This window comes from Rana temporaria, chromosome 13 (assembly GCF_905171775.1).
Source record: "Rana temporaria chromosome 13, aRanTem1.1, whole genome shotgun sequence".
Lineage (NCBI taxonomy): Eukaryota > Metazoa > Chordata > Amphibia > Anura > Ranidae > Rana > Rana temporaria.
Window position 1 is genome coordinate 23376968 of NC_053501.1, and position 61951 is coordinate 23438918.

General features: G+C 46.6%; 1 protein-coding gene across 1 annotated transcript; it reads left to right on the forward strand.

Annotated features, from left to right (window-relative positions):
* Window positions 1-25435: 25435 nt before the first annotated feature.
* Window positions 25436-51314, forward strand: HHIPL1 (HHIP like 1). Its single transcript, XM_040331955.1, has 10 exons — window positions 25436-25562; window positions 27893-28257; window positions 31207-31853; window positions 35159-35302; window positions 40327-40655; window positions 41509-41635; window positions 44423-44568; window positions 46064-46145; window positions 48393-48475; window positions 50378-51314. Exons 1-10 carry the CDS (start codon window positions 25436-25438, stop codon window positions 50998-51000), a joined length of 2673 nt encoding a protein of 890 aa, XP_040187889.1. The 3' UTR covers window positions 51001-51314.
* The last annotated feature ends 10637 nt before the right edge of the window (window positions 51315-61951 follow it).

Here is a 61951-nt window from a genome sequence, read left to right on the forward strand (position 1 = left end):
ATGCCATCAAACGCAGTCACTGTGCCATGCCATCAAACGCAGTCACTGTGCCATGCCATCAAACACAGCCACTGTGCCATCAATTGTCACCACTGTGCCATGCCATCAAACACAGCCACTGTGCCCCTCAATTGTCGCCACTGTGCCAATTGTCACCACTGTGCTCTTTAATTGTTGCCACTGTGCCCTTTGTCACCACTGTGCCCATTGTTGACACTGCATGTCACTGTGCCCTTTAATTGATGCCACTGTGCCCTTTGTCACCACTGTACCTACCCATTGATGCCACTGTGCCCTTTGTCCCCTCTGTGCCCATTGTCGCCGCTGTGCCCTGTAAAATGCACTTACCTTTCTGCTTCCACGTCCCTCGATGTCCTCTCCCTCCCTCGATGACGCTTAAGCCAATCAGGTTACCGATAACCAGAATCGGTGAACCTGATTGGCTGAGACGCCCGTCAGTCTTATCCAAGGGACTCGGAAAGCCTATTAGAGCCGCTGGCTCTGATAGGCACTTCCGCACAGCCAACCAGCTGCCGTTATTCAGGTATCCCGCGCCCTATGTCCGGCTATCTGAATAGACCAGCGGTAGCTGCAGAACGACATTCTAAATGTCTTAAAGGGCCCGTTTTTGTTTTTATGACTACAGGAGAGGGGGGGGGGCGGCGCCCGGGCGCCCCCTATGGACGGGCTGCCACTGCCCAGGGGTATAGGGGTCAACGAGGAGCCGATGCGCGTGCCTGGCGGCTGCTATGTCCACCGGGCACTCGCGATTGCTCGTTACAGAGCAGGAAGGTGGATCTGTGTGTGTAAACACACGGATCAACGTCCTGTCAGGGGAGAGGAGACTGATTGTGTGTTCCTAGTATATAGGAAAACTGATCGGTCTCCTCCCCTAGTCAGTCCCATCCCCCCCACAGTTATGCCGCGTACACACGATCGGACATTCCGACAACAAAACAGTGGATTTTTTTCCCGACGGATGTTGGCTCAAACTTGCATACACACGGTCACACAAATGTCGGAAATTGCGAACGTCAAGAACACGGTCACGTACAACACTACGATGAGCCGAGAAAAATGAAGTCCAATGATTCCGAGCATGCGTCAAATTGATTCCAAGCATGCGTGGAATTTTGTGCGTCGGAATTGCATACACACGATCGGAATTTCCGACAAGAACTTTCGTTGTCGGGAAAAATTGAGAACCAGCTCTCAAACATTTGTTGTCGGAAATTCCGACAGCAAATGTCCGATGGAGCCTACACACGGTCGGAATATCCGACCAAAAGCTCACATCGAACATTTGTTGTCGGAAATTCCGATCGCATGTACGTGGCATTCGAATGCCAGTGACATTTATACAGTAATCTGTGCATATTTATAGCACTGATCGCTGTATAAAAGTCAATGGTCCCAAAATAAAGTCAAAAGTGTCCGATGTGTCTGTCACAATGTCCCAGTCACGATAAAAAACACCATTATTAGTAAAAAAATAAAATAATATAAATGCCATAAATCTATCCCCTATTTGTAGGCGCTATAACTTTTGCCCAAACCAATAAATATACGCTTATTGCAATTTTTTTTTTTTTTTTTAGATATTTATTATAGCAAAAAGTTAAAAATATTGGCCCGGATTCAGATACGAGTAACGACGGCGTATCTCCAGATACGCCGTCGTAACTCTGAGGCCTTGTACACACGAGCAGACATGTCCGATGAAAACGGTCCGCGGACCGTTCTCATCGGACATGTCTGCTGGCTGATTTTGGTCTGATGTGTGTACACACCACCATCAGACCAAAATCCCCGCGGACAGAGAACGCGGTGACGTAGTAGACACCGTCGTTCTCTGACACGGGAGTTCAATGCTTCCACGCATGCGTCGAAGCAATTCGACGCATGCACGGGATTTCGGGAAACCTGTCCGCTAGCCCAGGAATCCGGTCCACTAGGCCGTACACACGGTCGGACATGTCCGCGGAAACTGGTCCGCGGACCAGTTTCAGCAGACATGTTCGGTCGTGTGTACGATGCCTTAGTGTGCGGGGTCGTATCTATGCGCCTGATTCTTAGAATCAGTTACGCATAGATTTCCCTAAGATCCGACCGGCGTAAGTCTCTTACGCCGTCGTATCTTAGTTGCATATTTACGCTGGACGCTAGGTGGCGCTTCCGTATATTTACGCGTAGAATATCTAAATTAGGTAGATGCGCCAATTCAGAAACGTACGTCCGCCCGGCGCATTTTTTTACATAGTTTACGTAAGGCTTTTTCAGGCGTAAAGTTACCCCTGCTCTATGAGGCGTAGCCAATGTTAAGTATGGACGTCGGGCCAGCGTCAAATTTTGCGTAGTTTACGTCGTTTGCGTAAGTCCTTCGCGAATAGGGCTTTGCGTAAGTTACGTTCACGTCGAAACCAATGAGGCTTTGCGGCCTAATTTGGAGCATGCGCACTGTTCGTAAAAAGCGTCATTTACGTGGGGTCACCAGTAATTAACATAAAACACGCCCACCTCCTCCACATTTGAATTAGGCGGGCTTACGCCGGCCCAGTTACACTACGCCACCGTAACTTACAGCGCAAGTTCTTTCTGAATACGGGACCTGCCGCTGTAAGTTACGGCGGCGTAGTGTATCTGAGATACGCTACGCCCGCCAAAAGATACGCAAATGTATCTGAATCCGGGCCATTGTGTTTTTTTTGTTTATAGCACAAAAAAAAAAAATCGCAGAGATGATCAAATACCACCAAAATAAAGCTCTATTTGTGGGGAAAAAAGGACGCCAATTTTGTTTGGGTACAACGTCGCACGACCGCGCAATTGTCAGTTAAAGCGGAGCAGCGAAACATGGCTCGGTCAGGAAGGGGGGTAAATCCTTCCGGTGCTGAAGTGGTTAAAGGCGCTCTTTCCCTTTGCCCGTCCAGTGTTTGGGGCTGGCAGTTGGGCATGTAGGCCTGAGCACTACATCCTGGGAGGGGGTGCCTTGCACCCCCCAAATCCGATGAAGCAGTATCTGCTATGGCTGCTGCGGATCAGCGGGGGAGAACAACGAAGGTGAGTGGAGGGCGGGGCTAGAAGATTATATTGGGCTGGATTCAAGAAGCAATTGCGCCTGTGTAACCATAGTTACACAGCGCAATTGCTTACTTGCCCCGGCGTAACGAATGCTCCTGATTCAGGAACCTCGTTACGCCGACTGCAGCCTAAGATATGCGCGGCATAAGGCTCTTATGCCCACATATCTTAGGCTGCATTCTTGCGGTGGCCGCTAGGTGGCGTTGCCGTTGTGCTCAGTGTATAGTATGCAAATTGCATACTAACGCCGATTCACAACGTTACGCGAGCCCTGCGTACGCAGTTTACGTCGTTTCCGTACGGCGTTTTTCACGTAAGGCTGCCCCTGCTATTAGCAGGGGCAGCCAATGTTACGTATACCCGTCGTTCCAGCGTCGCGAAATTTAAAATTTACGTAGTTTGCGTAAGTGATTCGTGAATGGCGCTGGACACCATTCACGTTCACTTTGAAGCAAATGACGTCCTTGGGACGTCATTTGCCGCAATGCACGTCGGGAAAGTTTCCCGACGGAGCATGCGCTCTACGATCGGCGTGGGAACGCGCGCATGCGCTCTACGATCGGCGTGGGAACGCGCCTAATTTAAATGATTCCCGCCCCCTACGGGATCATTTAAATTGCGCGCGCTTACGCCGAGCATTTTGCCGGCGCGCCCACGCAATTTACGGAGCTACTGCTCCGTGAATCAAGGGCAGCGCAGTAAATTTGCGGGGGCGCAGGGCAAAAACGTTGCCCTGCGCCTCCGTAAAAAAAGCGCAACTGTACCTGAATCTAGCCCATTGTGCTTTCACCAATTTCAACATTCCAGCATCACTTGCAATTGTCGGGACGTGTTTGAACACCCAGAAATAGGTTAATGCCCGGCGTAAAGAAAAAGGAATGGAGTAAATGCCACTGTCAATGCAGGGTAAGGATCGCAATGGGTTACCGGACACAAGCAACTCATTGGAGGTCACTGTAAGAATTGGTTGGCGAGTTATCTGTCCGTCTGTGGCCACCATTATACTTACCCAACGTTAGATCATCACCTCGCCTTTTATTTTCATAACATTATAAACATCAAGTTACAGATCTATAACAGGATGGGTGGGCAACACTGCCACCTAATGGTCATAATACAAACTTACAAATTCATCATATTATATTCATTGGGGTAGATTCAGAAGGCAATTAAGCCTGCGTATCCATAGATACGCAGCGTAATTGCTTAGTTGCGCCTGCGTATCTACTTTCTGTATTCAGAAAGCTAGATACGCCGACTTTAGCCTAAGATACGACTGGCATAAGTCTCTTATGCCGTCGTATCTTAGGGTGCATTCTGACGCTGGCCGCTAGGTGGCGTTCCCGTAGTTGTCAGCGTAGAGTATGAAAATTGCATACTTACGCCGATTCACAAACGTACGCGCGCCCGATGGCAGTTTTTTACGTCGTTTGCATAAGTCGGTTTCGTCGTAAGGCTGCTTCTGCTATTAGGAGGCGCAGCCAATGGTAAGTATGGACGTCGTTCCCACGTCGCGATTTTCAAATTTTACGTCGTTTGCGTAAGTCGTCCGTGAATGGCGCTTTGACGCCATTTACGTTCACGTCGAAGCCAATGACGTCCTTGCGACGTCATTTACCGCAATGCACGTCGGGAAAATTAAGGGACGGCGCATGCGCGGTACATTCGGCGCCTTATTTAAATGATCCACGCCCCCTACGGGATCATTTGAATTACGCGCGCTTACTTCGGCCCCTTTTACGCTACGCCGCCGCAACTTTACAGGCAAGTGCTTTGTGAATCAAGCACTTGCCCGTAAAACTTGCGGAGGCGTAACGTAAATGTCGTTCATTACGCCGCCGCAGTTTTGCGCTCCCCTACCTGAATCTGGGCCTCTTTTTCTAAAAAGAAGAATAGGTAGGCTGTCATTGCTGTCCTCACCTTGTGAAAATGCTAGTTGCCTGGCTGCCTCTGGAGTCAATACAAGTCACCGAGCCAGAACGTATACTCAGCCAGTGAAGTCAGAACCCCAGATCTGCAAATCGGTAGTAGGCCAGAAGATAATGAACCCGAGGGGGCAGCATGGCGGGCAGCTAGCTTATACAGGGGAGTTTAGCAATGGCAGCCTACACATTTCTCCCTTGACATGGTTTCTCTTAAAGAATAACTAAAGGCAACATTTTTTTTTTTTTAGATTTGGATAGAGTGGTGAGGTGGTAGAACATCTGTCAGGTTTGTGTTGCTGTCTACGACCCTGTTAGGCTGGGTTCACACTACGGTTTTCCCGTCCGTCAGCCGCATACGATTTATATGAAAAAACGTATGCGGCTGAAACGGACGGGAACGTATGGCACCGCACATATGTGCGTTTTCCATTAACATTAATGTTAAAGGAAAACGTATGCGGTTGCCATACTGTTTTAAAAACGACCGCAAAACCGTGGTTGAACACGGTTTTGCGTACGTTTAAAAAACGTTTTGCCAGCAAATCGTACGCACCCGGATGCATCCGAGTGCATACGATTTGCAATGCATTGTCTATCTCTACGTTTTCCCGTCCGGGCCCGTACGTTTTCAATACTGAAATCGTATGCGGCTGACGGACGGGAAAACCGTAGTGTGAACCCAGCCTTAAAGAGATTCACCCTCTCTATTTAACCTGTTTACAATTATCACAAAGATAATCCCAAATTTTTTGTTGTCATCCGAACAGGAAAAGAGGTGAAATCTTCCAATGAGGACACTAGTTCTGGGGGGATTCCCTCACTTTGGAAGGATTTCTTCTCACTGGGACACAGATACAAACAAAAAAATACAGGCAGAAGTTATAAGCCTTCCTTGCTCTAGCCGAAGGTTAAAAAAAAAATGTTTTGCCCTTAGTTCTACTTTAACCACTTAACCCCCGGACCATATTGCTGCCCAAAGACCAGAGTACTTTTTGCGATTCGGGACTGCGTCGCTTTAACAGACAATTGCGCGGTCGTGCGACGTGGCTCTCAAACAAAATTGGCGTCCTTTTTTTCCCACAAATAGAGCTTTCTTTTGGTGGTATTTGATCACCTCTGCGGTTTTTAGTTTTTGCGCTATAAACAAAAATAGAGCGACAATTTTGAAAAAAATGAATATTTTTTACTTTTTGCTGTAATAAATATCCCCCAAAAATATATAAAAAAACTTTTTTTTCCTCAGTTTAGGCCGATACGTTTTCTTCTACATATTTTTCGTTAAAAAAAAACGCAATAAGCGTTTATTGATTGGTTTGCGCAAAAGTTATAGCGTTTACAAAATAGGGGGTATTTTTATGTCATTTTTATTATATTTTTTTTACTAGTAATGGCGGCGATCAGCGATTTTTTTTTCGGTACTGCGACATTATGGCGGACACTTCTGACACATTTTTGGGACCATTGGCATTTTTATAGCGATCAGTGCTATAAAAATGCATTGGATTACTATAAAAATGCCACTGGCAGTGAAGGGGTTAACACTAGGGGGCGGGGAAGGGGTTAAGTATGCCTGGGTGTGGGGGGGGGGGGTGGCCTAACTAGGGGAAACACTGATCTTCGGTTCATACATTGTATGAACCGAAGATCAGCATTTCCCCTGCTGACAGGACCGGGAGCTGTGTGTTTACACACACAGCTCCCGGTCCCCGCTCTGTACCGAGTGATCGCGTGTGCCCGGCGGCGATCGCGCCCGCCGGGCACACGCACGGGAGTCGGGGGCGCGCGCGCCCCTAGTGGCGGCTGGGAGAGAGGACGTCATACTACGTGCTCTCGCCCAGCCGAGCCAACTTGCCGACGTATAACGGCGGTGGCCGGTCGGCAAGTGGTTAAAGGGGTTGTAAAGGTTTTTTTTTTTTTATGTTATGTACACAGTGAGAGGGCTGAGCTGCGCTCTTTCCATCTCAGCCGTGACAGGAGTTCTAGCACAGTGCTAGGACTCCTGCTTTGGAGATAACAGGGTCAATAAAGAGAACCTGTCACCTCCAATTGCTATCACACAATTGGAGGTGACAAAGCAATAAAGTTAAGTGAAAAAAAAAAAGATAAAAAAAAGAAGAAAAAAGAAAAAAAAAAGTAATTAAAAAGTAAAGAATAAGAAAAATAAGAAAATTATACAAAAAAAAAAAAGTAAAACGTCAAGCTACAAATAAAAAAAAAGTGATAAAAAAGTAAAAGAAAAAAAAATATTTGAACTAACCGTGCCGCCCCTGCCATCCGGTTGCCATTCTCCGTTGATTTGGGGGGGGGGGGGGCTGGTTCGGTTGGCGGGGAGGGGGTGCATTGCGGAACCTGGCCTTGGGGCGGCAGGGAGAGAAAAGCCGGCCCTAAGTGTGCTACATACAGAGGGCAGAGTTCAGGGGTGTGTTATGTACAGAGTGCAAGGTTTAGGGGTGCACTATGTACAGAGTGCAGTGTTTCTGTGTGTGCCACACACAGAGTTCAGGGGTGCGTTGCATTCATAGTTCAGGGGTACGCTGTGTACAGAGGGCAGAGTTCAGGGGTGCGTCATGTACAGAGTGCAGTGTTTAGGGGTGAGCTACATACAGAGTTCAGGGGTGTGTTGCGTTCACAGTTCAGGGGTGTGCTACGTACAGAGGACAGAGTTTAGGGGGTGCGTTATGTACAGAGTGCAGGGTTTAGGGGTACGCTGCATACAGAGTAAAGCATTTGGGGGTGTGCTGTGTACAGAGTGCAGGGTGTGCAACCCTCATCCCCCCTCTCCCAAAGCTTCCTTGCATCTCTGATACCTGGTTGGCCCTAGTACCTCCCTGTGTAGGTGGCACACCTGGCAGGGAGATCATTATCTCTCTCTTGAGATCTCTCACCGCCATGAGCGCGTACAGGGATCTGTTAGATCCGGGAGCCACAGAGCAAAGCTGCCCCTTGTAAAACAGAAGACTTCTATATTTACAAGTGACAATGGGGAGTGGGAGAGGAGGGTGAGAGCCGGAGGCTGCAAAACTGGATGCAAGGGCCACATGGCAGACCCGGAGAGCCGCATTCGGCCTGTGGGCCTTGTGTTTGATATGTGTGCCCTAAATTATTAATATTCACATACTAGTTCTGGGGTGGGGAAGCTGCACCTGTTCCAAAAGGATGGTGGCCTGTTTGGAAGGGCCTGGTATGGGAATTGCTATTTTGTGCCAAAAGAATCCTTTCCAACCTCCATTTGCCAAGTTTGGGGTTAGAATCAGATTCCTAGCGATGAAATCTGATTGGTGGGTGGCTGTGCTATCATTCTTGTAGGTCTGATAGGGATGAGTGTTCAGCTGGGAATGGTATTGTTTGGGAGTCCTTAGCAATGTCCTTTATCTAGATAGGACACTGAGATTAACAAAATACAAGAGAGAAACTGGCCATCTTTACACAAAGACTAATGGAAGACTTCCTTACTGAAAGCCTTTTGTAAAGGGAGAGTCAAAGCTCTGGGGATCGTAATGTGAGGAATGGCCAAGATAAGGACAGAAGAGTACTGGGGACAGCAGATAAAGGGGGATTAATGACATCCTTCACAATTTATTCTCATTAAAGAGGAACGTCTATTTGTTTTTCCAATTTTAAAAGTCAGCACCTATAAATACTGGCCCAGATTCACGTAGATGGGCGCAAAAATGTGCGGGCGTAACGTATCTCATTTACGTTACGCCGCCGCAAGTTTTTCAGGCAAGTGCTTTATTCACAAAGCACTTGCCTGTAAATTTGCGGCGGCGTAGCGTAAAGCACCCGGCGGAATTCAAATTTGGCGGGTAGGGGGCGTGTTTCATTTAAATGAAAAGCGTCCCCGCGCCGAACGAACTGCGCATGCGCCGTCCCTAAAATATCCCAGTGTGCATTGCTCCAAATGACGTCGCAAGGACGTCATTGGTTTCGACGTGAACGTAAATGACGTCCAGCCCCATTCACGGACGACTTACGCAAACTACGTAAATTTTTTAATTTTCGACGCGGGAACGACGGCCATACTTAACATTGGCTGCGCCTCATAGACCCAGGGGCAACTTTACGCCAGGAAAAGCCTAACGTAAACGTCGTAACTTTACTGCGTCGGCCGCGCTTACGTTCGGGAATTTGCGTATCTAGCTAATTTGCATACTCGACGGGGAAATAAACGGAAGCGCCACCTAACGGGGAAAAAAAAATTGCAGTTAAGATCTGACGGCGTAAGAGACTTACGCCTGTCGGATCTAATGAATATCTATGCGTAACTGATTCTAAGAATCAGTCGCATAGATACGACGGCGCTACGCAGAGATACGACGGCGTATCTGGAGATGCGCCGTTGTATCTCTTTTGAGAATCTGGGCCACTGTACCTGCTGACTTTTAGGAATAGCTCCCAACTGTCCCTGACTTCGAGGGACTGTCCCTGATTTGGAGCAATGTCCCTCTGTCCCTCTTTCCTCCTCATTTGTCCCTCATTCTGGTCTGATCTATATAGATGTATATAAAATGCACTTTTTATCTATGAAAAAGTGTTTCCCAGTGCTAAACCTTTCCTCTGATTTCTAAATTACTGCATTTGTAAATTTCAAAAACCAATATAAAGGAATAATGGTGGTAAAAAAAGCACTTGTGGGTTTAACCAATCTTGTTTTTTTTTGTACAATTCTCCTTTAAGGGGGCGTGGCAAGGGGGGTGTCTTATTGCTGCATACTTTTGCTGATAGGTGTCCCTCATTCCCATCTCAAAAAGTTGGGAGGTATGATTTTAGGCCTTGTTCACATATGTTGCGGAAACGAGCATTCCCGCTTGCGATTTTTAAAGCACAATTTTACTAGCGTTTCCGCGTGTCGCGCATAGGGCAGCCCATTCACTTCTCCTTTTTGGGCAACAAGCTTAGCGGGATTTTTAAATGCGTGTTTTGCCACAATTGCTGTACGATTCTGCCATGCGGCAGTATTGCACCGCATTTGGGGTGCCATTAATGGCATCCAAATGCGCATTTTGCCCGCGATTTGGAATGGTGGGCAGAATTCATTCCAAATCACCTAAGGAAGACAGACGAGGAGGTCTAATGCCGCGTACACACGACCGTTTTTCGGGTTGTAAAAAATGACATTTTTAAAGGGTCACTAAAGGAAAACATTCTTTTGCCTAAAATGAATGTCTGCAAGGTAGACAGACAGAATAGTGTAATGATTCTGTTAAAAAACAAGTAAATACCTATTAAATTCCTTCATCTATATCACCTACGGCATTCTAGTTTCTGTTCTCTCATTCACTTCCTGGTTTGCATCGTTTGTTCATGTAAGAACTACATTTCCCAGTATGAATTGCGGCACGCCCAGTAATTCACACCTCCTTGAAGTCTCTAACACGTAGAGAGCGTCCTGCCACACAGATATAGTTCCCAGGAGGGGGCGAGCACGTCACTGACCACCGCAGTAAAGCCTCCCTTCACGGTGGTCAGTAAAATCAGACAAGCAGGAAGTGAACAGAACAGAGAAGAAATAGAGCAACTTCTGAGCAAAAACGAACAATGAGGAAGTGAAAAGAGGAATGTCTGCAGGTAAAGGATGCTTATTATGAAAAAAAACTTTTTCCTTTACAACCGCTTTAATGGTCTAGAAAAAAAATGACGTTTTTTTCAACCCGATCGTTAAAACGGCCTTGCCTACACACGATCGTGAAAAAAATGCTCTAGCAAAGCGTGGTGACGTACAACAGGTACGACGGCACTATAAAGGGGAAGTTCCATCTGGATGGCGCCACCCTTGGGGCTGCTTTTGCTGATTTTGTGTTGGTAAAAGACAATTCGCGCTTTTCAGTCTGTTACAGCGTGATGAATGTGCTTACTCCATTACGAGCGCTAGTTTTACCAGAACGAGTGCTCCCGTCTCATAACTTCTGAGCATGCGCGTTTTTTTCACGTCGTTAAAGCCCACACACGACCATTTTTTACGACGTTAAAAACAACAACGTTAAAAACAAAGTGAAAAATTAGAGCTTGTTCTAAATTTTTAATGGCCATTTTTTACATCGTGAAAAATGCTCTGGAGCCCACACACGATCGTTTTTAATGACATAAAAAAAAACGTAATTTTTTACAACCCGAAAAACAGTCGTGTGTACGCGGCATTAGGCTGAAGATTCATTATGCAATTTCCTTTCCTTTAACAATAGGTTGGAGGAACCCAGTCAGTTTTGATTGGGAAAACCTTCCACTGAGCTATTGTATTCTGACAGCGGGAGGTTTCCCCATACTTCCCAATTTTTTGAGATGGGAACGAGAGACACCTATTAGCAAAAGTATGTATGTATAGGACACACCCCCTCTGCCACGCCCCTTAAAGGAGAATTATACAAAAAACTGATTGGTTAAATACTGTAAGTGCTATTTTTTTTACCACTGCTGTTTCTTTATTCTGGTTTTCTAAATTTACAGATGCAGTAGTTTAGAAATTGGATGAAAGGTTTAGCGCTGGGAAACACTTTTTTAACCACTTCCATACCGCGCCGATTCTGGCACTCCTCTCCGGCATGTAAAAATCATAATTTTTTTGCAAAAAAAAAGACCCCACATCTCTCCTCCAGGCTGGAAAGCATCAGATCAAAAAAATATGAACGATTCGATGCTTTCCAGCCGAGATCTCGGCTTTGTTTACATCAGAGGCCTGGATGTGACATCATAACGTCGCGCCCGGGCCTCCATGACCATCTGAAAGTCAATCACGTCATATGACATCCTTGGGCGGGAAGTGGTTAAGAATGGAAGGAGCATTTTGTATACAACTTTATAGATCAGACCAAAATTAATGACAAATGAGGAGGAAAGAGGGACAGAGGGACATTGTTGCCAAATCAGGGACAGTACCTCGAAAAAAAAGGATCTTTGGCCATGTTACAGCCATATTTAGGGTGTAACATGTAATATGCCCTTATACACCCACCTCCCGCCATCAGCACTCCCCTCTCTATGACCAGGGCTGTCTTAATGAGAGGGCACACCTAGGCACTGCCCAGGGGCCCCAGCTGCATGGGGGGCCCCTGCAAGTTCCCCAAAGCAGCTGGTCCTTCAGCCTATGCTGCCCTAAATTGGGGGCCCCATGATGGCACTGAGAGTGATGGATACACAGGGGAGACAGGCTGGCAGCGGTGCGCCGTGCTGCGCAGAAAGATATGTATTATTTTACAGCCAGCAGGAAGGGGCAGGGCTGGAGCGCAAGTGATGCTCTGACCCCGCCCCATGCAGCTTGAATGCTTGGGACTCGAAGGAAGGGATGTAGAGAGGCCACAGTATAGGGGGTATCAGGGATGTAGTGGGGTCACAAGGGGTATCTTATGGTATATGGTTACAGCGCTGGGTGTAGAGGGGTCAGAGTGCTGGGGGGATATCTGGGGTGTAGAGGGGTCAGCGTGCTGGGGTGATATCTGGGGTGTAGAGGGGTCAGAGTGCTGGGGTGATATCTGGGGTGTAGAGGGGTCAGCGTGCTGGGGTGATATCTAGGGCGTAAAGAGGCCATAGTGCTGGGGAGGCATCAATCTAGCAGATATATATTATATGCACAGGACAGCTTTGTTACTTTTATGTATGTAGTATTTTGCCACTGTTTCTTTGTTATACAGAACATGTAGTTAATGGGGAGCTCCACCCAAAAGGGGAAGCTCTGCTTGTCTGCCTCCTTCTTACTTCATGTCTGTTTACCTGCATCTCCATTGTAGGGGCCCCAGAGCATTACTTTGCCCAGGGGCCCATGATGCTATTAAGACGGCCCTGTCTATGACAATGGGGGGGGGGGGGGTCAGTTTTTGAAAACAGCGCTTCTCCATCAAAGCACTTCTATCATCTGACACTGCACTGGGCTGGGAAAGAGCTGCTCAGCACGCTCATCGATCATTCAGACTTCCCCTAGCTTTGTAACTGAAAGCCTGTATGGGGATATGGGCAGAAAACTAGGGGAAGACTGTGCAGAAGCCTGACATTGCACCTACAATCTGCTGATCTCGGGTGCAATGCTCTGCAGGATCAAGTAAAACATTTTACACGTGCAAAAAGTTATATATTTTTTTTAAAGGTGAACGTAGCCTTTAAAAACAAACCAAACTCTCACAGAGATGAAGGAACAAGGGAAAGGAAGATAACAATTTGGGGTCAGCCGAGTACTGCTGTGAAGTCCCTGATCTTTTTCCCCTTCATAGGTGAAATATGCAACGATCAAAGAGCGAAAGGGCGGCGGCATAAATCACAGGAAACACACCGATGTTTATTTTAATAAGACAATGCAGGAGAGGATATGGGGGGGGGGATATAGGGGGTGGGGGGGATACGCCAGAACAGCCAGCATGAGTCAACTCCAGTGGGGATATCACATCCTGTTCTCTCTGGTACTGGAAAGATTTAAGAGACATCAAGGTGTCCAGTCTGGAATGAATATAATGGAGGGCTACCTGTCACACAGCAATGTGATACTGACACGATGGAGGCGATCCACTGACGCTGCCTCGCGCACACAGACCTTAAATGTACAACATGCCATGAAATCCAAATAAACACCACGCCATCACCTCTGACCAGTGGGGTCCATCACTAGCACATATTCAGTCTATCGGCCATGGAAACTAGGGATAAACAAAGAGAAGAAGGATGAGAAAAGTGCCACTACCAAAGTGTAGTATTTATTAAAACATTTTTAAATTAAAAAAAATGATATGAATATGATAAAAAAAAAAATTATGCACTTACATGTACAAGATATTTGAAAAGCATATCAATAAGTCTCCAGCAGGTGGCGACCATCTAGGTGGTCAATGGTGAGCAAGCCCTGGTAGATGCGTTGTAAGGTGCTTGGAACCAGGATGAGCCAACAGAAGCAGCAAGGAAGTGTTGCAGGTCAACCAGATGGACGTAATGACGTCATATGTGATGTAAATGGGTGTGGTTATGAATTTCAGGGTGTGGCCCCTTTGTCAAACTAGGGACCTGATGAGTGTACTAACATCATTAGTTGGCAACAAATTAAGGGACTTGGTTGGACTTCTGGCCGAAAGCCCCAACCCCTCACTGCTTCTCCCAAACCTGGATAGACCTTAGACAGCCTAGCAGCCAAGTGCTCCTGGGATAGGCCTCAGGCTTCTGGCCTAGCCTTGTGACACACATCCACCCAGACAGCTGTCCAGGTGGCACATAACCCTGATCACCTGACTCCTCCTAAATAAATAGGCTCTCCCAGCAGGCCAATGGACTAAAAAAAACCCTGCCAATTGGCTGAGACAACCCATCCACCCCTAGTCTGGAATCACTATCCCCTTATCATTCTAATGCCACAGGCAACAGTGCCACCTAGTGACAGAAGAGAGAGGTGCATCAAATCTAGAGTTAGGGAAAAGTCAGGGAATCCCACTTAACAATTAGCCAGGCTAGTTACCACCTAGCAAACTAAATTTCTCAGCAATCCTGCTTACAACTAGGGTGCTACATATTGTTAACAGCAGCCCAACATATTGCAAAATTCAGTGCATTTGCAGGCATCAAAACATATGGTACTGCAGTACCACGCAATTTGGTGCAGTGCATTTTTAAAAGGACTGCAAGCATTACTTTTTATGAGGTCCACAAAAATCAGACTGCAGTGCCATTTTGGTGTGAACTGGACCTAAAGGTCAGCATACCGTATTTATCGGGGTATAGCGCGCACCCCTAAAGTTGCCCGAATTCCTGTGGAAAAAAAGATGTTTTGTACTTACAGTTTTGGTGTCTTGCGCGGCGTCCATCGGCGGCCTCGTCGGGTCCAGCGTCTGTCTGCGGCTTCGGGTGTCCTCTTCGTCGGGTCCGGCGTCCTTCTGCGGCGTCCTTGCGTCCTCCCCCCCTCGTTTCCCGCTCCGAGTTTGAATACTGCGCCGACATATACTGAGCGCAGTACACTCGTGTATCATCGGGCAGGCTCAGCAACTGTCGCGCTGACGTCCTGTACGCGAGAGGCGCCGAGACTGCCCGAAGATACACGAGTGTACTGCGCTCGGTATATGCCGGCGCAGTATTCAAACTCGTGGCGGGAAAGCGGGTATCGGCGTATATCGCGCACCCACGATTTTGCCCTGATTTTCAGGGCAAAATAGTGCGCGGTATACGCCGATAAATACGGTAATAGACATTATACAAATCATTTAGACCCTATCTTCTCCATTCTCTGCAGACCCTGCATTTTGACTTATCAGCTTTGACTGTAGGTACTTGCCACCAGATAGGTGGCCTGTTTCTCAGTTCAAATATCTCACAAACTGAAAAGAAAATAAAGTATTGCCAGCTATAGACCCATCTTCCCTTGAGATCCCAGTACCTTTCTTGCAGCTGTCATGTATCCGCAAAAGTCTTAACTTGCACTTGAGCGCTCTATTTTTGTGGAAATAAATGGAAGTTATTGGCAAGTGTCTAAAAATAGCCCTTGTTCTCCGTGCTACCGTCCCACCCCAGCATGAGGATCAGGTTGCCTAGTGATTCCAATAAAAGAGAACAAAGTCAAAACTGAATAGAATAAAGATTCGCTGGTGAGCCACCTTCTCGTATAACACTCTGGTCACGATTACGGCTCATATTTCTCCCGTAGGGAATCGGAGGAAAAGACAAAGTCGTATTTACAGGCATAAGACAATGGGGACACATTTACATTTAGTGGGTGTGCATGGTGGTTAGTAGGTAGTGGTGACGCTATGTGTTAATTGTACTAAGTGCCCACTGTCGGTACCTTGCCATTGTATCAAGGATGTCCATGGACTTCTTTTTTTTAAGCCCCAAAAAAGTAAATATACCGTATTTATCGGCATATATCGCGCACTTTTTTGCCCTGAAAATCAGGGCAAAATCGTGGGTGCGCGATATAGCTGATACCCGCTTCCCGCGCCGTGTTTGAATGCCTGCGCCGACATATACCGAGCGCAGTACACTAGGGTACATTCGGCCAGGCTCGGCTTCGCTCGTAGTCACGCTCTGTGACGTTAATGCGTGAGAAGCTGAGCCTGGCCGAATATACCCGAGTGTACTGCGCTCGGTATACGTCGACGGAGGCTTCAAACTGAGCGCGGGAAGCGGGGATTCGACATGAAGACAGCGCGGGAGAAGCCGGGAGGACACCACCGAGGCCGCAGACGAACGCCGGACCGGACGAGGCCGCCGATGGACGCCGGGCAAGACACCAAAACTGTAAGTAGTAAAATGTAATAAAATGTTTTTTTTTTACAGGATTTTAGGGTCAAAATTAGGGGTGCGCGCTATACGCCGGAGCGCGCAATACCCCAATAAATACGGTAAGTTGCTTCTAAATAGGTGTTGCATTTACCCCCGAAGGAGCCACAGATAAATGGTTCCCCTAATTTCGAATGACAATGATTTTTTTGACAATGCCACACCTTCTGACACCCCAAGGCTGGAGAAGGATTTAAAGTTGCGCTCATAAGTTTACATACCCGGGAAGAATTTATTTCTTGCCTATTTTTCAGAGAATATAAATGATAACACAACAACTTTTCTTCCACTCATGGTTAGTGTTTGGCTGAAGCCATTTATTATCAATAAGGATGGGCCGTACACCCCCCGGTTCAGTTTGCACCAGAACTTGCCGAACAGGCAAAAAATGTGTTGCTAACACCGTTAAAGCGGAGTTCCGGCCACAATTTCACTTTTTAAATATAAATACCCCTGTAATACACAAGCTTAATGTATTCTAGTAAAGTTAGTCTGTAAACTAAGGTCAGTTTTGTTAGGTTGTTACAGCATTTAGATAGTTTATAATCTAGAAATAGACCGTGGCCATCTTAAGTGTGGGCATCATGAAGCCAGACTGTATGACTTCCTGGATTTCAGCTTTGCATATCTCGCACATGCTCAGTGCACAAGAAATGTAATAGGTTTCAGTCAGGTTTGCAAGGACTACTGGGAAACATGATGCCTATCCCAGAAACCCTTGCAAATAGCCTAGGCTAATAAGGAGGAGGAAGTAATGAAGGACTACAAAATAAAGGTATTTACAAGCAACAAATTAAATAAAAATTGTCCATTCTGAACACTATGAGATTAGAGCATGCAGCACAGACAAACATAAAAAAATGGGTGAAACTCCACTTTAAAGTCTATAGGACACGAACATAAAAATCAAATTTCGTACCTGGGGGCTGTCTATAGTATGCCTGTAAAGTGGCACATTTTTCCTGTGTTTAGAACAGTCCCTGCATAAAAATGACATTTCTAAAGGAAAAAAAGTCATTTAAAACTGATCGCGGCTGTAATGAATTGTCAGGTCCCGCCAATAAAGATAAAAGTCATTGAAAAAAATGTCATGGGTTTCCCCCCCAGTCCATTACCAGGCCCTTCAGGTCTGGTTTGGATATTAAGGGGAACCCTGCGCCAATTTTTTTTTTTTTTTTTTGGTTCGGGGTTCCCCTCAAAATCCATACCAGACCCTTCAGATCTGGTATGGATTTTAAGGAGAACCCCGTGCCAAAATAAAAAAAATGCCCCAATGCCACCCCTCTTGTATGGATTTTTGGGGGGACCCCTACGCCATTTTTTTTTTATTTTGGCACGTGGGTTCCCCTTAAAATTCGGGTCTGGTATGAATTTTTTCGCAGTCACGATAAAAATCGCTGATCGCCGCCATAACTAGTAAAAAAATATATTAATAAAAATGCCAAAAACAGTCCCCTATTTTGTAGTCGCTATAACTTTTGCGCAAACCAATCAATAAACGCTTATTGCGATTTTTTTTTACCAAAAATATGTAGAAGAATACGTATCGGCCTAAACTGAGGAAAAAAAAATTATATATATTTTTGGAGATATTTATTATAGCAAAAAGTAAAAAATATTGCATTTTTTTCAAAATTGTCTCTATTTTTGTTTATAGCGCAAAAAATAAAAACCCCAGAGGTGATCAAATACCACCAAAAGAAAGCTCTATTTGTGGGGAAAAAAGGACGCCAATTTTGTTTGGGAGCCACGTCGCACGGCCACGCAATTGTCAGTTAAAGCGACGCAGTGCCAAATCGCAAAAACTGTCTGGGTCCTTTACCTGCCTAATGGTCCGGGTCTTAAGTGGTTAATGTAACTAGCAGTCCTGGTCTGTAGTCGGACTGCTAGTTACTAGTCCTGAAGGGGTTAAACAAAATCACCCTAATTCACAAAGACACAAAATAATTGCAAACGGTAAGCTGGATACCCCGGGGGCCACGCTGTGACCTTGATAATAAAAATGAATACAGATCGGGATAAAATGACTAAATAAATACACAGGTAGATAATAACTGGGCCGAAAATGTTTGTTGCTATGGGAACCAGGCGAGTAATATTGTCAGCGCACACAATAACATCCTTTTCCTGGTACTCTGCGGTTCACATTCGAATATTTGGAAAAGTCTTGAAATGGAGACATGGAAAAAAACAAAAAACAAAGTCCATGTATGAAGAAAGGTACAACAAACGTCCAAACTTTCCGAATGGTATAAATAATAAAAGACGGAGCAGAGTGGAAGGACGGCTGTCACTTTCCAGGAATAGAACGAGACTATTATTGGGTGAATACAGAATACTGCTTTATTATATTGCACAGGAGCGTGTCTAATATGTTTATTTTTCATGATATGTCAGCTCCATCTAGTGGCCATAATATGGTATTGTCCTGAAATACCTCAATCTGGAGATACCACATTATGTCCACTAGATGGCACTGATGATCAACAAGAAAATATTCATATTACAGGTATTATTTATGTGTGAATGCTAAGGCATGTGCACAGCAAATCTTTTTATAAATAGACCCCTGAAATTAGAACTACATACACCTTTTTTTTTGTATCATTATGAATAGTGTAAAGCAGGGGTCTCCAAACTCTCTAAACAAAGGGTCAGTTTATTGTCCTTCAGACTTTAGGAGGGTACGGACTGTGACCAGCGGGAGTGGAAATTTTCCTGGCATCAGTGGGAGTAAACATCACAGCATTTGCTATCATTGGGAGGAATAGCGCCCCATCGTTGGTATCAATGAGGGGAGGAGGGGGCCCATTGTTGGTATCATTGGGAGGAAGAGTGCTCCATTGTTGGTATCATTGGGAGGAATAGCGCCCCATTGTTGGCATCATTGGGAGGAATAGCGCCCCATCGTTGGTATTATTGTGAGGAATAGCGCCCCATCATTTGTATCATTGGGAGGAATAGCGGCCCGTTGTTGGTATCATTAGGAGGAGTAGTGCCCCATCGTTGGTATCATTGGGAGGAACAGCGCCCCGTTGTTGGTATCATTGGGAGGAATAGCGGCCCGTTGTTGGTATCATTGGGAGGAGTAGTGCCCCATCGTTGGTATCATTGGGAGGAACAGCGCCCCGTTGTTGGTATCATTGGGAGGAATAGTGCCCCATTGAGCTTCAAGCTGGGAACTCCACCTTCTAAACTAGACAATAACTAGACTGCTCCACACCTCAGGCTATTTATGTGCACTTCAGCCACCTACTGGGCACACCTCTCTAGGGATTGTCTGAGACCGCCAAAATATTCAGAGACAAGACATACCTGTGCCCATAAATATTTAGACTTCTCATTTGACCTGCTCCACTTCTATATTCTGGAGACTTCCAAAAGGCAGGGAGAAGCAATCCAACCTGCAGCCTATGAGACCCTGATCAGCCCAAGACAATCAGCAGCTTCTCCAATGATTACAGAGGAGCCCAAGAAGAAGCAAAATTACCCAGCATCATAGCACCCAACTAGGAGGGTGCTACCCCATGATCTTCCCACGCTTCAGAGACATTCTGGTTGGTTTATTCACAAACGTACGTGCGCCCGGCCGTTCATTTTTTACGTCGTTTGCGTAGGGCTTTTTCGGCGTAACGTTGTGCCTGCTTCTATGAGGCGCACTCAATGTTAAGTATAGACGTCGTTCCAGCTTCGATTTTTGATTTTTTTACGTCGTTTGCGTAAGTCGTTCGCAAATAGGGCTGGACGTAATTTACGTTCAAGTCGAAAACCAATGACGTCCTTGCGACGTTATTTGGAGCAATGCACACTGGGATATGTACACGGACGGCGCATGCGCCGTTCGTACAAAACGTCAATCACGTCAGGTCAACACACATTAACATAAAACACGCCCCCCCTTACACATTTGAATTACGCGCGCTTACGCCGGCCCCATTTACGCTACGCCGCCGCAACTTACAGGAGCAAGTGCAGTATTCACAAAGCACTTGCTCCTGTAAGTTGCGGCGGCGTAGCGTAAATACGATACGCTACGCCGCCGTTAGATTGCGTGCCCTTACCTGAATCTAGCCCTAAGAGTAAACACTAAAGTTAGTTTAAAACGTGTCAGCTGTCCTGGGTTCCGTTGCTGTGACTTATAGTGCCTGTTTACAGTTTTTTACATTAAAGTTACGTTGGATTGGAGTGCGGCTGTCCTGATCATCTTTTGTTCTTAATCCAAAGCGAGTTTCCCCAGTCAATGGAAACGAAAATAATTTGTTCCGCATTGACTTCAATGGCATGCAATACCACATGTGGCCAGAGGTGGGGGGCACCGGAAGAGCCTTGGAAACACCCAGAAAGGGCCGAGGACCTTGCGGCCCTCTTTGTATTATTTGAATGATATGAGCATGTAACCGTTTGATTTTCTTGAATAAATATTCCTTCTGTTAAAAAAAGAAAGGGCCGAGGACACCTCGGCTGAACTCGGAAAGGCTCGGGAACGGAGTATTTCCGAGATTTTCCAAGCATTTCTGAACAGCTCGGCGCCGTTCGGCTCTGCTTGGCTCCGGCGCCCCCACCTCAGGCCAAATGTGGTATTGCACACCGCTTTGGCTTCAATCCTGCTCATTTTGTAAAACAAAACTGGCATCCCCGATTCCCATGCATCCATGCTGAATGGAAGGACCATTATTGAAAGGTTGGTGGTCCTTAACCACTTCCCGCCTGGTCAATAGACAATTGACGTCCGGGAAGTGGTTGTGAAATCCTGACTGGACGTCCATTGAAGTCCTGCAGGATTACATGCCGGCAAGCGCCCGTGGGGGTGCGCAGCGTGGCAATCGGTGATGCGGGGTGTCAGTCTGACACCCTGCATCTCCGATCTCGGTAAAGAGTCTCCGGCAGAGGCTCTTTACCACGTGATCAGCCTTGTCCAATCACGGCTGATCCCAATGTAAACAGGAAGAGCCGTTGATAGCTCTTCCGCACTCGCGTCTGTTAGACGCGAGTAGAGGAGAGCCGATCGGCGGCTCTCCTGACAGGGGGGGTTCGCGCTGATTGTTTGTCAGCGCAGCCCCCCCTCAGATGCCCATGCTGGACCACCAGGGAAGCCCACACTGGACCACCAGGGAAGGGGGCAGTGAAAAAAAAATGAGAAAGATGCCAATCAGTGCCCACAAATGGGCACTGACTGGCAACATAGGCACTGGGATAAACAAGTGATGCCCAGTAATGCCCTCAGTGCCACCCCTCAGTGTCCTTCAGTGCCACCACTCAGTGTCCATCAGTGCCACCCCACAGTGTCCATCAGTGCCACCCCTCAGTGTCCATCAGTGCCACCTCTCAGTGCCCATCCATGCCCAGTTTCCACCTATCAGTGCCCATCTGTGCCACCCATAAGTACCCATCAGTGCCACCCATAAGTGATGCCCATGAGTGCCAGTGTCGCCTATGAGTGCCCAGTGCCGCCTATAAGTGCCCATCAGTGCAGCCTATGAGTGCCCATCAGTGCCACCAATGAGTGCCCATCAGTGCCACCAATGAGTGCCCATCAGTGCCGCTTATGAGTGCCCATCAGTGCCACATACCAGCGCCGCCTATCAGTGCCGCCTATCAGTACCCATCAGTGCCGCCTCACTGGTGCCCATCAGTGGCACCTCATCTGTGCCCATAAGTGCCGCCATATCAGTGCCCGTAATCGAAAACTGACTTATTTACAAAAAAAATAACAGAAAAAAATAAAAACCTTTTTTTTTTCAAAATTTTCGGTCTTTTTTTAGTTGTTGCGCAAAAAATAAAAAACAGAGGTGATTAAATACCACCAAAAGAAAGCTCTATTTGTGGGAATAAAATGCAAAAAAAATTGTTTGAGTACAGTGTAGCATGACCGCGCAATTGTCATTCAAAGTGCAACAGCGCTGAAAGCTGAACATTGGCTTGGGCTGGAAGGTGCGTAAGTGCCCGGTATGGAAGTGTTTAAGATTGTGCGGAGGGTGCTAACCACCTAAAATTCAGGGCTGCTGAACTTTCTCTCACCTCTGGCTCCGAAAGACGCAGAATATTTCTGAGAAATATTTCTAATATTTACTTATCACTCACAGGCTTCCACTGGTTTGGTAATATCCCTTTAAGGGGGATCATCCGTGACAAGGAGAGGTCTGACCCTGGCCTCAGAGGACTCTGAAATTCCAGAGTAAAAGTCACTGGCCTCTAGGTGTTCATTGTATCTCTCCAGCCGGTTCTGCAACATTGAGTTATAAATGTAAAACAGGATCTGTTAGCAAAACAGACCCAATTGAATCATTTTGATTTAAAGTACAGTGAAACCTCGGATTGCGAGTAACGCGGTTAACCACTTATTACCCGGACCAAAATGCAGCTAAAGGACCTTGCCCCCTTTTTGCGATTTGGCACTGCGTCGCTTTAACTGACAATTGCGCGGTCGTGCGACGTGGCTCCCAAACAGAATTGGCGTCCTTTTTTTCCCACAAATAGACCTTTCTTTTGGTGGTATTTGATCACCTCTGCGGTTTTAATTTTTTGCGCTATAAACAAAAATAGAGCGACAATTTTGAAAAAAATTCAATATTTTTTACTTTTTGCTATAATAAATATCTCCCAAAAATATATAAAAAAAAACATATTTTTTCCTCAGTTTAGGCCGATACGTATTCTTCTACCTATTTTTGGTGAAAAAAAAATCGCAATAAGCGTTTATCGGTTGGTTTGCGCAAAATTTATAGCGTTTACAAAATAGGGGATAGTTTTATTGCATTTTTATAAATTATTTTCTTTTCTACTACTAATGGCGGCGATCAGCGATTTTTTTCGTGACTGCGACCTTATGGCGGACACTTCGGACAATTTTGACACATTTTTGGGACCATTGTCATTTTCACAGCAAGAAATGCATTTAAATTGCATTGTTCATTGTGAAAATGACAGTTGCAGTTTGGGAGTTAACCACAGGGGGCGCTGTTGGGGTTATGTGTTCCCTGAAGTGTGTTTACAACTGTAGGGGGGTGTGGCTGTAGGTGTGACGTCATCGATTGTGTCCCCCTATAAAAGGGATGACACGATCAATGACAGCGCCACAGTGAAGAACGGAGAAGCCGTGTTTACACACAGCTCTCCCAGTTCTTCAGCTCCGGGGACCGATCGCGGGACTCCAGCGGCGATCGGGTCCGCGGGTCCCGCGGTCCTGGAGTTTCGGACCGGGTCGCGGGCGCGCGACCGCGACCCACGGCTGGGTACTAGTACAGGACGTACCTGTATGTACATGTGCCCAGCCGTGCCATTCTGCCAACGTATACCGGTATGTGCAGGAGGCGGTCCTTAAGTGGTTAACGAGCGTTTCGCAATACAAACATTTTTTTATTTCTTTTTTATTCTAACTCGGTTTGTGAGTTTGACTTCTATGGGGAAACTCGATTTGATATGCCAGTGCTTTGGATTATGAGCATTCTCCTGGAACGGATTATTCCTCGTAATTGGAGGATCCACTGTATAGTTAAATCAAAAAAGTTTTTTTTTCCTTTAGATGGAGTCAGGAAAGGTTGTTACCCTTTTTTTTCCTATTGGTGAGATTTCCCATACTTTCTATCCCATAAACAATATTTTCCTTGCATGTCCCCCTCAGATCTACAGGGACTGCACTTCCAAGTGCGCTCGTAGTGTACAATGGATTTGCCTTTTGTAAATAAACGTAAACCCCGAGGATGCCCACACTGGACCACCAGGGATGCCACTAGACCACCAGGGATGACAATGCAAAACACAGGTATGCCACCCTAGACCACCAGGGATGACAATGACAGAAATAATGGATGCCAAGCAGTGCCCGCAATGGATGCCAATCAGTGCCCACAATGGGCATCACTGATTGGCAGGCATTGTTTGGCACTGATTGGCATCCATTAGTACAACATACATTAGTGCCACATATAAGTGCCCATCCATGCCGCCTATCAGTGCCCATCCATGCCGCCTATCACTGCCCATCCATGCCCATCCGTGTCGCCTATCCGTGCCCATCCATGCCCATGCGCGACTTCTATCAGTGCCGCATATTAGTGCCCATTATCAGTGCCCAGGGCCGGATTCCAGACAAGGCCAACAAGGCCAGGCCTCGGGCGGCAGTGGGTGCAGGGGCGGCACTGCGGGCTGAGAGGAGAGGACACTTTCACATCAGGAGTTCCCCCCTGTCATGCGGATGGTGAGAGGAGAAAAAACAGAGGGAAGAGGAGGTGAGATGGTTCTTGGCAGCAGCAACCCCCCTCCTTCTCAATGTCATTTTGTCATTTTCGGCAACAGCACCCCCCAATTCTCAATGTCATTTTTGGCAGCAAACCCCCCCGTTTCTCAGTGTCCTGCCGAAAAAGTCCCCCCCCCCCCGTACTGCGCAGGCGGGGGCGGCATTGAAGGACCCGGCCTTGGGGTGGCAAATTTAGTAAATCCGGGCCTGTCAGTGCCCATCAATTCCACCACATCAGTGACACCTCATTGGTGCCCATCAGTGCCCGTCAGTGCAGTACCATCAGTGCCCATCAATTCCACCACATCAGTGCCACCTCATTGGTGCCCATCAGTGCCCGTCAGTGCAGTACCATCAGTGCCCATCAGTAAAGGAGAAAACATACTTATTTACAATGTTTTATAACAGAAACAAAAAAAACATTTTTATTTTCAAAATTTTAGGTCATTTTTTTATTTTTTTTGCAGAAAATAAATATTCCAGAGATGATCAAATACCACAAAAAGAAAGCTCTATTTGTGGGTACAAAATGATACAAATGTAGTTTGGGTACAGTGTAGCACGACCGCGCAATTGTCATTCAAAGTGCAACAGCGCTGAAAGCTAAAAATTGGTCTGGGCGGGAGGGTGTATAAGTGCCCGGTATGGAAGTGGTTAAAATTTACAAATGCACCAATTTAGAAATCGGATGAAAGGTTTAGCACTGGGGAACACTTTTTGATAGATAAAAAATGCATTTTATATACAACTATATAGATCAGACCAATATGAGGGACAAATGAGGAGGATGAGGGACATTGTTCGAAATCAGGGACAGTTGGCAGCGATGAGACTGGCATGCCAATAAAGTTCAGGTGCGTGTAAAGGCAGGTGTCCCAATACTTTTGACAATATAATGCGTAAGGACCTTCCTTATTAAGCCAATTAGCAACCACATTCTCTAAGTGAGCCAGCAATGGGCGAATATCAATGGAATGAAACAAAGCCTTTCCAAACTGTATTTTCTGAGCTTTACTCATCACTGGATGCCAATGGAACTTCTGCTGCCAATGAGAAATGGCATGAAACCCGGGCAGCAGCACGTACAGGCACGCCATATCGCAAGCTCCCCGACCGAGACAGACTCTGGCCAAGTGGCGACGCGACATGATAGCGAGCGCATGCACCCCCCTGTAGGGGGGTGCAGTGGGTAGGGTACCCTGTGGGGGGGGTGCAGTAGGTAGGGTACCCTGTGGGGGGGGGGGGTAGCAGTAGGTAGGGTACCCTGTGGGGGGGGGGTGCAGTAGGTAGGGTACACTGTTGGGGGTGCTGTAGGTGGGGTACCCTGTGGGGGGGGGTGCACTGTTGGGGGGTGCAGTAGGTAGGGTACCATGTTGGGGGTGCAGTAGGTTGGGTACACTGTTGGGGGTTGATTGTTGGGGGTGCAGTAGGTGGGGTACACTGTTGGGGGTGCAGTAGGTGGGGTACGCTGTTGGGGGTGCAGTAGGTGGGGTACCCTGTAAGGGGGTGGGGGGTGCAGTGGGTAGGGTACCCTGTGGGGGGGGTGCAGTAGGTAGGGTACCCTGTGGGGGGGTGCAGTAGGTAGGGTACCCTGTGGGGGGGTGCAGTAGGTAGGGTACACTGTTGGGGTGCAGTAGGTGGTGTACCCTGTGGGGGGGGGGGGGGTGCAGTAGGTAGGGTACACTGTTGGGGGTGCAGTAGGTGGTGTACCCTGTGGGGGGGGGTGCAGTAGGTAGGGTACACTGTGGGGGGCATAGTTGCCAACATTTGTCCAGGGACACTTTGCAGCACAGCTATGTTGGGGGTGCAGTAGGTGGGGTACCCTGTGGGGGGGGGGGTGCAGTAGGTAGGGTACACTGTTGGGGGTGCAGTAGGTAGGGTACCCTGTGGGGGGGGGTGCAGTAGGTAGGGTACACTGTTGGGGGTGCAGTAGGTGGGGTACACTGTTGGGGGTGCAGCAGGTGGGGTACCCTGTGGGGGGGGGTTCACTAGGTAGGGTACACTGTTGGGGGTGCAGTAGGTGGGGTACCCTGTGGGGGGGGGGGTGCAGTAGGTAGGGTACACTGTTGGGGGTGCAGTAGGTGGGGTACCCTGTGGGGGGGGTGCAGTAGGTAGGGTACACTGTTGGGGGTGCAGTAGGTAGGGAACACTGTTAGGGGTGGGGTACCCTGTGGGGGGGGGGGTGCACTGTTGGGGGGTGCAGTAGGTAGGTTACACTGTTGGGGGGTGCAGTAGGTGGGGTACCCTGTAGGGGGGGTGCACTGTTGGGGGGTGCAGTAGGTGGGGTACGCTGTTGGGGGTGCAGTAGGTGGGGTACCCTGTAAGGGGGTGGGGGGTGCAGTGGGTAGGGTACCCTGTGGGGGGGGGGGGGTGCAGTAGGTAGGGTACCCTGTGGGGGGGTGCAGTAGGTAGGGTACCCTGTGGGGGGGTGCAGTAGGTAGGGTACACTGTTGGGGTGCAGTAGGTGGTGTACCCTGTGGGGGGGGGTGCAGTAGGTAGGGTACACTGTTGGGGGTGCAGTAGGTGGTGTACCCTGTGGGGGGGGGGTGCAGTAGGTAGGGTACACTGTGGGGGGCATAGTTGCCAACATTTGTCCAGGGACACTTTGCAGCACAGCTATGTTGGGGGTGCAGTAGGTGGGGTACCCTGTGGGGGGGGGGGGTGCAGTAGGTAGGGTACACTGTTGGGGGTGCAGTAGGTAGGGTACCCTGTGTGGGGGGGTGCAGTAGGTAGGGTACACTGTTGGGGGTGCAGTAGGTGGGGTACACTGTTGGGGGTGCAGCAGGTGGGGTACACTGTGGGGGGGGGGGTTCACTAGGTAGGGTACACTGTTGGGGGTGCAGTAGGTGGGGTACCCTGTGGGGGGGGGGTGCAGTAGGTAGGGTACACTGTTGGGGGTGCAGTAGGTGGGGTACCCTGTGGGGGGGGGGGTGCAGTAGGTAGGGTACACTGTTGGGGGTGCAGTAGGTAGGGAACACTGTTAGGGGTGGGGTACCCTGTGGGGGGGGGGTGCAGTAGGTAGGGTACACTGTTGGGGGTGCAGTAGGTAGGGTACCCTGTGTGTGGGGGGGTGCACTGTTGGGGGGTGCAGTAGGTAGGTTACACTGTTGGGGGGTGCAGTAGGTGGGGTACCCTGTAGGGGGGGTGCACTGTTGGGGGGTGCAGTAGGTAGGGTACACTGTTGGGGGTGCAGTAGGTGGGGTACCCTGGGGTGCAGTAGGTGGGGTACCCTGGGGGGGGTGCAGTAGGTAGGTTACACTGTTCTGGGGTGCAGTAGGTGGGGTACCCTGGGGGGGTGCAGTAGGTAGGTTACACTGTTGGGGGTGCAGTAGGTAGGGTACCCTGTGTGGGGGGGTACACTGTTCTGGGGTGCAGTGTCGGGTGTTGAGTACACCGGCGGTGCAGAGATGAGCTCAGCCCAGGGGCCGGTCTTATTACATAAGCGGAGATGTGCGGAGGCCGGGGGTAAAGTCCGGGCGGTGCTCTCAGTCGGGATCGGTCAGGATGAGCTCCCCGGCTCTCTGGCTCCTTCTCCCGGTCTCTCTGCTCCTCCTCTCCCGGCCGCCCCGGCTCCTCTCTCACCCGCAATGTCTGGACTTCAAGCCGCCGTTCCGCCCGCCCCAGGATCTGACCTTCTGTGTTCAGTACCGGGAGTTCGGCTGCTGCGACTCAGCCCGGGACCGGGCGATCCTGGACACATTCTACCGGGTGATGGGCAATGCAGACGCGGCCGGGTACGAGCTGTGTGCGGCACATGTACAGGACATCCTGTGCCAGGTGAGGGGGGCTGTACATTACACTGTGGGGGGGGATGGGTGGGTTGTAAATTACAATGTGTGGGGGGGGGGGGGCTGTACATTACACTGTGCCAGGTGAGGGGGGAGGGGGCTGTACATTACACTGTGCCAGGTGAGGGGGGCTGTACATTACACTGTGCCAGGTGAGGGGGGGGGGTCTATACATTACACTGTGCCAGGTGAGGGGGGAGGGGGCTGTACATTACACTGTGCCAGGTAAGAGGGGGCTGTACATTACACTGTGCCGGTGAGGGGGGGGTCTATAAATTACACCGTGCCAGGTGAGGGGTGCTGTACATTACACTGTGCCAGGTGAGGGGGGCTGTACATTACGCTGTGCCAGGCGAGGGGGGCTGTACATTACGCTGTGCCAGGTGAGGGGGGCTGTAAATTACGCTGTGCCAGGTGAGGGGGTGCTGTACATTACACTGTGTCAGGCGAGGGGGCTGTACATTACGCTGTGCCTGGCGAGGGGGGCTGTACATTACGCTGTGCCAGGCGAGGGGGGCTGTACATTACACTGTGCCAGGTGAGGGGGCTGTACATTACACTGTGCCGGGTGAGGGGGGCTGTACATTATGCTGTGCCAGGTGAGGGGGGCTGTACATTACGCTGTGCCAGGTGAGGTATTGCACCCAGATGGGGGCGATGGGTGAAATGCACATTGATATTTATACCCCGGTGTGTGGTCCGAGCTCGCAGAGTGTAACATTGGGGAAATATTTAAACAAAGCTGCATGTCTTGCTGGATTCTCCTGACTGACAGTTCTGGTGAAATATACAAAGTATGTGATGAGCCAGCAGGAGAGTCGCAGAGTTCTATGGCTGGGGTGAGTTATATGGCTGGGGTGAGTTCTATGGCCGGGGTGAGTTCTATGGCCGGGGGGAGTTATATGGCCGGGGTGAGTGCTATGGCCGGGGTGAGTTCTATGGCCGGGGTGAGTTCTATGGCCGGGGTGAGTTCTATGGCCGGGGGGAGTTATATGGCCGGGGTGAGTGCTATGGCCGGGGTGAGTTCTATGGCTGGGGTGAGTTCTATGGCCGGGGTGAGTGCTATGGCCGGGGTGAGTTCTATGGCTGGGGTGAGTTCTATGGCCGGGGTGAGTTCTATGGCCGGGGGGAGTTATATGCCCGGGGTGAGTTATATGGCCGGGGGGAGTTATATGCCCGGGGTGAGTTATATGGCCGGGGGGGTATATGGCCGGGGGGGGGGGGGTATATGGCCGGGGTGAGTTATATAGAGGGGGTGAATTATATGGCCGGGGTGAGTTCTATGGCCGGGGTGAGTTCTATGGCCGGGGTGAGTTCTATGGCCGGGGTGAGTTCTATGGCCAGAGTGAGTTCTATGGCCGGGGGGGTTATATGGCCGGGGTGAGTTATATGGCCGGGGTGAGTTCTATGGCCGGGGTGAGTTATATGGCGGGGGGGTGAGTTCTATGGCCGGGGTGATCCTCAGGTCACAGGAAGAGATCAGTGATGAATCTTATCACTAAGTGTCAATATTTTGATACAAATTTTCTCTTTCAATACAAAGTCTGTCCCTCCCTCATTGTAGTGCTACACAATGGTTGTGCTGCTCCATCTCACAATGCAAGTCTATGGGTGAGCCGGGGTCATAGACACTTCCACAGCTGATAAAGAGAACCTGTAGTAAAGAAGAAATTCCATGTCCATGCTACCGGCCTGCTTGTTATACGAATCCAAAAGCTTCAATATTTGGAGTCGGTGATTGTGAACAAGTATGCTGGGGGTGTGACTTTTTACTGCCTTCACTGGCTGCATGCTTGTTTCAGATAAGTGACTCAGAAGTCCAAAGACAGGCGGGTCAGCCTGTGCAGGTTTCTTTTAAATTGATGGACACAGGTAGGCTGCATTGTTGGGCACAGGTGAAGCGGCATTGATAGACACAGGTAGGTTGCATTGTTGGGCACAGGTAGGCTGCATTGTTGGGTACAGGTGAAGTGGCATTGATGGACAGAGGTAGGCTGCATTGTTGGGCACAGGTAGGCTGCATTGTTGGGCACAGGTGAAGTGGCATTGATGGACAGAGGTAGGCTGCATTGTTGGGCACAGGTGAAGCGGCATTGATGGACACGGGTAGGTTGCATTGATGGACAGAGGTAGGCTGCATTGTTGGGCACAGGTGAAGCAGCATTTGTGGACACAGGTAGGCTGCATTGTTGGGCACAGGTAAAGTGAAGTTGATGAACACAGGTAGGCTGCATTGTTGGGCACATGTGAAGTGGCATTGATGGACAAAGGTAGGCTGCATTGATGGACCCAGGTAGGCTGCATTGTCGGGCACAGGTAGGTTGCATTGTCGGGCACAGGTATTCTGCATTGATAGACACAGGTAGGCTGCATTGTCGGGCACAGGTAGGTTACATTGTTGGGCACAGGTATTCTGCATTGATAGACACAGGTAGGCTGCATTGTTGGGCACAGGTGAAGTGAAGCTGATGAACACAGGTAGGCTGCATTGTTGGGCACAGGTGAAGTGGCATTGATGGACAATGGTAGGCTGCATTGTTGGGCACAGGTAGGCTACATTGATGGACACAGGTAGGCTGCATTGTCGGGCACAGGTGAAGCAGCATTGATAGACACAGGTAGGTTGCATTGTTGGGCACAACTGAAGCGGCATTGTTTTTTTTTTTGTTTGTTTATTTAAAATTTTTCATTTTTTTTCCGCAAAAAATAAAAAATCTAGTGGTGATCAAATACCACCAAAAAACATCTCTATTTGTGTGAAGAAAATTATGGAAATTTTGTGTGGCATTACCGCGTAATTACCAATTAAATTAGCACAGTGCCGAATAGCAAAGAATGCCCTGGTCGTGGGTCGGGGGGGGGGGGGGTACCTTCTGGAGGTGAAGTGGTTAATATGAATCTTGTTTTTTTACAATTGTGTTTTTCTCTGACTCCTCAGGAGTGTTCCCCCTATGCGGCCCATTTGTATGACGCCGAAGACCCCAGCACCCCCGTACGGACCATCGCGGGGCTTTGCGATGACTATTGCGCTGACGTCTGGAAGAAGTGCCGCTCCCTCTTCAGATACATGACATCTGACAAAGACCTGCTGTCCCTGGAGGGGAACATGGCGAAGTTCTGCCGCCACTTGTCGCTGGATGACGCTGACTACTGCTTCCCCCGCTTGCTGGTGAACACCAAACTCACCAAAGATCTGGGTTTGGTGACGGCCGACTCGGAGGGCTGTCTGCAGCTGTGCCTGGAAGAAGTGGCCAACGGCCTCCAAAATCCCGTGGCCATGGTGCACGCCAACGACGGCACGCATCGCTTCTTCGTGGCAGAACAGGTGGGCCTGGTGTGGACCTATCTCCCCGACCGTTCCAGGCTGGAGACCCCATTTCTAAACATCTCCAAATCCGTCCTCACCTCTCCGTGGGAAGGCGACGAGCGCGGCTTTCTAGGAATCGCCTTCCATCCACAGTATAAGCACAACGGAAAAGTCTTTGTCTACTACTCGGTAGAGGTTGGCTTCGATGAGATCATACGAATCAGTGAATTCAGAATTTCCTCTCATGACATGAACATGATCGACCACAGTTCCGAAAGGTAATTTTCCACATGTTTTTCACGTGGCTGCCCGGCAGCTCTTTAAATTATTAACGAGCGTTGGTGCTCTGGGCAGAACGCCACCTGTCTGCAACCTCCACCTCTGGAACAAAAACATGGACTTTGCTGCCAAATTGGGAGGAAAGCTCTCGGAAGAGACGGCCAGGAAAACAAAAATTTGAGATGAGTAGCTTGAAGCAGACCACTTATTAGACAGCCCCTTCGACCAGATTAAGTGTTTACTGAAAGTAAAAAATTAGCTAGATTCAGAGAGAGTTACGGCGGTGTATCAGTAGATACGCCGTCGTAACTCTGAATCTACGCCGTCGTAAATTTAAGCATATTCTGGAAACCAGATACGCTTAAATTAGGCTAAGATACGAGCGGCGTAAGTCTCCTACGCCGTCGTATCTTAGGGTGCATATTTACGTTGGCCGCTAGGTGGCGCTTCCGTTGTTTTCCGCATCGAATATGCAAATGAGCAAGATACGCCGATTCACAAACGTACGTGCGCCCGTCGCAATTAGTTACGCCGTTTACGTAGGAGATACGCCGGCGTAAAGATAAAGCTGCTCCCTAGGTGGCGCAGCCCATGCAAGATATGGACGTCGGAACAAGCCTATCTTTTTACGTCGTTTGCGTAAGTCGTACACGAATAGGGCTGTGCGTAAGTTACGTTCACGTCGTAGGCAGTGTTCGACGTATCTTAGGCATTCTATCCGACGCATGCGCACTGGGATACGTCCACGGACGGCGCATTCGCCGTTCGTTGATAACGTCAATTACGTGGGGGTCATGCTTAATTTCCCTAAAACACGCCCACCTCTTCCTCATTTGAATTAGGCGCTCTTACGCCGGCACATTTACGCTACGCCGCTGTAACTTAGGACGCAAGTGCTTTGTGAATACAGCACTTGCCTCTCTAACTTGCGGCGGCGTAGCGTAAATACCATACGCTACGCCCGCACAAAGTTACGCTGTCCTACCTGAATCTGGCCAAGAATCAAAATTTTTTTTATTTTAAGTAATTTTTTTCCCAAAAAAGAAATGAGAAATTGAAAAAAATAAAAAAATTCCCCCTTTTTACCCGTGTGTGGCTTACCACCAGATTAAAAATGCTAGCTGAAAGTAAAAAGAAATAACAATTCTAAGAAAATCCCCTTTTGCCCCTGTGCTGCATGCACCTTACCACCCTATGAAAAGGTGCCAGCTGAAAGTGAAAAGAAATCAAAAATATAAATAAAAAAATAAAAAAAAGAACTCCCTTTTACCTTATCATGCACTCTAGCCCCATGAGAGGGAAAGTGTAACAGCCATGTTATTTATCAAACATTTCGTTTTTATTAAGCAGATATATTAGATATATTTTTTTTAATTAGAAATATTTTTGTGTAACACCAGAATAACAAAAATGTTATAGCTGAAATAATAAAAAAATAAATGTGTAACATCAGAATAAAAAATACATTATAGCTGAAATTATAAAGAAATAAAAGATTTTAAGAAAAAATATATAAATCATTCCCTTTTACCCCAGCATGCACCTAACTACCAGAAAAAATAGTACTATTTGAAAGAAATGAAAAATTGGAAAGAAAAATTCCTTTCACCCCAGTGTGCAGCTTGCCACCAGATTAAAAAGGGCTAGCTGTAAATAAAAGGAAATAAAGAAAATTCAAAGAAAAAAATAATAATCCCCTTTCACCTAACTACCATATTAAAAGGTGCTAGCGGAAATTACAAAGAAATAAAAAAATGTTTTCATACAATCCAGCAATGGTTTCAGATTGGGTTTCCTGGTGGAGACAACAGCGTACCAGGCCTATGTAAAGAGTGTTAAACATAGATGCTTGTACTCTCCATTGGAGGCCTGTGTGACAACACAGGAGACAGTTTGGAGTCAGGCAGTGGCGTAGCGTGGGGGGTGCAAGGGGGGCCACGGCCCTGGGCACAAAATTCAGAGGGGCGCTGTCACGAGTGTGGAGAGGAGGGAGTGCCAACAACAGATGGGACATAGTAACATATGCATGGTGTCACCACTCCAGGCTTTACCAGACATTATCAAGCATGTTCTCCTCTTCCCCTACAGCCACCGCTGTCTCACACAGTGGATCATATGACCAGACTGGAGCTAGCTGAAAATAGGGTCAGGGGGGCGCAAATTACTTGCCTCGCCCCAGGTGCTGACAACCCACGCTACGCCACTGGAGTCAGGTACAGAGTGTTGTCACCCCATAACAGGAAGGACCTTAATGTAGGACCACCAGGGATTTTATATAATGAAAGGTGCAGTTTTCTCCATGTTAAAGTGACTTTTACTTTAAAAGTTTATATGAGATTTTAGTGATTGGGTTTACATCTACTTTTATTCTTGACACAAACATTTGAAGCTGTCCTCTACCTTATTATTGGTTCCAGCAGGGCTCGACAAATCCCGGTCGCCAGGTCGCCATGGCGACTAGAAATAGCCTTCTGGCGACTTGGCTTGGCTTTTTTTTTTGTGAAGTCCCTAGCTCTTCCTTGTGTGAGCTGGCACCATCTGGTGGTGGCCATTGGTATTACAAGTTAAGCATTACAAGTTAAACAGCAATTCTAATGTCATTTTTCACTATTTTCACTGCCATCTTCTTCCCTCTAATTAGAACCCCCAAACATTATATATATTTTTTATCCTAACAACCTAGAAAATAAAATGGCAATCGTTGCAATACTTTCTGTCACGCCGTATTTGCGCAGCGGTCTTACAAGCGCACTTTTTTGGGAAAAAATTACACTTTTTTTAATTAAAAAATAAGACAACAGTAAAGTTATCCCCATTTTTTTAATATTATGAAAGCTAATGTTATGCCGAGTAAATTCATACCCAACATGTCACGCTTCAAAATTGCGTCCGCTCGTGGAATGCCGACAAACTTTTACCCTTTAAAATCTTCATAGGCGACGTTTAAAAAAAATCTACAGGTTGCATGTTTTGAGTTACAGAGGAGGTCTAGGGCTAGAATTATTGCTCTCGCTCTACCAATCGCGGCGATACCTCACATGTGTGGTTTGAACACCGTTTACATATGCGGGCGCTGCTCACGTATGTGTTCGCTTCTGCGCGCAAGCTCGTCGGGACGGGGTGCATTTTCTGGCTCCTAACTTTTTTAGCTGGTTCCTAGATTCCAAGCAAATTTGTCAAACCCTGGGTTCCAGACATTTTTTATTATTATTATACAGGATTTATATAGCACCAACAGTTTGCGCAGCACTTTATATAGGTTTTATACTTTGTACTGTACAGTATATAATGTATATTATTTTAGGATAATCCTGGAGGTGGAAGAGCCAGCGTCCAATCACAATGGCGGAGAGCTGTTGTTCGGAGATGACGGCTATCTCTACATATTTATTGGGGACGGAGGGATGGCTGGAGATCCATTTGGGAAGTTCGGGAATGCACAGAACAAGTAAGAACATTCACTGATGCCCTAAGGAGACTTGTACTTCGTATATTAATCTCAGCTATTTCTCCTGGAGGGGTTATTAATTCAGAATTCTTGCTCTGGTTTGAAGATATTACACATGCCTTTTTGCTGTGGACTGCTGAACATATTTTGATATTAGGGTGTGCTCCTCCAGGTGTAAGATGAAACCCACATAAGCACAAGGAGAATGTGCAAACTCCATGCAGATAGTGTCCTGGCCAGGATTTGAACCAGGGACCCCAGTGCTACCTAATCATTGACTATACTACATAGCACAGAAGGTGAAGCTTTTATTGGGACTTTAGTAGGGATAAGTGGAGCAATTTTGCCATAAATGATTTTGCTGCAAAATGTCCACTTTTACTTTCAGCAAGGCTTCTAAGAAGCTCTTGCTCACTGAGCTGCCTTGGTAGAATTTTCATTGGCTGTATTTATTGTATGGAAAGGGATTTCTCTGTATAGACAGAAAAAAAACACTGCGCTAACGTGTAAATAAATTAACAGTGAAAAAAATTAATTTCTGTGAAAAGCTGCCAGTATTAATACTAAAATACCATAGTAAACAAAGAAACAAAAAACAAGATAATACGGCGCTAATATTTAAACCTGTGAAAAATATATATGTGAAATATATCTTAAAAAGTTGAATGCAACATTCATAAAAATAAATGTAAAATAAATGACCAAAAGAATGATCAAAAATTTGATAAAAGAATTGACAATATGGTATTCAATGTGACAAATCCAACCATATAAATAAATGAAGTGACAAAGAAATAGTCCATAAAAAATCAGTGCAAATTAAGTCCAATTAAGGTGAGCATCTGTGATTAATCAGGAAAGGGATCCTCCACCAAAAAGGTCACCCAATGTGTGGGAAATGAAATCTCCTTACCAGAGACAAAGACCGGGCTTTCAACGGTCTAATTCAGCATAAGGATGTTTAAAGTCTTCCTTGAAAAGACTATTCCAGACACTGCTATGAATCACCAGTATTGATAACTCCAAAAGATAGAATCCCATTCAAATCCGCTCCAGTTAAACATTGGTGTTCATAAAAAATAAAGAATGGTAGGAAACCACATAGTGCATTACTGTGTAAACATTGAGCTTTAATAAAAACAGGTGTGCACTTACAGCAAAAACTTTGGAATCTCGCATGTGGGATATGGTATGGAAGGGATGGCGTTTCCTCAAGCCTCCGTTCGCTTCGTGTCTCCGTCCGTCGCGTGTCTCTCCCTCTAACGTGATGACGTCACTGTGGCTATATTTCACATATATATTTTTCACAGGTTTAAATATTAGCGCCGTATTATCTTGTTTTCTGTATTTATTGTAGTTTACAATGATTTCTTTAGGGAATCATTTATTTAGGGCTGTGGAAATTAAAGATTAATTCCTAGATTAATCGTTAATTTTTCAGATCGATCAAAATTTTTTTGATCGGTACTAGTGGCGCAACGGATTGTAAATGATCTGAACGGGTCACCATATGCAGGCCGGCACACCACGTGATCTACGGAGCTCCGCTGCTGCCTCGGCCATAGGAAAAGCTGCGGCTTCGGCCTAGCTCCCGGAGCGATGGCCATCTAGGTCCACCCGGTGGCGGCCTAGGTGAGCCTAGAGCGGCGTGCTGACGTCATCACCCGGCCTCAACTGCTCGTGTTCGGCCGGCTTCTCTGGTAAGACTAAGCAAGCACTTATCTTCATATACAGTGGGGGAGATGTGAACCATATTACAGTGGGGGTGATTGTGGATATTACAGTGGGGGAGATGTCTGTGGACATTACAGTGGGGGGAGATGTCTGTGGATATTACAGTGGGGGGAGATGTCTGTGGATATTACAGTGGGGAGATGTCTGTGGATATTACAGTGGGGAGATGTCTGTGGATATTACAGTGGGGAGATGTCTGTGGATATTACAGTGGGGAGATGTCTGTGGATATTACAGTGGGGGGGAGATGTCTGTGGATATTACAGTGGGGGAGATGTCTGTGGATATTACAGTGGGGGGGAGATGTCTGTGGATATTACAGTGGGGGAGATGTCTGTGGATATTACAGTGGGGGAGATGTCTGTGGATATTACAGTGGGGGAGATGTCTGTGGATATTACAGTGGGGGAGATGTCTGTGGACATTACAGTGGGGGAGATGTCTGTGGACATTACAGTGGGGGAGATGTCTGTGGACATTACAGTGGGGGGAGACGTCTGTGGATATTACAGTGGGGAGATGTCTGTGGATATTACAGTGGGGGAGATGTCTGTGGACATTACAGTGGGGAGATGTCTGTGGATATTACAGTGGGGAGATGTCTGTGGATATTACAGTGGGGGAGATGTCTGTGGACATTACAGTGGGGGAGATGTCTGTGGACATTACAGTGGGGGAGATGTCTGTGGACATTACAGGGGGGGGAGACGTCTGTGGATATTACAGTGGGGGGGGGAGATGTCTGTGGATATTACAGTGGGGGTGATGTCTGTGGATATTACAGTGGGGAGATGTCTGTGGATATTACAGTGGGGGAGATGTCTGTGGATATTACAGTGGGGGGGAGATGTCTGTGGATATTACAGTGGGGGGGGAGATGTCTGTGGATATTACAGTGGGGGGGGAGATGTCTGTGGATATTACAGTGGGGGAGATGTCTGTGGATATTACAGTGGGGAGATGTCTGTGGATATTACAGTGTGGGGGGAGATGTCTGTGGATATTACATAGGGGGAGATGTCTGTGGATATTACAGTGGGGGAGATGTCTGTGGATATTACAGTGGGGGAGATGTCTGTGGATATTACAGTGGGGGAGATGTCTGTGGATATTACAGTGGGGGAGATGTCTGTGGATATTACAGTGGGGGGAGATGTCTGTGGATATTACAGTGGGGGAGATGTCTGTGGATATTACAGTGGGGAGATGTCTGTGGATATTACAGTGGGGGGAGATGTCTGTGGACATTACAGTGGGGGAGATGTCTGTGGATATTACAGTGGGGGAGATGTCTGTGGATATTACAGTGGGGGGAGATGTCTGTGGATATTACAGTGGGGAGATGTCTGTGGATATTGCAGTGGGGAGATGTCTGTGGATATTGCAGTGGGGGAGATGTCTGTGGATATTGCAGTGGGGGAGATGTCTGTGGATATTACAGTGGGGGAGATGTCTGTGGATATTACAGTGGGGGAGATGTCTGTGGATATTACAGTGAGGAGATGTCTGGATATTACAGTGGGGAGATGTCTGTGGATATTACAGTGGGGGGAGATGTCTGTGGATATTACAGTGAGGAGATGTCTGGATATTACAGTGGGGAGATGTCTGTGGATATTACAGTGGGGGGAGATGTCTGTGGATATTACAGTGGGGGAGATGTCTGTGGATATTACAGTGAGGGAGATGTCTGTGGATATTACAGGGGGGACTATATATGGTGGTGATCCGAAAAATGTATGTGCGTTATAATTAATCGATAAAAAAAAAAAAAATCGATTATTCGTACACGAACATTTTAATCAGTAACAGCCCTAAATTTATCACCAGTCAGTCCCCTTCCCCCACAGTTAGAAACACTATGCAGGGCACACATTTAACCCCTTCCTCGCCCCCTAGTGTTAACCCCTTTCCTGCCAGTCATATTTATACAGTAATTAGTGAATATTTTTTTGCACTGATCACTGTATACATGTGAATTGTTCCAAAAAAGTGTCCGATGTGTCTGCCATAATCCATAATGTCGCAGTCCCAATAAAAATCGCAGATCGCCGCCATTACTAGTAAAAAAAAAATAATTAAAAAAAATAATAATAATTCTGTCCCCTATTTTGCAGGCGCTATAACTTTTGCTCAAACCAGTCGCTTATTGCATTTTTTTTTTCCACCAAAAATATGTAGAATAATAAGTATCGGCCTAAACTGAAAAATTGGGCTATTTATTATAACAAAAAGTTAAAAATATTGTGTTTTTTTTTCAAAATTGTAGCTCTTTTTTTGTTTAAAGCGCAAAAAATAAAAACCGCAGAGGAGATCAAATACCACCAAAAGAAAGCTCTATTTGTGGGGAAAAAAGGACGTCAATTTTGTTTGGGAGTCACGTCGCACGACCGCGCAATTGTCAGTTAAAGCGACGCAGTGCCGGAAGCTGAAATTTGGCCTGGGCAGGAAGGGGGTATATGTGCCCAGTAAGCAAGTGGTTAATGAGGGCACAGAAAGCAATAACAACTGATGGGTTCTAATCCCTCTCTTCTCCACTCCATCCAAAACAAAACAAAAAAAAAGTTTTTCCTTTAGTTATACTTAAACTAAATTTTGGGGAACTGAAAGGCGCCGTTCAGGAAAGTTGCGTGGAATGGTGTAGCGCAGAAACAAAAATGTATTTTCAAATTCAATTACTGGTAACATGTTAAAGTGGAGTTCCACCCATAAATATAACATTACATCAGTAGTTTTAAAAAAATGTCATTAGTCCTTTAAGAATTTTTTTTTTTTTTTTTAGATGCCTTCAAAGTGTTGTTGCTAGGCAGAATAGTTAATCTTCCCACTTCCTGCACCTAGGTGCTTAATGCACCGCACAGACTCCTGGGAATGTAGTGGGTGTAACTTTCCAGGAGTCTGTGCACTTCCCAGTCTCGAAGAATCATGTGACTTGGACAGTACAGGTGCTGAAACCTGATCTGAAACCTATTACACTGCTTGTGCAGCACTGAGCATGTGCGAGATCTGCAAGGCTGAAATCCAGGAAGTCATACAGTCTGGCTTCATGATGCCCACACTTAAGATGGCCCCAGTCAATTTCTATTTTATAAAGTGTCTAAATGCTGTAACAACCTAACAAAACGGACCTTAGTTTACAGACTAACTTTACTAGAATACATTAAGCTTGTGTATTACAGGGGTATTTATATTTAAAAAGTGAAATTGTGGCCGGAACTCCGCTTTAAATTTGATTTTTATCATTGGGTTTATATCTCCTTTTTTTTTTTTACATTTGTCACCATTTTCAGGTCGGCGTTGTTGGGCAAAGTTCTACGCATCGATGTCAATCACAACAACCATGGCCCCCTTTACCGCATCCCAACCGACAACCCATTTGTCAACGACCCGTCTGCCAGACCTGAAGTCTACGCTTATGGGGTGAGGAACATGTGGCGCTGCTCTTTTGACCGGGGAGACCGCCAGACAAAGGAGGGGAAAGGACGCCTCTTCTGTGGGGACGTGGGACAGAATAAATTCGAAGAAGTCGACATTGTGGAGAAAGGAAGGAATTATGGCTGGAGGGCCAGGGAAGGATTCAGCTGCTATGATAAAAAGCTTTGTACTAATTCATCACTAGGTAATGACACCTTCTCATGTCATACTGATGTTCAACAGTTAAAACGCTTGTAAACCTCGGACATGAAAGCATATTAGTCTATAGTGTGTGCTTTTCTTAATTAACCACTTCAGCCCCAGAAAGGGTTTACCCCCCCTTCCTGACCAGGCCATTTTTTTGTGATTTGGCACCGTATCGCTTTAACTGACAATTGCGCGGTCGTGCGATGCTGTACCCAAATAAAATTGATGTCCTTTTGCCCACAAATAGAGCTTTCTTTTGGTGGTATTTGATCACCTCTGCGGTTTTTATTTTTTGCGCTATAAACAAAAAAAGACCGACAATTTAAAAAAATAAAACATATTTCTTACTTTCTATAATAAATATCCCAAATAAAAAAAAAATGACTTCATCAGTTTAGGCCAATATATATTCTTCTACATATTTTTAGTAAAAAAAATTGCACTAAGCGTATATTGATTGGTTTGCGCAAAAGTTATAGGGCCAGATTCACAGAAGAGATACGACGGCGTATCTCCTGATACACCGTTGTATCTCTGAGTGTATCTATGCGGCTTATTCATAGAACAGGGGGTTTTGTTTTTCTCAATCCTCCTATTTATACCTGTTGATCCTGTCAATTATTTTTCCACTAACTTTTGAGGGGTGACAATATTGTTCATTATGCAATGAAATTGTTGTTCAGAAACATTGTCATATGGTTGCATATGTGCATGTAGTTTTAGACTTTAAAGCACAAATCCAGAACATGTTAAAAATATATACCGGTATATTTATAACTCCATGACAGTTTGTCCTTTAAAAAATGATAAGTTCTCCCTTGGTTTAAATAAGTCTTTTTTCTTTTCTGCAGATGATGTTCTTCCGATTTTCGCCTACCCCCACAAGCTGGGGAAGTCGGTCACTGGGGGATATGTGTACAGAGGCTGTGAATATCCAAATTTAAACGGTCTTTATATTTTTGGAGATTTTATGAGCGGGTAAGTCAAATGTGTTCAGCTTTTTAAGTACACTTACAAGATGATCGATACCAATCTTGGTGGCTCTGCCCCCCCTCCCACCCCCGCAAGGCCTCACACGCCAGTAGTAGGTGCTGATCCAACTTTGGGCTTCACGAGTGGCAATTCAATGATGAAATGCTGCACACCGCTCACCTTCCTGACAAAACTTTATTCAGACAAGGCAAAGACGCTCCAACCTACTCTTCAACACTGACGCATTTCACTTCCTACTGTCAGTGAGGAGGAGCAGGTTGGATGGAGCGCATTTCCTGCACTGTGCTGCAGTGTGGGTGCGTTACCAGCTGCTGTAATTGTACCTTGGGTGCCATTCTAAATTAATGGATCCCGAAGCAACAATTCCATGGAAGTAGAACTCTAGTAAAAAAAAATGTTTGCTGTGTGCTGGGTCCAGCTTAGTTACCTCTAATTCTTGGTATACTACTTGCAGAGTAGATTGCTAAAAATGTGCATACCACTGGCGGCTTTGATCTTCAGGCTCAGCTGTTTCATACGGTACAGTAGAGCTACACGATTAATCGTTAAGAATCAAAATTGTGATTCTTCCCCCTTGCAATCTTAACAAAGCATTTTCCCGATTCTATGCAGAGTTCTCTGCTCAAGTGGACAGCTTTCAAAAAACAAAACAAAAAATGGGCAGTCTGCCAAGTTTCCATTTCCATTCCATTGTAGCCCTGGCTGTATGTTTAGGGTCGTTGTCCTGCTGGAAGGTGATGGCTCCATCCATCTTCCCATCAACTCTGACCAGCTTCCATGTCCTTGCTGAAGAAAATCATCTCCACAACATGATGCTGCCACCACCATGTTTCACAGTGGGGATGGTGTGTTCAGGGTAATGTGCAGTGTTAGTTTTCTGCCACACATAGGCCCGGATTCACAAAGGAGTTACGACGGCGTATCTCCAGATACGCCGTAGTAACTCTGAGTGTGAGGCGTCGCATCTCCGCGCCTAATTCATAGAATCAGATACGCCTCACAGTTGCCTAGATACGAGCGGCGTAAGTCTCCTATGCCGTCGTATCTTAGGGTGCATATTTACGCTGGCCGCTAGGGGCGCTTCTGTATATTTCCGCATAGAATATGCAAATTAGCTAGATACGCTGATTCACTAACGTACGTGCGCCCAGGGTATCAAGATACGTTGTTTACGTAAGGCGTCGGACCGGCGCAAAGTTACCCCTCATAAAGCACAGGTAAGTCATGTTAGGTATGGACGTCGAAAACATACGAACAGCGTCGTATTTTAGGTCGTTTGCGTAAGTCGTCCGTGAATAGGGCTGGGCGTAGGTTACATTCACGTCGACTAAGCATTGAGCGGGCGTAATTTACTTTGAAAATTCGACGTGATACTGAGAATGCGCGCGCATGCGCCGTTCGTTCGGCCATGCATCTACATGGGGTCACGCTTAATTTAAATACAACACGCCCACCACCCGCCTACTTTGAAATACGCGCGCTTACGCCAGCCTATTTACGATACGCCGCCGTAACGTAGGACGCAAGTGCTTTGTGAATACTGCACTTGCCTCTCTAAGTTGCGGCGGCATAGCGTAAATGAGATACGCTACGCCCGCACAAAGTTACGCCGCCCTACGTGAATCTGGGCCACAGTGTTTTACTTTTAGACCAAAAAGCAAAATTTTGGTCTCATCTGACCAGAGCACCTTCTTCCACATGTTTGCTGTGTCCCCACATGGCTTCTCACAAACTGAAAACTGACTTCTTTTTGCTTTCTTTCAACAATGGCTTTCTTCTTGCCACTCTTCCATAAAGACCAGATTTGTGGAGAGCACAACTAATATTTGTCCTGTGGACAGATTCTCCCCCCTGAGCTGTGGATCTCTGCAGCTCCTCCAGAGTTACCATGCCTCTTGGCTGCTTCTCTGATTAATGCTCTCCTTGCCCGGCCCGGTCAGTTTAGGTGGACGGCCATGTCTTGGTAGGTTTGCAGTTGTGCCATACTCTTTCCATTTTCGGATGATGGATTGAGCAGTGCTCCTTGAGATGTTCAAAGCTTGGGATAATTTTTTATAACCTAACCCTGCTTTAAACTTCTCCACAACTTTATACCTGACCTGTCTGGTGTGTTCCTCGGCCTTCATGATGCTGTTTGTTCACTTATGCCTCGTACACATGATCAGAATTGCAGATGAAAAAAGTCAGACGGAATTTTTTCATCGGATGTTCCGACAGTGTGTATGCCCCATCTGAGTTTTTCCTTCCACTTCACAATTATGTGCCACTTGTGTTGGTCTATCACATACAATTCCAATACATTTCTTGGTTGTAACATGATAAAATGTGGAAAATTTACAGGGGTATGAATACTTTTTCAAGGCACTGTAGGGTATTTAATGAATCTTTAGTGGAACACATACAGTAGGTGTGAAGTGAGCCTTTGTGTGGCACAAGCAATACAGGGTTCAGTCTGCCATTTCAGTTGGCTTTAATGCATTGGCAAACATGGACATCAGTTGGCCTCTTTTTTCAATCTGTGTGAGTGTAATCCTGATATGTTTATTTATTTTGTACAGAACTCTATTAATTGATGTTCTTTTTTCTGTGTGCCTGGAGTTTTGCTTTAATGAACATCTATGAAAACAGAATAATGTTTTCTTCACGTCAACTAATCATTTAATGAGTTCAGCATTGTGTTCCTTACGGAAGGAACAGTCTGTATTGTTCAGACACACGGAGATGATCATAATCCCTAATTAACTGTTTTTTTTTTGTTTGTTTTTTGGACAGACGTCTGATGGCTCTGAAAGAGGAGCAGAATACAGGACAATGGCAGTACAATGAGATCTGCATGGGCATGGGACAGACCTGCATGTTTCCCAGACTCATTAATAATTATTACCAGTACATTATCTCTTTTGGAGAAGATGAAGCAGGTAATTGCAGAAAACTGTAGTGCTTTCTACCAGATATCATAATAAATATAAGTCTTTACTTTGAAGACAGGGTTTAGTCTGTATTGCTGGAAAGCCCTGGTGCCCAACCTGGGGTCCAAGGGATGGCACTTGTTGTGTGGCCCACAGACCCCAACACTGGTATTGCTGGAAAGCCCTGGTGCCCAACCTGGGGTCCAAGGTATGGCACTTGTGTGGCCTACACAGACCCCAACACTGGTATTGCTGGAAAGCCCTGGTCCCCAACCTGGGGTCCAAGGGATGGCACTTGGTTTGTGGCCCACAGACCCCTACACTGGTTTGTAAATGGGCTGTAAGGGCAGTGATCACAAACGGTCCCATGTTTCCAGTTCCTCGCTGTCTCTGGCAGGCTCAGGTCTCCAGAATCCAACCACACCCGTGGCATATCCACAGTCTCTGACCATCTCTTCGAAGATCCATGTGAAACCAAATAATAGTGCCAATGTTCAAAAGCCCCCGTTCACATTAGAGATCCCCCCATCACATCAGGTACCCTTCATTATATTAGAGGTCGCCTCATCACACCAGAGATCCCTCTTCACATCAGAGGTCCCCCTTCACATCAGAGGACCGCCCTTCACATCAGAGGCTCCCCCTTCCCACCTGAGCCCCCATCACATCAGAGGTCCACTTCACATCTGAGTCCCCCCCCCCCCCATTACATCAGAGGTACCCCCATCACATCAGAGGTCTCCACTTCGCATCAAAAGTCCCCCTTTCACATCAGAGGTCCCCCCTTCACAGCAGAGTCCTCTTTCATTATAGAGTTCTCCTCCTCACATCAGAGACCCCCTTTACATCAGAGGTCCTCACATCACATCAGAGGTCCCCTTTCACATCAGAGTTACCTGACCCACCAAATCAAAGGACTCCCCTTCCCATAATATCAGAGGTTTCCACTTCACATTAAAAGCCCCTCTTCACATCATAGGTCCCCCTTCACATCAGAGGCTCCCCCTTCACTTCAGAGACCTCCCATTACATCAGAGACCCCCCTTCACATCAGAGCCCTCCCCCAGTACATCAGAGCCCTCCCATCACATCAGAGGTCTCCTTTTACATCACTGCCCCCCCCCCTCCCCACCACTACATCAAAGGACTTCCCTTCCCATCACATCAGAGGTCCCCCTTCACATCATAGCCCTCCCCTCATCACATAAAAGGTCCTCCTATCATATCAGGGTTCATTTCTTCACATCAGAGGCCCCACCATATCTGAGGTCCCCACCAGCATATCAGAGCCCCAGTCTACAGAGCCCCCCTGGGCAAGCTGGGTCCTGTGCTCGCGGCACTCCAGGGCAACCCTCAGAACGTTACTCAATCGTTACCCTGCTTGAGAAACACTGCTCTAGGGTCTGATAAAATACATGTAGCAGAAATCAGTAAACTCTAAATTATTTGTAGATACTGTAGTTATTACTATCTAACCATGCAATTGTTTTGCTTTTATTCAAAGGGGAGCTGTACTTCATGTCCACTGGTATACCAAGTGCTACTTCTCCCACTGGTGTTTTGTACAAGATCATTGACACCTCAAGGTAAAAATAAAAAAAGTTATATTTCTGTGTATGTAAGACCCCCTGTACCTGTACTAGATTTGAGATAAATGGCAATAGATTCAATTTACAAAGCCAACATGCATAGATAAGGATTCGTATGATAAAGATAAAAAAAAGTGACAGATATTTTCAGCCCAATTCAATGAGATCTCAAAATTACAGTCACGTGTCTTTTATCAAAGTGATTCTAAAGGTGTTCATTTTACAAACACCAAAAAAAAAACTGATGTCCCGTATACACGAGCGGTTTTACCGTCGGAAAAAAGTCAGATGAGAGCTTTTGGCCAGTAATCCCGACCGTGTGTATGCTCTATCGGACTTTTTCCAACAGAAAAACTGCGGGGAAAAAAAAGAGAGCAGGGCCAAAGACACAGAGCCTCATCCGGAGGTGAAAAGGGACTCCAGTGACTTACTGGGTCCCCAGTTCTATTGAGAGGATCCCAGGCTGTGTGCCGTGCGATTGGGGGGTCGGCTTGAGGAGAACCCGGAGGCAGGTTGTCCAACAGGGCTTGAACAAACCAATCGGGGATCTGGTGACTGGAATGCTGACAGGTACGCTTTGCTGTCATCTGGTGACCTACACTAAAACCTACTGGGAGGATTCACTCCATTTATCTATTTAGCTCATTCTAAAGTAATAGGCCTGTGGCAGAGGCCCTAGAGCCAGGTCTGCCAATTTAAAGTGACACTTCGGCTGCCAGGCTCGTGATAGGGGTCTGCCTGGGGGCACTTCACCCACTTTGGCTAGAGTGGCGACGAACAACAAATTTGATACTACTGAGAGCAGGGCTGCTCGATTCATATCCAGGCCTGATACCGCAAAGTTCTTCTTTTCTCTTCATCAACCTTTTCTTCCTATTTGAAATTGATGTTGGCTGTGTTTGGCCTGGAAATGAGGCGGTCGGAAATCGTCGGGGAGCGATCCGGGATGAGGGGGCGGCTATTCATTTCTAGCCACCCCCTCGCGATCGCTCCCCGGAGCTGAAGAACGGGGAGAGCCGTATGTAAACACAGCTTCCCCGTTCTTCACTGTGGCGGCGCATCGATCGAGTGATCCCTTTTATAGGGAGACTCGATCGATGACGTCAGTCCTACAACCACACCCCCCTACAGTTGTAAACACACACTAGGTGAAACATAACTCCTACAGCGCCCCCTGTGGTTAACTTCCAAACTGCAACTGTCATTTTCACAATAAACAATGCAATTTAAATGCATTTTTTGCTGTGAAAATGACAATGGTCCCAAAAATGTGTCAAAATTGTCCGAAGTGTCCGCCATAATGTCGCAGTCACGAAAAAAATCGCTGATCGCCGCCATTAGTAGTAAAAAAATAATAATTAATAAAAATGCAATAAAACTATCCCCTATTTTGTAAACGATATAAATTGTGCGCAAACGCTTATTGCGATTTTTTTACCAAAAATATGTAGAAGAATAGGTATCGGCCTAAACTGAGGAAAAAAAAAGTTTTTTTTTTATATATTTTTGGGGGATATTTATTATAGAAAAAAGTAAAAAATATTGCATTTTTTTCAAAATTGTCGCTCTATTTTTGTTTATAGCACAAAAAATAAAAACCGCAGAGGTGATCAAATACCACCAAAAGAAAGCTCTATTTGTGGGAAGAAAAGGACGCAAATTTTGTTTCGGTACAACATTGCATGACCGCGCAATTACCAGTTAAAGCAGCGCAGTGCCAAATTGTAAAAACACCTCTGGGCATTTAGCTGCATATTGGTCCGGGGCTTAAGTGGTTAACAATGCTGTCGATTGTCTTTCTTTTAGCAATGAACACTTCATCATCCCCTGCCCTATCCAAAACGCATGAACAAATAAAAAAAATGGCTTTAGAATAGTTTTAACAGTTGCAGCACATTATTTGTAAGCTGCAATGTCCAAATGAAGCCAGCCGGTCACAGTGTGCATGTGCTAATGTTCATTCTGATGATGTACAGATCGGATTCTGGCTCTGAAATCTCCAGCAGATGTGTTGGGTCACACTCAACTTCACAAATCTCTTTTTTGCTATTACACTCAGGGAGCCCATTTCTTAGATGGGGCATGGAAATTGCGCATAATTTGTTCATGTTTTGTAATTATGAACAGGCATTACTTAAATCGCTCTCGTATCCAGTCACTCAGAACACTGCTCTTTACAAACGGCATTCCAAATGCTTTCCTTTTTATTATTCCAGACTTTAATGACTGTGTTTGTCTCCACAGGAGGGCCCCGCCTGGTAAATGCCGTTATCATCCCTTACCGGTCAAGACGAAAAGTGACATTTTGCCATTTGTGCCAAAAGAAAGTAAGTTAGGGTGTTCTTAGGAAGTCTGATGCCGCGTACACACGATCGTTTTTCGGCATGAAAAAAAAACGACGTTTTTAAAAACGTCATTTAAAATGATCATGTGTGGGTTCCTTTTATTCAATGTTATGTGAAGCAATTGGTATTCAGCCGAACAGTGGACATTTGCAGGGGGACGGCCTCCTGATCCTGTGACCATAGGCGTATCTAGGTCAGCGCCGCACAGAAAATAGTTCTCGGGATGTGTTTGTTGTCTAGGCAACAAAGATCTCTTGCTCGTTGAATTGTCTTTATGCAAGTAATCTAGATGTACAACGACCCTGCAGTGTGCAGTGAGAGGGAGAGGAACTTCAGGCATTCTGAAACATTACAGATCTTCTAGGTTTTAAGAAAAAGATATTTAAAAAATGAGGATCTATTCACACGGGCATATGCGTATTTTGTTGGCAAATCTGTCATTAAGGCCATTGGGGCGGGTGGTGCGCTGACGGTATAGGGGCGGGTGGTGCGCTGACGGTATAGGGGCGGGTGGTGTGCTGACGGTATAGCACCGCTTTTTTTAGCGGCACTATACCGTCGGAATTGCGGCGGTATTCGGCCGCTAGCGGTGTGGTTTAATACCACAGAGGCGCAAACGGCTGGCCCCGATTCAACTGAACCAGCTCCTTAAATAGTGATTTTTTTTAAAAGCTGGAAAGTTCTGGAAGGTCAGATGACCCTAACTGACCTATCCTGAGCCCCTAAGCTTCCCAATTTTCCCCAGTAACTGAAATGCCTAAACCAATCCTGACCTTTCCCGCCTAAACCAACCTATTGACCTATCACAGCCTCAACTTTTACCCCTAGCAACTCACTGAGCTTTAACCAATCCCCAGGATTCCCGCCTAAAAAACCCAGGGGAACCTTAAAACTGCCCCCTGCCATGAATCCCATGAGGAAAAGGGGGGCCTTGAAACAGCCTAATCCCCCTTTTCCCCCTATTACAGCGGTGGCCCATTGTTTTCCAAAGATGCTGCTGGCAGGACTTTTGGGGCGGTCCCGCCAGCGCATCACCTCAGTGTGAAAGCCCTTGTGCTTTCACATTGAGACTGCAGTGAAGAAGTTTTTCAGGCGATATTTTTAGCGCTAAACCGCCTGAAAAACTCCTCAGTGTGAGAGGGGTCCAAGTTTAAAGCGGAGGTTCACCCTAAAAACAATTTTCTAACATTACATTGCGCTCACTCTCGACATTGACTGTACGCTGATGTTTTTTTTTTTTTGCCGTACATACCGTTGTATCGCTATTTTCCCCGCCGGCTTCCGGGTAGTGGCTCCCGCGGGAGTGGGCGTTCCTATGCACAGGCTAAGTGATTGACGTGATGACAAAAGCTTCCCCCCGGTGTATAAGGCGCGTCACAAGTTGCCGAAAGAAGCCGAACGTCGGTGCGCAGGCGCCGTATAGCGCCGACTCGCAGTTCGGCTTCTTTGGCAACTCGTGACGCACCTTATGCGCCGCGGGGAAGCTTTTGTCATCACGTCAATCACTTAGCCTGTGCATAGGAACGCCCACTCCCGCGGGAGCCACTACCCAGAAGCCGGCGGGGAAAATAGCGATACAACGGTATGTACGAAAAAAATCATCAGCGTACAGTCAATGTCGAGAGTGAGCACAATGTAATGTTAGAAAATTGTTTTTTTAGGTGTTTTTTTTAGGGTGAACCTCCGCATGATGGTGCGAAGATAAAGGCATTTTTGACTTCTGAGACGCAAGTACTTGTAGTGATGGTTCAGTAACAATGCCATTATTTACAAGCTGTCGAACACAAAATACTGATATAGAGCGCAAACCAAATACATAAAGATGAAAATGTAAAACTATCTGCAATCCAATATGTAATTTTTTCACTTTTTATTAATTTGCAGAATTAATCATAAAAACCACCCCAACTAAGAAACCAAAGGTCAAACCCACATCAAGAACAACAGGAAGGGCCAAAGCCACTGCACAGCCACCACCTAACGCCACACCTGATTGGGTGGAACAATTAGTAAAGCTCATGCAAGGTGAAAAAATTCCAACCACCGTCAAACCAACCACAACCAAACCACCTAAACCAAAGAAAGGTGGTAAGAGCAACGAGAAAAGAGGTCAAAGAAAGAAAACAAAAGCAAACGCCGGGGCAGACTCTAGGCCAAGATCTGTGGAAATACATAGCGGGTCAGTGCGCTTGGCTAATGGTAATAAAGCTGACCGTGGGAGGGTCGAGATCTTCGTCAATGGACAGTGGGGTACGGTGTGTGATGACTTGTGGAACAGCAAATCAGCAGCTGTCGTGTGCCGGCAGTTGGGATTCCCTCATGTTGTGAAAGCTGCCAAACAAGCAGAGTTTGGAGAAGGAAAGAACCTTCCCATCCTTCTTGATGATGTGGAGTGCACGGGAAAGGAGAAGACTTTGCTTGACTGTAAGCACAAGGAGATTGGAAAACACAACTGTGGCCACCAAGAAGATGCTGGAGTCATATGTAGCCACATGGAAGAGGCCTAAAACAAAATGTTTTTTATCGGATCATGAGTACCTCAACTGAAAGCACAACTCAGATGTTCCTTAAAGTCCAAAGCCTACACCACAGTCCTTTCCCAACAGAAATATTTTTGTTCTAAAGCTTTTTTTTTAATTTTGGATAGAATAGGGATTAGTTAGAACCTATGTTGAGTCTTAATGCTGTCCATGTCCCTCTAGGGAGCTGTAATCTCTCTATTTGTCTTGGTGTCTATGAAGTTGTTTAGGTGGTAACTAGGGTTGTCCCGATACCATTTTTTTAGGACCGAGTACAAGTACCGATACTTTTTTTCATGTACTCGCCGATACCGAATACCGATACTTTTTTTAAATGTGTCCCCAAATGCAGCCATGTCCCCCCACATATGCAGCCATGTCCCCCCACATATTGCAGCCATGTCCCCCCATATATCCAGCCATGTCCCCCACATATATCAAGCCATGTCCCCCACATATATCCAGCCATGTCCCCCACATATATCCAGCCATGTCCCCCACATATATCCAGCCATGTCCCCCCACATATTGCAGCCATGTCCCCCCATATATCCAGCCATGTCCCCCCACATATATCCAGCCATGTCCCCCCACATATTGCAGCCATGTCCCCCCACATATTGCAGCCATGTCCCCCCATATATCCAGCGATGTCCCCCACATATGCAGCCATGTCCCCCCATATATCCAGCCCTGTTCCCCACACATGCAGCCATGTCCCCCCATATATCCAGCCATGTCCCCCACATATATCCAGCCATGTTCCCCCACATATATCCAGCCATGTCCCCCCACATATATCCAGCCATGTCCCCCCACATATATCCAACCATGTCCCCCCACATATATCCAGCCATGTCCCCCACATATATCCAGCCATGTCCCCCCCATATATCCAGCCATGTCCCCCCCATATATCCAGCCATGTCCCCCATATATGCAGCCATGTCCCCCATACCTAGATGATGCCACCGCTGCCGCGTTAATCAGCGTGCGGGGAACATTACAGCTTTCGTTGTGAATAGCTGTGTTCCCCGCCGCGCCGTGTATAGACACTCCCCCTTGCTCGGGATTGGACAGATCACCCGTCCAATCCCGAGCAGGGGAAAGTGTCTATACGCGGCGGGGAACACAGCTATTCAAATGAAAGCTGTAATGTTCCCCGCACGCAGATTAACGCGGTAGCAGCTGCCGTGGCGGCTTTGCGGTATGCAGCGGCGGTGGGTTTGCGGCGCGTTGCGGCGGGGGGGGGGGGGACAAGTATTCGGGCAGGCATCGGGGGCATTTGCGGGAGTACAAGTACTCCCGCAAATACTCGGTATCGGTCCCGATACCGATACTGGTATCGGTATCGGGACAACCCTAGTGGTAACCCTAAAGCCTCATACACATGATCGGACTTCCATCAGACTTTTCCGTGGATTTCTGTCCGAAGGGCGTTGTCCGTGAACTTGGTATGCATACACACGGCAGGACTTTGTCAGTCAACAAACACGAACGTAATAGACGTACTACTTGCTCTTTACTGCCACCCTTTGGGAAACTTCTGCTATTGTTGTCTGATCTTTATTATTGGTTCTGAGCATGCGTGTTTGTACTTTGGACTTAAGTCCGATGGACTTGTGTACACAAAATCGGATTAGCCGACGTAGGACATTTGTTGCCAGAAAGTTTGTCTTCTCACAGCTAACATTTGTCCGATGAAAAAGCGAAAAAGTTTGTCCGATGGAGCGTACACATGGTCGGATTGTCCGCTAAAACAGGTCCGTCAGACAATTGTTGTCAAAAAGTCCGATCGTGTGTACGGGCCTTTAATTTTGAGAGGTTCCCCTCACATCATATGGAGTCTACAGTATAGTAAATTTGGGGAAATCTCTCCATCGGGACACAAGGGGTTTTACTTAACCACTTCCATACCGAGCCAATTCTGGCACTGCTCTACTACATGTAAAAATAATTTTTTTTTTTGCTAGAAAATAATTATTTAGAACCCCAAACCTTATATATGTTTTTTTAGCAGAGACCCTAGGGGGAAAAAATGGCGGTCGTTGCAAATTTTTATGTCATTCAGTATTTGTGCAGCAAGTTTTCAAACATTTTTTTATGCAAAAAGAAACAGTTTCATGAATTAAAAAAAAGTTAGCCCAATGTTTTTGTATAATGTGAAAGATGAGTGAATAGATACCTAACATGTCACGCTTTAAAATTGCAGACACTCGTGGAATGGCGCCAAACTTCAGTACTTAAAAATCTCCATAGGCAATGCTTAAAAATGTAACAGGTTACCTGTTTACAGTTACAGGGGAGTTCTTGGGATAGAATTGTTGTTCTTGCTCTAATGTTCACAGCGATAACTCACATGTGTGGTTTGAACGCTGTTTACATATGTGGGCGCGATATATGTATGCGGGGATGGGGGTGCTTTAAATTGTTTATTTTTTTTATGCTTCTTTAATTTTTTTATTTTTACACTTTCCCTTTAATTTCTCATTAAATAAATTCTCTTTTTGTATCACTTTTATTCATATTACAAGGAATGTAATAGGAATAGGCATGATATGTCCTCTTTACAGCGAGATCTGAGGTCTATAAGTCCCCAGATCTGGCCTCTAGCCTGGAAAGACTGAAATTAAAAAAAAACGATTTCAGCCTTTCCAGCCGAATACACAGCAGGATTTACAACTGCGGGGGCGGGACGAGACATCATAACCTCGTGCCCAGCCTCCGAAGGTCATAGAGACTGCCAGGGACCATCTGGTCCACGTTATTCTTTATGATTCCTTCTACGGCTCGCTGATTACAGGGGCAAGCCGGTAGAAGCACGGAAGGGGAAGGAGTCCCCTCCCGCCACCTGTAAAAACAATCAAGCGGCTGAATAGCCGCTATGATTGTTTATGGTACAGGGTATCGCCTGCGGAAAATAATGATATCTTCTGAATGATGCCTGTAGCTACAGGCATCATTCAGATATCCCCACCCAAATTACAAGATCATATGACGTACTGTGGTTTGGAAGTGGTTCAAAGAAAACAAAAATTGGCATTTACCAATATAACATTATTCCTAGAATTTTTGCATCCACCGGCATACCATGCTCAGGGCCAAATGTATTATATTCGCCCCCCTTCCCCCTTAGGCCTTATTGTTTTATGCTAGAGTAGAGTTTGCCCATTCTGTGTCAGTTAAATGTCCCCATAGAAGAGTAGGATAAAAGGTCACCATACTGTGCTAGGAGTTCACCTCCGATCATAAAGACCTTGAGTGGGTGAACATCAAAGTACCCTGTACACTATTCCACCAAGGAATCTCCACAAGGACCCAGCTGGATGGCGCTGGCAGGCAGTTGGAAGTCCAGAACATGTTATTGTTCATAAGAATATGTTAATGACAGTAGCATGATTTGTGGAGGACCAAGTGCCAACCCTGGCAGTCCTGTATCTCTATCTAACAGTTTTTGAGGGCTGTATTCCTGCTCAGGCCCATAATATAACTGTCCAAGGTCACCAGGAGGTTGTGTAGGGAAAGGACTGAAATTTGGTGGGATTACTCCAAATCTAGAGGTGTTTTGGGTAGACCTGGGCAGAGACGAGTGGGGTCAGGTTTGGCTTTTGTCTCAAATTTTCATAAAGAAATGTCAGGAATGTGTTATTTTTGTATATAGCTATACATTAATCTTTGTTATCAAGGTTGTAAATAATTGTTAGTTTCTTAGGTTTTATGATTGTTTAAATTGAATGTATCATATCAATCACCTGCAAACATTGGAGAAGGTCATTTTGTCAGTTAGCTATTTATTCACCAGAGACCAGTGACATCACTAGGAAAGTAGTCTTTTAATTCACTAGAGACCAGTGACATCACCGAGTATGTAGTCTATCCACTCACCAAAGACCAGTGACATCACTAGGAAAGTAGTCTTTTCATTCACTAGAGACCAGTGACATCACTAGGAAAGTAGTCTTTTCATTCACCAGAGACCAGTGACATCACTAGGAAAGTAGACTTTTCATTCACTAGAGACCAGTGACATCACAGAGTATGTAGTCTATCCACTCACCAAAAACCGGTGACATCACTAGGAAAGTAGTCTTTTCATTCACTAGAGACCAGTGACATTACAGAGTATGTAGTCTATCCACTTACCAAAGACAAGTGACATAACTAGGAAAGAAATCTTTTCATTCACTAAAGACCAGTGACATCACAGAGTATGTAGTCTATCCACTCACCAAAGACCAGTGACATAACTAGGAAAGAAATCTTTTCATTCACTAAAGACCAGTGACATCACAGAGTATGTAGTCTATCCACTCACCAAAGACCGGTGACATCACTAGGAAAGAAATCTTTTCATTCACTAGAGACCAGTGACATCACCGACTATGTAGTCTATCCACTCACCAAAGACCGGTGACATCACTAGGAAAGAAATCTTTTCATTCACTAGAGACCAGTGACATCACCGACTATGTAGTCTATCCACTCACCAAAGACCAGTGACATCACTAGGAAAGTAGTCTTTTCATTCACTAGAGACCAGTGACATCACAGAGTATGTAGTCTATCCACTCACCAAAGACCAGTGACATAACTAGGAAATAAATCTTTTCGTTCACTAAAGACAAGTGACATCACAGAGTACGTAGTCTATTCACTCACCAAAGACTGGTGACATCACTAGGAAAGTAGTATTTTCATTCACTAGAGACCAGTGACATCATCGAATATCTGGTCTATCCACTCCCCAAAGACCAGTGACATCACTCAAAATGCAGCCTATCTACTCACTAGAGACCAGTGACATCACTGAGAATGTACTCTATCCATTCACTAGAGTTCAGTAAGATCACTGAGAATGCAGCCTATTAATCCACTAGAGACCGGTGACATCACTGAGAATGCAGCCTATCCATTTGAGACCAATAACATCAATGCGGACTTCCCATTAGCTAGAGATGGACACAAAGCCATGTTACAAAAAGACCAATTGCAGTGTATGTAGGTGATTTGTCCACATTAACATAGAAAGTAATCTTTAACGTATTACTTCAAACAAACTTGAATATTTTGTTTTCATAAAAAATAAATATTTTTGTATTTTTTCTTTTTAATTAAATTGATGTAAATCGAGTTATGTCCTGCTTAACCAAGTGGAAATGTTGTAAAGGTAACATTGTGTATAGACTGGGGGTTTCACAGGGTTCAAAATAGTTGATTGAACTGTAATAGGATTTTGATCATTTATAACTTTATCTCATATTTTTTGTTCTATTTATAAAGCTGAATATTTTAACATTTTTTTTAGAAGTATAAAGTGAATAATGCTGTGAACAACTATGTAGAATGGAAGCAACTACCCATCAAGTACAAATCTAATACTCATGTGTTTATGATAGTGTAGGATTTAGGCTTGATCTAAGGTGTGAAGGTGCAGGAATTGGGGCTGATCTGAAGTCTGAAGGTGCAGGAATTCGAGTTGTAAAGGTGCAGGAATTGAGGTGATCTGATGTGTGAGAGACCAGGAATTGGGGATGATCTGACGTGTGAAATTGCAGGAATTGGGACTGATCTAAGATGTGAAGGTATGGGAATTGGGGTGATCTGAGGGGTGAAGGTGCAGGAATTGGGGTGATCTGAGAGGTGAAGGTGCAGGAATTTGGGTGATCTGAGAGGTGAAGGTGCAGGAATTGGGGTGATCTGAGAGGTGAAGGTGCAGGAATTGGGGTGATCTGAGAGGTGAAGATGCAGGAATTGGGGTGATCTGAGGTGTGAAGGTGCAGGAATTGGGGTGATCTGAGGGGTGAAGGTGCATGAATTGGGGTAATCTGAGGTGTGAAGGTGCAGGAATTGGGGTGATCTGAGAGGTGAAGATGCAGAAATTGGGGTGATCTGAGGTGTGAAGGTGCAGGAATTGGGGTGATCTGAGGGGTGAAGGTGCAGGAATTGGGGTGATCTGAGAGGTGAAGATGCAGGAATTGGGGTGATCTGAGGTGTGAAGGCGCAGGAATTGGGGTGATCCGAGGTGTGAAGGTGCAGGAATTGGGGTGATCTGAGGGTGAAGGTGCAGGAATTGGGGTGATCTGAGGGGTGAAGGTCCAGGAATTGGGGTGATCTGAGGAGTGAAGGTGCAGGAATTGGGGTGATCTGAGGGGTGGAGGTGCAGGAATTGGGGTGATCTGAGGGGTGAAGGTGCAGGAATTGGGGTGATCTGAGGGTGAAGGTGCAGGAATTGGGGTGATCTGAGAGGTGAAGGTGCAGGAATTGGGGTGATCTGAGGGGTGAAGGTGCAGGAATTGGGGTGATCTGAGGGGTGAAGGTGCAGGAATTGGGGTGATCTGAGGGTGAAGGTGCAGGAATTGGGGTGATCTGAGGGTGAAGGTGCAGGAATTGGGGTGATCTGAGGGTGAAGGTGCAGGAATTGGGGCTGATCTGAGTTTTATGGTGCACTATTGTTCATGGACATGCCGCTTGTCTAATGCTTGACACTTGTGGAAAAGGTTGCTGATCCCTGCTTTAGCTTCTCTCTTCTATACTACAATAGAAACAATACGAACAGACATGGGCGTCCGCTCCATAGGGCAAGGGGGGTCGTTTGCCCCCCCTGAAATTGCCAGGGAGAGCCAGGAGCAGGGCCGAACTGGCCCTGGGGACGATTTAAGCTGTGACTGCAGCGCTCCCCTCCCCTCTAGTTGTCCCTTATTAAGAGTGCCTGTCCCTCTTCTGGAATCAAATCCATTTGTCCCTCATTCCGAAAGGTTCCTCTTTTAGACCTGAAATAAATATACTGGCAATATAGTGTAGTGTTTCAGTCAAGGGTAAGAGGTGCTGTGTAATGTGAAGGGGTCCAGTGATGCAGGGTGCTGTGTAATGTGAAGGGGTCCAGTGATGCAGGGTGCTGTGTAATGTAAAGGGGGCCAGTGATGCAAGGTGCTGTGTAATGTAAAAGGGGTCCAGTGATGCAGAGTGCTGTGTAATGTAAAGGGGTCCAGTGATGCAGGGTGCTGTGTAATGTAAAGGGGTCCAGTGATGCAGGGTGCTGTGTAATGTAAAGGGGTCCCGTGATGCAGGGTGCGATGTAATGTAAAGGGGTCCAGTGATGCAGAGTGCTGTGTAATGTAAAAGGGGGGCCAGTGATGCAGGGTGCTGTGCAATGTAAAGGGGTCCAGAGGTGCAGTTGGAGAGGGGGGTACACAGTAGTGACAAAGAGATATTGAAAGATGCAGGGGACACAATGGGGCGTTTTTCACCCCGCTAGCGGTAGAAGAAAGGGTAAAATGCGACTATCGCCGCTGCCAAAGCGCCCCCCTCTGAAAAAATTTCAGCGGATGCCCATGCGAACAGACCATTGTTTTCTCTGAGAATCTAGAATCTAGAATGCTTTCTCATTCAGATATACAGTACTGTGAGGAAAACCGTAGTCTGGGGCCTCTCTGCAAGAATACATAACCCCCTCTTTTTTCTTTAACGGGAGGAACAGGAGGGGTGAAGCTTTTTGTGCAACTTGAGTCTCTCCCAGTGTGACTGGAATTATTACACATGCGTAGGCTTATCTGGCTCTAAGCCCGGTTTGTCTGTAAGTAAAAGTGTCAATACAACTCTATGAGAAGGAAAGTTCCTGGAAAGCCATCACGTGGTTGCTCAGCTGCCTGAGCTTGGCCTCTGTTGCTGGGTCTGGCTCTTCTCTGTTTTCTGTTGTACTGTGGATACATATACTACATTCACCTGAAGTATGGCCACATCCCCGGACCCCCCAGGTAGCGCTGTATACTAGCCTAGGCCAACAAGGCCCAGGCCTAGGGAAGCACTTTGCAGGGGGGGCAGCACGCAAAGAGTCCCCACCGGCTTGCGCTACACTGTTAGTGTAGTGCCAGTTCTATGAGGCAGACTGGGCTGAGAGGCAAATTAGTCTAGCGCCCCCATAAAGAGGCCGCAATGCATTCAGTATGCGGGCGCCCAGCATTCCGCAACTGTGGGGGGGGGGGGGGGGGGCTGCTTCTAATTTTGACTGTCCTATCATCCTGGACCACAAACCTTCCTCACTGTGCTATATGTTTTCTGCTGCACCATTGGCATGGTTATATCTTCTTAGTCCTCTCCATAAAATTATCAGAAATTTGTGCTTAAAATAGCACTATAGGCAACACTTTTTTTTTTTTTTTCATTTTGGATAGAGTAAGTGTCATGGAAGCATGAATCAGATGTACAAACAGATAAATGAATAAGAAGATTTTATTGGAAACCAAACAGCAAGGTCAAAGTCCACACTGACGAATGAAACAGCCAGAAGAGTCGTCCAACGGTGCCAGGGTCGATAGCCAGGTATGAGAGTCAGCCGAGCCGGAGTCTGTAGCCAGAGACGGGGAGAAACAAGCCGGGAATCAGGAACCAGAGGGAACGTCCGTAGCCGGGTCGGTAACCAGGAGTAGACAGCACGATCACAGAAGGGTGTCAGACGAAAGGCCCAAGCGAGGAAATGCTGCAGCTGCCATCATATATATATGCAGAGCAGCCAGCTCCTCCCAGTGGGAAGGAGGAGCCGCAGGGTGAGGCAGGTTACAAGAACCCCATGAAGCAAGATGGCTGCTTAGCACATGTCAGTGATGAGAAGCCCTGTCAGTATATTTTTACCATCCCTGTCTCATTGCAGAGATTTCCCTTCACTTCCTGCCCCATAGCCAAACAAGAAGTGAGAGGAAATCTATGCAAATTAAGGGAATCCATTGCCCCCCCCCCCCAGGCCCTAAGAACTAGTGTCCCCACTCAAAAATATCAAGGCGGGTCTTAAACAGAAAGGGGTGTGGCCTTGACAGGAAGGGGTGGGTCATTTTTAATCTAGAGGGTGCACAAGTTTAGTCAGGTCTAGGGCAGCACAAAACCTAAATACACTACTGCCCCCAGGGACAGGTAGGGGTTCCTCATCTTTGTATCAAGAAGGTTAAAGCATGGTTAACCTAAAAAAGAGAAGTATTATATTGTAGCTCACCAGCCTTTAGATGTATGGGCACCCGGATCAGGAAATAAAAAGAAGTCACCATAACGGGTCACACAGACAGCATTAGCAAATGTTTTAGTAGAGCGTAGAAGGGATAGAACCTCTGACATGATTTTATTGATGTCTGTGTCCCCACGAGAACATTCACTTCCTGGCAAGAGTCAAAGTGACAGATTTCACCACAGGAAATGTGGGTAATTCTACTCAATAAGGACAGCAATAAAAACCTTATAGAGACTCTAACCCTACACCCTATCCAATAAAGATACAAAAACAAACGTTTTAGCTGACACTGGACTGTACCGAATGGGTTCTTTTTTTTTTTTTTTTGCTCCTTTTTACAGTCTGCTTCCATGTAAGGGGCCAGATTCACGTAGAATCGCAGCGGCGTAACGTATCCTAGATACGTTACACCGCAGCAATTTTTCATCGCAAGTGCCTGATTCACCAAGCACTTGCGATGAAAACTACGCCGGCGGCCTCCGGCGCAAGGCGGGCCAATTCAAATGGGCGCGTGCCATTTAAATTAGGCACGCTCCCACGCCGGACCTACTGCGCATGCTCCGTTTCTTAACTCCCGCCGTGCTTTGCGCGCCGTGACGTCATTTTTTGAACGGCGTCGCGCGTAGCGTACTTCCGTATTCCCGGACGGCTTACGCAAACGACGTTAAATTTTTAATTTCGACGCGGGAACGGCGGCCATACTTTAGACAGCAATACACTTGCTGACTAAAGTTAGGGCACCGAAAAACGACTAACTTTGCGACGGGAAACTAGACTAGCGGCGACGTAGCGAACGCGAAAAAACCGTTGTGGATCCGCCGTAACTCCTAATTTGCATACCCGACGCTGGTTTTACGACGCAAACTCCCCCAGCGGCGGCCGCGGTACTGCATCCTAAGATCCGACAGTGTAAAACAATTACACCCTGTCGGATCTTATGGATATCTATGCATAACTGATTCTATGAATCAGTCGCATAGATAGAAACAGAGATACGACGGAGTATCAGGAGAAACGCCGTCGTATCTCATTTGTGAATCTGGCCCAAGGTTCCTATAAAACATTAATATTACAACAAAAAACTACTCCCACCTATAACTGGCCATTGCAGCAAGTAGCATTGGAAGGCAACATATGATATAAACAAGAACAAGGATAAGTCCAAGTAAAAATCCCAGCTTTACTCGCTTTACCCGCTGAAAACCGAATCAACCTATCTAACAGTATGCGTTAAAACAGGGGTTTAGTCTGCACACATTTTCAAATACATAAATGAGCTGTCACACCGGGAGAGCGTCATTCGGCCCGGGCGCCTCCTATGGAGGCGGTATCGTTCGTAGCGGCGTTTTTTTTTTTTTTTACGTATCGCTCGAGACAGGATTACATCATTGGGAACCTTTTTTTCTTGTTTCTTTTTTTTTTTTAATAAAGGGCTTGTCCCAAACTATCTCCTGTGGTTTTTGACACTTTTTGTGAAATGGTAGACCCCGTTACCAATTCACATAGGGGGGAGGGGGGGCGGGATCTGGAGTTCCCCTTTGTTAAAGGGGGCTTCCAGATTCGATAAACCCCCCGCCCGCAGACCCCCACAACCACCGGGCAAGGGTTGTAGGCATGAGGCCCTTGTCCCCATCAACATGGGGACATACTCTCCATGTTGAGGGCATGTGACCTGGTACGGTTCAGGAGGGGGGGGGGCGCACTCTATTCCCCGCCTATTTTCCTGCGGCCTGCCAGATTGCGTGCTCGGATAAGGGTCTGGAATGGATTTTTGGGGGAACCCCCACATCATTTAAAAAAAAAAAAATGGTGCGGGGTTCCTCTTTAAATCAGGTCTGGTATGGATTTTTGGGGAACCCCACGCTATTTAAAAAAAAAATGGCGCAGGGTTCCCCTTAACCACTTCCAGACCTTAGGTGTTTTTCAGATTCGGTGTTTGCAAGA

Excerpts from the sequence above, each read along its gene's own strand:
- HHIPL1 (XM_040331955.1), top strand. The coding sequence starts at position 25,436 with ATGGGCGAATATCAATGGAATGAAACAAAGCCTTTCCAAACTGTATTT. Across the intron at positions 40,656-41,508 it reads TTGTACTAATTCATCACTAG|ATGATGTTCTTCCGATTTTC; the intron begins GTAATGACACCT and ends TCTTTTCTGCAG. Across the intron at positions 46,146-48,392 it reads AAGATCATTGACACCTCAAG|GAGGGCCCCGCCTGGTAAAT; the intron begins GTAAAAATAAAA and ends TTGTCTCCACAG.